This window comes from Symphodus melops, assembly GCF_947650265.1.
Source record: "Symphodus melops genome assembly, chromosome: 15".
In the NCBI taxonomy this organism is placed as follows: Eukaryota; Metazoa; Chordata; class Actinopteri; order Labriformes; family Labridae; genus Symphodus; species Symphodus melops.
Genome location: NC_136705.1, coordinates 11,654,982 through 11,727,070, shown reverse-complemented (window position 1 = coordinate 11,727,070; position 72,089 = coordinate 11,654,982). Strand labels below are relative to the sequence as shown.

Below are 72,089 nucleotides of genomic sequence, written 5' to 3'. Positions count from 1 at the left end.
AAAACATGGAGACGAGAAACATAAGTTTAAGCTTGAGCCCCAGCGATCTGAGCACATAAGAATAGAAAGAATCTGTGATTAACGCTTCGATGCACAACATGGATCAAAAGTGACCTGGTTATGTTTCTTTCTATTTTTTTTTAAGCCATATCTTTGCCATATATTAATTTCATTATTCAGTATTCCTCAATTAACTTCTTTTTGATCATCACACATCTTTACTTAATTTTTTAATAAAAAACATTTTTGTATCACTATCCCTCTAATACACACCATGGGTCAAAAATGAGCCGCGTTTATTTCCTATGTAATTTGAAATAGCTGTGTGTTTCAATGCTATGCTTTTGAAAGTAATGTATTTGATCATTTAATATACCAGGTATTCATTTTATTATCTTTTTTTATTATTATCCCAAATCATTATTTTTATGTTTGCTTTTTTTATTTATGAACAAAAATAGGTTTTGTATTATGCCATCTAGTTTACACGCATGGGTCAAAAATGACCCGTGTAGGCAGGTGTTCTTTAAAGACATATTACTAATGTAATTAAATAAATTCAGCTATTCATGAAGGAGCTGGGCAAAGCTTGTCATGGAACATATTAAGAGACCAATGAAGGACAGGAGCCACCTCCATCACAGTGGGTAATAAGAAGATGTGGGCTTAAACAACTTTACATAGCTACATGATGACATCACACAGTAGCGCTTTTGAACAACAGAAAGTGTATGTAATGTGTGACAAAGCGACAAATTAACATTTCACAATTAAATGTGTTATTTTATGGCTCAAATCACCGCTAAAATAATTACTTTAATTACATTATGAATATAATCATAAACCTGAATGATTAAAATTAAATTAAAGACACTTAATTTTCCATTAATAGACAACCAATCACCAACATTTCTTCAACAACCTAATTAATATAAAGTATTTGACCCGAGTGGCATGTTGTCATTGTTTCAGGAAAAGAAAACCTATTTCACTTGCAAGGTAATTTCATAATTTTCCATCTTGTTTATCCTAGAATAAAGCAGTCTCCTATCTTATTCTGCTTTTTTGTCTAAAGGTTTGCAACATGGAATACACAGTCGTCCATATCGAGAGCGAGAGCGAGAGAGAGGGAGAGAGAGAGAGAGAGAGAGAGAGAGAATATGGCAGTGTTGCTATGTGAAGGAAAGTGCTGTTTGGTGATATAACAAACATACATGCACTCAATCCCTCAACACACTCTCCCACACGACCCAACACATAAAGGAAATCCCTGGGTACACTGAGCTGAGCTGTGATCATATTTTAACAGCAGCTTCGACACTTTCTTGACCTCTGCAGACCTAAAGAACATTCTGTCTCTTCTCTTTTATTCCTGCAGACTTCACAATAAACACACCATGTTTGTGGAAGATTAGCCCATGGGTCAGCTTAGTTTTGACAAAAGAGCTCATAAGTGAACATTATTTTTTTGCTCAACCTCTGCCATGAGAGGTATGCTGGGGGAGTGGGTGATTGCTATTATCCTAATCTTGTTTTCTATCACTTTAAACAGATTTTTGATGGGAATTGTGTCTCTTTTTCATTTTTGAATTATAGCATTTTTCATCACGTGAGACATGTCGAGCCATTATGCATAGAAGAAGGACCAGATTAAACCGGAGGTCTTTGGTGTGCAGATCTTTTTTTGACTTCTTGTTTTTTGGTTTACTTTGGTTGTCTGTTCGAGCAGCTTATCAGGTTGTGTCTCTTTTGATATTTTTCTAAATTCTTTGCAAAGTCATGTTAAAGAAAAACAAATATAAACTGGATATTTCCCTATAATGACCAACAGGAGTGTCCCCACTTGCTGCATATACAGAATGTCATTTACCTCCATGAGAAAATGTCTCGCTTGATTTAATACATTATTTAAAAAAGTATTTATTTTAAGGTCATTTTTAGATACAGTTTGAGTTTAGTATACCATGGCCAGACTTTCACAGCATACATTCAAGGTTTATGTAAATATATTGTACTAGACCCTTCTTCTCTGTTATCCCCCAGGTGGTGGAACAAACTACCAAACTCCATTCGATCTGCAGAGTACCTTTGCACCTTTAAGAAAAAGCTTAAGACAAATCTCTTTCACAAACACCGATGCACTGAATGATATTAATGAAAGTGATGATGTTGATGGTTTTATTTGATAAGGTTGTTACCTGTGGATGTTATGCTTCACCTTTCTTACGCTGCCTGTCAGCACCTGCGTGTCCGATTGACTTAAAGTTAGTTTACACTTACGTTGTTTTCCTCTGCTCTAGATCCTTGCTTGTGTTGTTCTTACTGTCTGATGTACATCTATGAAATGAAATGTAGAATTTATGCCATGTATAGAAGTATATAAATAAAGACATATACACATAAATCACACAGATATAGGTAAGTAAGAGCGGTAAGTAGGATATTTACAGTATGTGCAGTAACATTGGCAGATAGGAATAGTTATAAGTCACAGATATGTGCTGGTTATTCATATATTCTAAAATGAAAACAGATAAATGGTATTAAAAGGTAAAAGGTATTTATAGTATTTACTATGCAGAAGGTAAGTGTCACAGCTACAACAGATACGTCTCAGTTTATTAATGTGTAGCAATGCTTATCACCTCTTTCATCCACACCATGCTTGACCCAAACAAGAGGAAAGCCAAACAACTTTTCAAATAACTTTTCAAATAGAAGTCTTGGTAGCCCCCAGTTTAAAAAAAATAAACTCAAACCTTTCCCACATATATTTCAAAATGAATCTAGCCACATTGTTTTATCTCTAACAGCACTGCTGCTAACCTTTAAGGATGAGCATTGTCCTGCTGTGCAAAATGTCTGGTTTGGTACGTAATAATATTCGATATGAATACTAAGAATCATAATAAGTGATGTGGCTTGATATATGTATTGCACATCTCTTAAGAGCTCAGACTGCCACAATCTGAGGGTGGACTGGACTAGACCTCCAGCTGATTTAATTATGTCTTTGTTCTTTTAAGTAACAGTTATCCTTTCCTTAAAAGCATTCACATTTCCATGCTGTGTATATTATCTTAATGGCTTTTCCTTTCTCTTCATGTGGACTGTGCTCTACATTTTGAAATAAAGGAATGTTGAGGTAAATATTCAGCTGTAGCACATCTTCAGGTTAAATTAGAGTGAACAGAGTCCGCTTCGAGGTTACATGATATTCAAAGTAGTGCAAATGTGTACTCATCTGTTGCTGTAAAATGTTCGCCTGCATTATTAACAAGTATTTTGGCATACTGTCTGTTCTCAGGATATAAGCAGAAGGGCCTCGAGAAGTTAAAGATAATTTTCCTTCAATGTTCAGAGAAAAAGGAGAGAAAGAGAGAGAGAGGAAACAAGGAGGTCAGAGAGTGAGAGACACCTCACGTTACGACGAGAGGAGGAGGTGAATTAGAAGCGGAACTAGGACAGCGTATCCCTGGGCAGCCATGCGTGTCTGTGCGTATGCTGTAAAACACAGTAAAGCGCTGTGAAGTGTTGTAAAATTCATCAGGTTTGTGTTTGCCAACATTGCTGCCCCTTAACTCTGCCAGGCTGCCTCTGCTTCTCAATTATGTACAACTGGAATTAGACATGAATATGGAATGACCTGCAACTAAATGCAAATAGTACAAGAACACACTCACACAGTTTATACAGATCATTTTGAATCCCACACAGAGAGAAACAAACACGAAGTAACCTCAGTAATCAACACTTTAAAAAGAAAAATTGTGGTCACCACTAGGAGGGAGAGTCTGTCCATCAGTAATTACAATGAAAGTAAACTGTGGGTTTTCGTGGTCTTTCAGCCAAACCAAGCATTCAGCTAAGCTCAAAAAATGGTGGTAGTTTATGGATGGAAGACATTTAGACTGTCACATGTCCACACAGGTTTAGTTAATCGTTTGAGATTTTTATTTTTGAGTTTTAGGTTTTTCCGTCTTTGAGGTTTAAAACGTTTCCTGTTCAGAAGAAAAAAAACATGCCTGATGGTTTCAAACCACCTCCACAGTTTTTGCCTGCGGCTACAAAAACAGCAAACATTGTATACATGGGAGAGCAAATATTATAGGAGATCATGAATTTGAAATCACTCTTGAGCTCTTTCTAAAGAAACGCTGAATGAAACTCTCAAAAATAACCACAAAATGTTTCTGCATGAAAAAAAGTGACTTCAATCTAGTAATTAACAGAGAAAAAGTTGCTCTGAATGAATAATTTTCAGGAAAAGATAGTTCTTAAAATTAATAGTAATTGTAAATAATATACAGGCAGCATTGTATGACGTCCAATTGAGTGGGCAGGTGGTCAATCACAATTTTCTCTTAGCCTCTAAGCAGTACTTTAAAATGAAAATATTGCTTTGTTTGTTCCCTTCAGAAGAAGGGGTTAAACCACCAAGATGGTAATTCCAAGATGTCTACCAAATGTTCTTTTAATAATTTAAAATTAAATATTTTAACCATAAAATGTAAAAACAAATACAAAATAAGTATTTCTATAATAAATGAAGACATAGTAAGTGAATGAAAATTAATGTGTAAAAAAACTCAAAAGGTACGTTTGTACACATGCTTCATCGTCACCAAGGGGTCTGCGAACAACTATTCTTTGGCAGAATCATTTATGGAAGTCCTTAGTGTTTATACATCCATTCATTTATTTTACTCCAATTTGTTTTCCCAGAATAATGAGAATTAGGTTTTTTTTATTTATCTCATAAGATCTTTCCTTATTAATCTTGTTATCTGTGGATAACAGAAATGTTTTTTTCCTGGGCTAATGAGTACATTTTCCTAGACTTAGAGAAAACGTTTGTCATTTTGATCCCAGGACAAAAAAAATCAAATTTGAAGACATAGAAAACAAACAGAATGTTCTCTTTATCATGGGAAAATGAAGTAAAATAAAATGTATTGCTGCATGTCTGCCAAGGGTTTCCATACAAACAAGTTCTTATTTAATGTAAAAACAAAGTTTCTCATTATGGACAACATCATCTCACACGCACAAGAGTTAAAACGTCTGTTAATGAGCTAAATTAGACCTGTTTTTAAAAAGCCACAAACTCGGGGGCAACCCATTTCTTTACCCTGTGTGTGTGTTTGTTTGTTTGTCTATAAAATGGATCACTGTTGTCAGCCCAAACTAATATCAACTCCCACATGAACTGTTAATGCCAGCCCAAAGACCTTCACACACAGGCACAAAGTCACAGACATCATCTCACACAATATGAAGCCGGCAGATCATTAATCCACTCTGCAGTCTATTTGGAGGCCACTGCTGATGGAAAGAGGGAGAGACAGAGTGAGACAGAGGAGGGAAACAACGAGGTAGTGAGGGACAAAGAAAGAGAGAAAGAGAGAGAGGCACTTGTGAAAACTAGCTGAGTGCTGAGTGTATACTAGACTCAATTCACGTCACAAAGTGAAAGAACAGAGAGAGGACAGAGCGACAGAAAGAGTGAGAGAGAGAGGAGGGAAAGAGGAAAATTAGAGAAGAGAGAATGAAAAATATGTGAACACTTGTGGAGGACATGACAAATGTAAAATACTGTCTTTTTCACAAGCATAAATTATCCTCGTAAATCCACTTTTATTGGTGCTTTATCAAAAAATGGTAACTGAGGCTTGAACGCACATGGAGAAAATGTAACCTTGAAATCTCCTTTGTAAATGTTTTGTCTTATATTCGGCAAATTTGAGGTTAATCGAGGACGTAACCTACCTACACTTCTCTGTTTGGCTTGTCCCCATGCGTTCATGTTTTTATATTATTTCCATAATAAGTCCAATGCAGATTGTTGTCCGACAAGAAGAGCTGTATGTCTTAATGAGACTAGGTCAGAGGGTAAGATTATTTTTTACTCGCTTAAGTGTATGACCCTAACACAGAATGGGAAAATGACTACTTTTAATGAGTTTGTCCCCAATGGTGTGAAGTTTTTTTTTTTTTATTGGATGCTGGGTCAACATTTTTTTTATTATAAGGTTCCTTATCCATAACTAAAAAGCAGTCAATCATGAAACATACAAAGAAACACAATAAAACAAGAAACCAGCAATAGGAGGCCATGTCAAAAGTAGGGGGTTTAAACGTTGGACTGATTAAAGCCTCGGCTTAGCCGTCACCCTCTCAGGTGTTAACAGTTGAATCTGATTAGACCAGTGATGGCTGTATGAGCATGGACACACGACTTGATTGGCATTGGTTAGACCCTTGAGCTTTAACTAAATGACAATTTTCATTTACCAACACTGGTGCACCACTTGTGACACATCAGCAGGGATTCTAACTCTAATTTATCATGTTTTCACAGTGAAAGAGTTGGCAGTAAAAGCATGGTACTTTTCCCCATAGGGATTGTGTAACGTTGTGTGAAGTGGAGGGTGTTTTGTGTGTGTGTTTTTTTTTTTATTTCTGGAGATCAAGAGAAGAGATCATGGACTTTCAAATGGGCTGAATTGAAATGGAGTGAAAATTGTCATTTTTCACAATATGGCTCTATGATAAACAAGAGTCCCAGTACACTAAAAAATAAAAATAAAAAAATTATATACAGTATATTTATATATATATATATATATATATATATATATATATATATAGTGGCCATATTTTGTTTATTTACCACATACTACTCTTGTCATCCATACAAATAAAATAGGAAGTTTGAAATTAGGATCTAAGATTTTTACTTAGTTTACTTTTTTTTTAACTTTTCTTCTCCCCTCTGAACTGCTACCTTATTGTGGTGGGGGAGTTTGAGTACCCAAATAATCCTCGGATCTATGTTGTCGGTCAGTAGGGTCACCCAAGGCAAACAGGTCCTAGGTGATGCGTCAGACTAAAAGCAGTTCAAAACCAACTGTTTAGCTTAAACCAGTGGCAAATCTTGATCTCATTTATTAACAAGACAATGAAATGTGTCTTTATAGATTGATTAGAAGGATGTAATTGGAGTGGTCTCAAAATAACTTAAGTTTGAGAAGCTTAGAAACAGTGTAGTGGCCTTCTCAAAGAACGGCATGAAGACACCAGTTCATGACTTTATCAGACTAGCAACTAGCAATTATTATTTCGTGGCCACAAAATTATAACATGTTCACCAATGTCACCAAAGGGGCTCCGTATAGAAGCATCACTGCAAGTGAAAATGTTTAGTGGCATTAATGTGGAGTCATGGTGTATTAACAAATTCACACCAGTATCATGGTCTAATTGATTTGTAAACTCTAAAAGTTTGAGGACATTGAAACTTTTTTATTTTCTCCAAGACAACAAGATATTTAATTTCAATCCCTCATCTCATTTCACGGCATAGATGTGACAGCTTTCACTGACTACATGACATGTAAAAGAGAAAATATAGTAAAGAACACTTCACTGCCCAAACCTGACACACTTGTTTCCAAAGCTCATAAATCACTGGTATATAAACATAAACAAAAAACAAAAAGGGGATTTAAAGGACCAATATGTCCTGTAACTTGGACACCTAGTGTTTAAAATTGGTACTAAATTCACAACATTAGAGAGCGTTGTCTCCCCCACCCCCTCCTCCCTTAGAGATGATGCTCACACAGATTTTCACGTGAACACTGAAGCTTCAGTGCTTAGCCAGGCAGCACCTCAACTATATAGTAAGGTCATGGTGTGATTATAATTGATGTAATCTTTGAATTGCCCCCCGGGGACCAATAAAGTTTTTTATAAATAAATTATAAAACGTTGTCAGGAATTTTTTTTGTCATTCACCACTCGGGCTAAATGGCAGTTGAAAAGCTTGACTTTACTTTACTCTCTACTTGTTGAAACCACTTTATTTCAAACAGGTCAATGAGAACTTCCCAACTCCACAGTAAGGCTTTGAAGTGATAATAGCCACTGTCCAGAGTATCTCTCCCTGCAACATACCAGGCTACAGGTATATGGACTTTTGTGGCAGGTCATTTGTTATCAAAATTGCTCTCACATCCCCCCCTTCTCTTTGCTCTTCCTCTTCATTCATTCATTCCTTTTGAGTCTTCAAACATCTTCTCTTTTCTGCTCTCCTCTTCTCTCCTCTGCCTCCACCTCACATCCCAGTCCTGCTCTCAGTCCCCTCCTCTACCTGTCTTTGCTGTTGGTCACGGTGGGACATGTCGGTGTGTCAGGTCAGATGTTTGCGACTGCATATAGACTTAAACACACATAAATATGCACAAACACACACAAACCCTAAATATATAATTTATTTAATGAATCTTTTCAGGTCTATTATTGGTCCCTGAGGCACACCACTTTAATATCATACATGTGGATCGATGTGCACCTGTCACTACCATAATGATGCAGAAATAAAAGTAGTAGTAATTGTATTGTATTGCTGATATTTGTCAGTTTTCACCTTAATACTTAATTGAGCCTTGATTTGTCTTTACCGCTTCTTGCTGAAAATTCATTGTCAAGATGTTATCGCTGCTGTGAATAAGGAACAGACCTCGTCTCTCACCCCTGGATAAATTCTTCTCCCCACCTGAGCATACACACAGGCACACATACATGTACCCACAGTGAGTGAGTATGAGCAGAGGAAGGTTGAGCAACTTTGAAGTCCTCAGAGTGTTTCTCCTGAGGTCTGAGCCATCAAAGTCTCCATTTATTGGTTCCTCTGTGACAGACTCCTCACTCTGACACACCGTTTCTCTCAGTTTGGACTTGTGAATTACATTAAAAAGGAGACACACAGCCACTTTGACCTTCAACACTTCATAACTCTCTATGTGCTTCAAGTCAAGACAAAGTTTGGCAACAGTTTGGTGTGAAATAGAGAAACTTTGATAATCCTCTTCACAGCGTTGCTCAGTGTATATACAGTAATGGTTCTTATGGGAAAATATTAAAGAACACTGATTTTGTTTAAAGAATTAGTCAAACCTAACCAAGGTCCGAACGACAAAGCTCGGTAAACATGTCAGAATTGTACATTGTGACCAAACTAGTTTTTATCCCCGGTAGATTCTCATTTAGTAATGTCCGTCTGCTTTTAAACACTCTGTACTCACAGCACAAAAAGGATACACAAGCCACTGTTATATCCCTTGATGCTCAAAAGGCTTTTGATCAGATTGAATGGACATATATGTCAGAGACACTAAAACGATTGAACTTTATAGAATGGGTTAAAACAATGTATTCTTATCTTGTTTCCTCAATTCTCACTAACATGGATGTCAGTCTTTTGAACTACAATGTGTTGTAAGGCAGGTAGATCCTCTGTCTCCCCTCCTTTTTGATATACAGTAGCTTTAGAACCTCTTGCAATATAGGAATCAGGAGTCACCCAGGTATTCGCGGTGTATAGTTTGGTAATGTTGAAAGTATTGTAAATTTATATGCTGACGATTTTTTGATCCGTTTATCCAACCCAGTTATTTCAGTTCCCAACCTCCCACATTACATTAAAACATTTGGCAAGCTGTCAAGATATACAATTAACAGGGACAAACGTGAATTTGTGCCCTTGAAGGATAATCTGAGCCCTGCTTTGTTGAGATCGCTCCCATTTAAATAGTTATAACACACATAACTAATCTTGGCCTGAAGATATCCAGAAACACTGAAGTTTTACTGAAACTAAATTTCTTGGACATGATAGAAAGACTTAAGATTAATACAACGACTTGGAAGCTGCTTCCCCTCTCTATGATTGGTCGCATCAATGCGATCAAAATGGTTGCGCTCCAGAGATTCTTGTACCTCTTCCAAAACCTTCCTGTTTTATTACCTTCGTCTTTCTTTAAACAGCTAGATTCAGTTATTCTCTTTTATTTGTGTGGGCTGGTAAAGCCCTGCGCATTCCCTAATCTTACCTGCAGAAAGATGCAAGCAGTGGCAGCTTTGGCCTCCCCGTGTTTAAGCACTATTACTTGGCTGCCAATGCGAGAGCTTTTACTTTTTGGCAACGGGGCTTCTCTGATGGAGACTGGTCTGCCGCCTCTCCTCTCTGGTTAAAAATCATGTCAGTTTCAGGAACTTGTCTTCAAGTGCTCCTCTTTTCTAGGTCACTACCCTCCCACAAATTACTTGGTCATAATTTCATTCTCATAAATTCTGTAAAGATTTTGAATCAAACAATGAAGGTTTTTGGTCTACCGAATGTCTCTATGCAAACTCTTATGACATATATTCATTTGGTCAAGCCGGGGTCAATTGACAGTGTTTTTCTAAACTGGAGAGAGAGGAGACTGTGCTGTATTGGGGACCTTTATATTGACTACAAATTTCAATCAAATTTTCCCTTTACCTTCAAGTCAGGCACCTTATACGGGAATAAACCCGTACAAACCCGTTTACAAGCAAACCAAAACGCCCGATTTTTCGCGATTTACTCGTTTCACATCCAAACTCTAAACATCTTGTCACCTTGCCCTTTTCTTCTCTCGCTCTCAAAAAAGGAGGAAGAAACCAGTGTTGGTGGGCATAGTCGCTGCGGATCGGTCCTTGACCGAAGAAATCTCGTCGTACTTGTACCTGTACCTGTCACAATGACAATAAAGATTCATTCATTCATTCATTCACCCGCTTTGTATCTGTTTTCATGACAACAGCGAGTACAGGTCATACTAAAGAGGCCTGGGCTAAAGAACTAGGAGCTCCAGTGTCAGATGATCTGTGGGAGAAGGGCTTGCCTCGTATAAAGAGATATAGGTTAATTAAATTCAAAGGTATCCATAGACTGCATTATTCCAAAACTAAACTCAGTAAGTTTTCTGAATCAGTCTCCCCCTTGTGTGATAGGTGTGATACTGCAGAAGGTTCATTATCACATCTGTTCGGGCATTGCCCAGTACTGACACAATTTTAGAGTGACATATTTAATTGGTTTCCCAAACAATATGGAACAAACATTCAGCCAGACTTCAACTTGGCAATATTTGGCAACTCTGACTTGACAAGGTCCCTTCCCTTCCACCAAAAACACACTCTGCAGGCAGCTAAATAAATATGATAATTGCTTAACTGGAAGTCTACGACACCCCCAAGTTTCAACAAGTGGCTCAATCAAACGCTTCTCATTGCTAGGATGGAGGAGATTTGTTTTAGCAAACAGAACTCTCATGGTTATTTCATTAAGGTGGAAACCTTTAAGAAAAAGCCTAAGACCCAGTCCTTTCATAAACCCCCCCACACACTTAATGATATTAATGACGGTTTTGATGATACCAATATCTAGAATGTTTTTTAAACCGATTAGAACTCTCAAGAGCAACTGCCGATGTTTTTATTGATGATATATTTATTTTAATTTATGAACAGTACCTTTCCTCTGTGCACTCTCTGTGTACTTTCTGATATAAGTAGGTTTTAATAAAAGCGTTTGTAGATTTGAATAGATTTTTTTTGGAGCAACCTGTATCCTTAGATACCATTAAACCTGCCAAAATTATCTTTAAATACGTTATCTATTGCATTAAAACATTACAATATTTCCACAGTTATTGAATATGTTCCCCTTTACTGGAGTTTGTAAAATGTTTCCTTTAATCACAATCATTACTACACATTCACACGCTCCCAGTAATTGGATTCTCTTACGGCCAAGCGAGCAGCAAGACACCGCCAGAAAGACTGTGAAGTTCTGGGGCCAAAATTATAGTAAAGCAAAGCTTCATGTTATGTTGTTTCCTTGAATCTGCTTTCATGAATGAATTCTGTCTCTTGAATAATGAGCTACAGAGAGCACATTTGTTTCCAAAGCCTCAAAGATGGCAGGGGAGAATAACACTCCAGAGCCTGCTCTGTGCTGCTTAATTAGCGGGGGCCATGCTGGCTTGGAGAGATCCACATTTGTCGTCTCATTTCACCCTATGGAAATAAAAGAATGAAAGGTACTTGCATATGTCTAGAATTCATGGTAAGCTAATTGTCTATCACACTTTGTTGGCTTGTTAAGGCTTTGATTTTCCTCCTCCATCCTCCTCCTCCTCTTCTCCTCGTCCCACCAAGTCTCTCTCATTTCTCATCTTCTCTCAATGTAACAAATCAGTGAACAAATCAAGCTCTGGTCAACACTTTTTCTTCTAGGCCTATTTAGTGGCTGTTGACATGACAGCACAAGTAATGATTTCTGCCTTATTTAATAGCTGGAGCTGTAATCATTTTGGTTTCTTTTGAAAAAAAAAAAAGCGGCAGACTTGCTGTAGATGTAATCAGAGACGAAATGATGTGTGAGGTTGTCTGCCGACTGGCTGGTTCATTTTTAGAACAGTCAGAATGGGCTTTAATTAATGGCTTAAGGAAGAGTCTGACAGAGCCAGAATGCAAATATGATGTTACTGTCGCTCGTTGTCTCTGAGTCTTCCTTGGATTCTTTATATTTGTGTGTGATTATATTCATTATTTTTTTTCTTTGTCCCCTTTTTAAAAAAAAAATTAAATCAATGTCTCTCTTTTTTGTTCTCTCCCTGATTTTGTTCCTCCGGTTTTTTCTTTTCTCTCTTTCCTCCCTCGTTTCCCCCCATACTTTCTTTTTCGTCTTTCTGCACCTGTTCCTCCCTTACCCCTCCCCTCCGTTTTTCTTTTCTTTTCCATAATAAACATCATTAGCTCTGTCTCTGAAAAAAAAGCAACCACACTTAACATTTTCAATTAAAAGCAGTATCTGTGTTATTAAAAAAGGTTTTCTATTTACCGGCCCACTTGTGTTTTACCTGCGGGGAAACAACTGATACTTACATAAGTCAGACGAAGAGCAATTTAAATGTTTGTTTGTGAGACAGAATTAATACCACAGTCAACACTTTTCTTCTATCCTGTCACACATGGTAGCTTATTTCTTTGGTTTACTATGCCTTACATTCACACCTAATAGCTGAGTCAAATATTGTTTCCTTTAATACAATAAAGAACGGAGATACTTAAATATATGCATGATACTTTATATATGGATAGATAAATGGATTTACTTTACTGATCCCAAGCTGGGAAATTGTGGCAACACACAATATCAGAAACAGAACAATATAACATGGAAAACAAGGTAGGAAAGTACTAAAAATGTACAACATATAATGGCTAAGAATATGAATAATATACACACCAGGATTTAACTTATGCATTCCAACTAGTCAAAAATGTGAGAAATTCACCGGAACATTTGCAAGTCATGTTTAACTGAATGTAAACTTTGCTAGCGTAGATGAAGATGTACAAAAAACTATTTAAGACCAATGTGAGAAAAGACAAGTTATCAGCTGAATAGACAAGACAAACAAAGTGAACTTCAATGACACCTATATTAAAGTGCAGGAGTGTAGACAAGTTAGCAGCCAAAGCTATTGACTATAATGATGAGTAAACAGACAAAACAAAGTGAACTTCAGTGATTAAATTACATTAAAGTGCAGTGTAGACAAGTTGGACTAGTTAGCAGCTGAATCTATTGACTAAAATCTGTATCTGTAATCCAAAAGAGGTTTTATGCCACTGATCTTTGACTGATTGGTTGATTGATAGAATCATTATTATCAAACAAAGTCTGAATCCTGTCTTGCATAACAGCGGTCCCATTTTCAACATACAAATTATATTCATGATCCCCAGTTATCAAGCAGGGGAGTATTTTTTTAAAAGGACCTACCTCAGCTAAACAATTCAAAATATGTATTCCAATCAATACTCAAAGCCAATAAAAACATTTGTTTCAAATACACATGATTTAAAAATATGTATGAAGCACAATATGATAGTTTTAATCCCATCAGCAAAGCTACACTTTTGGTTTCAACCAATAAAATAAGAACCACTTAATGCCTGGTTCTTCACCAGCTATCATTTGTTTAATTTCTTAAGTGTCTGAAAGTGACTTCAATTTCAAGTTATATTCAAATCCTACAGAAACCTTTGTGAGCTTTGCCTCCTGGAAGAGCAGTAAAAACTCCCTTGAGCTCTTTCACTGGAAACATTTCAGTTAGCCATTTCCTAACATTTACTGTTTACTAAACAAGTTGCCTATCCCACTCTGGGTGATAGCTTATAAACCCTCAAGAGCTGTTTTGTTACGAATTTACATTATGTACCTACGATGAATTCCAATCCCTTTGTAAGTCTGCCGGCTTTTCTGTGACAAGCGTTGCGTGGTTCTGTGATTTCCAGAGGCTTTTCTATCCGACTGAGGAGATTAGAAATCTATTCAGTGAATATCCAGAACCAATCCTTCCAGAAATGATTGTAACCAGTTATGATTAAAGTATTCATATGAAACAGCTTGATTTCTGTTTATTTTGTCGAACAATCAAAGGCTGTATCTGCGATCAACTGACATATCAGGGCCGAAGAGAAACCAGTGCAGCCTGAATGTCACAGCTGCTCTCAGCCCAGTAATACACAATATATTACTGATTTGAATGGCTTCATCACATCAATTTTTATTCTAGTGTCATTAGTTTTTTTTTTTTTTTTTTTTTTTTACAAAACAGCTCTAAATAATGCAGATTGTCCTTTGAATTGGATACTTCTTACACACTCCCAAAGTGTGTCTATTTGGGAATTTGTCTGCTATCCTTGGGGCGGGGGAAGGGTGTCCTAAACAAATGTATATTACATTATTGTTCATCACGATGACATTATACTTTTCTCCAGAAGACGATCGGATGTAAAACATGAGGGGAAATATCTGAGAGCTCTGGGAGCTAAACTAAGACAGTGTGTTACATAATTACTAAACATAAACAAGGAAAACAGTTTTACTGGTGGGGAAAACACAGCCTCCGTATTTGGGTTGATTCATGTGAGCAACACGAAGAGACAGTCATTTGCTGCTTCATTTAACGGTCATTTAACATAGTTAGCTGATTTGAGCGCACACTGGGAAAATGCAAACAAATCTCTGTCAGTGACCGTAATTATATGGTCGACAATCATTTCACGTGGGTCAGGTGAGAGGGAGCAGCATGATTAACTTGTTAGAGTATGAGAGCCGTTGTCAAGTTCAATCAGTCACATCAGGATCTGACTCGATCCGTTCCTCACATAAACGCACCACAGCGACGTGAATAAACACAACCTGCGAAGACGCCTTATAAAAGGCCTTCAATGACTCATTTTGTGACAAATTAAATGATTGTGCGTCACCATTAAGTAGAAATAGAACCCATGTTTCCCTCCACAGAGACTCAAATACAAAGAGGCCTCAGACTCAAAGACTCCACACATTCTGGTGAGTCGCACATGACGTGAAAGAAAGGTTCAAAGTTTTTCCAAATTATTGTTTCATTTATTTATTTTTTTGAGCCCACATTCTAGCAGACAGTGAGTGACCACCTATACCTTCCTTGAAGAGGAAGTAAGGCACATACACTCCTGTTTAGGCCGCCCACACACACACACACACACACACACCTCCCATAATCCTCCAGAGACGTCCAGCTCTGGGTCAACTACTGGCTACATCCTCAGTGGAGCATGATGGGAAATGTGGATAGCTGGCAGGGGGGAAACGGCACTGGGATGGTGATGGCAATCTGTCAACATAAGGTGAATGTGCTGCTGGTGCGAGGCGATCTTGATGCAGATCTTTTCCCAGGAGAGATCCTGTCATTCCTGCATCGTCTTTGGATTCAGAGGAAGTTACCTTTTTTTTCACCTTAACTGATGCAGAAAGAACACGAGAAAGGCCACGGTGATTCAGTTTGCATCTGTATCTATCTATTTAATTGTTTTTTTTAACCAAAAAATTCAACGGTACAAAGGAATGAGATCAAAATGATTGGTGTTTTTTTGAGTAACATCTGACACTATAATATTTAAGTACTCGATCCTTTCCCTTAAAACTCCTGTGGGGAATATTTAGCTGATTATGAAACAGAATGATATAAATACTAAAACCTCTTTTTGAGCTAAGCTACAAGGATGTCATTATGTTAATTTGTAATGCCTGCCTAGAGGTAGGAGTCAGACGAGGCGATGTTGCCTAAACAGAATCAGCTTTATTGGCCAGGTATGCCCACACACACACACACACACACACACACACACACACACACACACACACACACACACACACACACACACACACACACACACACACACACACACACACACACACACACACACACACACACACACACACACACACACACACACACACACACACACACACACACACACACACACACACACACACACACACACACACACACACACACACACACACCAGTTTATTGATTTGGGTAAACTGTTCTTTTTGTGTACAAAACTACAAGATAATAGAATAAACACAAAATAAGCAAATAATAATATGCACAAGACTGAAAAAAGACAATAGTGCTGCCTTTGTTGTTGTTGAGATGTGATATTAACTAATTAAAAACAGAAGAGAGAGTTGTTTGTTATTCATGTACAGGAGAAAATCATCCATCCACTATCTATACACAAAGTTGTCAACTGGTCGAGCCTCAAGAACCACTCACTAAATATACACAATTTGGACCTCAGGCAGTAAACACTTTATAGAAAAAATAAACTGAATGAAACTTTAAAAAAAAAAATAAAGCTTTTCATAGACTTTTTGACAGCATTTGTCTTTCAGGTACACATTTATGACCCAAGGAAAATGGCTCTGTGACCCACCAGTACAGAAAACCAACCACACTCACACCTACGGACAATTTAGAGGCACCACCTAATGAAGCTGTCTTTGGACTGTGGGATGAAACCAGAGAACCCACGCATGCAATAGACTCCACATCGAGGGGCTCCTGTCCAATGTGGATTCAAACCAGGAACCTCCTAAACCAACACTGCTAACTAATGCATCGCCGTGCAGCCCAGGACAAAAAAATCTGGACACACCAAAAGCTCCTCACAGTAACTTTAGAAACCTCTAAAGAAAATTTGAGACAGAAGAGAAATGTAAAACATTGAGAAAAGAAGTCAGAGGAAAATAATCCATTCATTCGGAATATTTCACCTTATAACGGAGGTTAACAGGTTTCTTTCTTTTTTCCCTGTTTCTTCTTCTCACCTCCTACAGTACTCTGTTTAACTAATCACTGATCTTTTTGAAACGCTCTGCAACTGCAACTAAAGGCATCAAAAACACACTGACATCTCTGAGTTTACCCTCCAGATATTTATTCAACTGAAGAGTGGGTGGATAGTTTAAGGTTGTACCCCAGCAAATAATTACATTTCGAAAAAAAACCTTCTCATACCTACCACCCTTGTTAAGAGGACACGCTTGCCTTGTGAATCAAATTAAAATATATTAAAGTACATCTTTAAGGAGAAAGTTCGCCACAGCTGGCGCCCAAACTCTGGAGGGTAAATCTGACTGAAGCCTGTGAAGCTGACACACACGGAGCCAGATAAATATGGATGATAACCTCGGATCTGTAGAGTCGACAAAATATAGGTCTGCTTTTTAAGCAGTCAAATATGCCCTAAAGGAGACATCTCCAGTTTCTGCATGTAGGTCAACTGCAGTCAAACTCTCAGCACACAAAAAATACAGGTAGTGTCTAAAAAAAATACAACATTATTAAGTTTTATGTCGAGGGAAACATTACACCTCTTTAAAGATTATTTATTTTTCATATTCCCGATTTAATATAAATATTCACACCATCTGTTATATACTGAAAATGAGATGTTGTTTTCATGTCTCATTAGAAATCTTCCACAGCGGACACTGAAAGGCTGTTGGACACATGCTGCTGAATCGCTGCTTTTCATGGTTGTAATTCGGCCAAAGAACCAACCCCATTGGTCATGTTTGAGTCCTCTCCCAATACACACCATTACTAGTGGGATTAACTGGATTGTGGCTCAACACACACACACACACGCACGCACGCACGCACGCACGCGTGCACGCACGCACGCACGCACACGCAAAGATATAGAGGCAATGTGAGACAAGAGGCTCTGGCAGTGGAAGACAAAACTGATGCCAGAGAAGCACTTTGAAATGAAAGAGATGAAATGAGGGGAAAAAAAGAGGACATAAAGAGGGAGAACAGAGATAAAGAAAAAAAAACAAGGATAATACAAGTTGGATGACAAAAAGCTGGAGTCAAAGCCACAATATCTTGAGTACATGGTATGTCTCAGCCTGCTGCCACACAGAGCATCCAAGTGTGTCTAACATGCTTTGGTTTCTTTCCATTTGGAGACAAATTCAAAGTGCACAGACCCAGGCGTCCCATTTGTCAGGGGAGAGGAAGTGTGTTCGGGTGCTTGTGTGCAGCCTATGTTTACTGAAGAACTATGACCACTTCTAATATACATGGTAAACAATGAGAAGTTTCATTATCATTCATTGTTAATTCATACATTTCATTATACGCATGAATGTCTCAGTAATGAAAGACATGGCCGATTTCTTATATCTTAGCGATATATTTGAAGTCCAGGAAACTTAATTATATACCGGGGCCTTGTGGAGAAGTTATTTCAGAAGGATACAGATGTTCGCGCTTACCCGACTGTTCAATTTTCCTCATTCCCCTGAACCAATGAAGTGTGTTCCTATGAAGTGCATTGCAATGAATATGTTCCTTTTTGCTTTTCCTCAGTAAAGTTGCGGTTATATTTTACTTTTAACTATTAATGATGGTGATTATGTGACTTTTCTTGCCAAATAAATTAAATAATTTAATAAATTATAAAATATAGACATTGTCGTAAACCATGATAATAACTGAAGATCACCGTGACGTGTGCTTAATTTTCTAAAGTGTTTAAAATGAGTTTGGCTCGCCAGAGTACGATTAAGCAGTGCCAACCAGATTTTAGCCATAGAGGTGATGTTGCCGGGACAATAGTTTGCAAAACTATTGTTTCATAAACTGTGAGGGCAGTTCTTATAGATGCAAAAAAAAATCAAAAAAAAAATCCTTGCTGACATATTTGTAAACCGTGCACACAAATGTGTTAACCTTGGGAATGAATTACATACCGCCCTTGTCTGAACCGAGTCTTGCAAGGCTCTGTACACAACCCATATTATGTTTGAGTCTGGAAGACCTTAATGGAATGAAAAACCTTTTTTTTTTTTTTTACTTAAAAATGCCTTGACAGTTTATCATAAAATAAATATTTTGACACAGTTTTTTTTTTTAAGATTTCTGCTACCTTTTGAAAAAAGATTGACACTGAATTTGCTCATCAAAGTCTTGTTTAGTTCTCCAGCAAATTTAAGGAGAAAAAAGTTCCATAAGTAAGTCTAATTTTGATAAATGACTTCTAGTGCTGTCACATGAGTCAGCACAGGTTGTGCAAAGGTTGTGAGCTGAACCAGGCTTACGAACCTTTGCAATCAAATCGTAATTTGTTTTAGGCTAGTCAAGATGCATTGTGTGTAATGAAGATATTTTAAGAAAAAAGTCCACGGTATATCTGGCAGTTTTTTTGGGGATGAAAATCTGAAGCGTGGTGAAGTCTTATTACTTTTTCCATTATATATGTGTGCGTGTGTGTGTGTGTGTGTGTTAGGGACAGATACATTTTAAAATCAGATGCCCCTAAATATTGCAGATGTTAGTCCTTGTTTGTCTGATTACAAATTGTCTTTACTGTTCCTGTAGAACTTCCTCTTAATGTTTTATAGAGCAAGGAATTGAGAACACACACCAAAGAGAATTATAATAAAGCAAGAAAGGGGAAAACACACCAGAATGTTTTCAAAGATAAAACACAGGAAGGGAATATCCTGAGAAATATAGCTGCTCTTTAAACAGGGTTCACCCGCTTCGTTTACAGCAGGACACTCCAAAAGAATTGGTGAAGAACTCCTCTAGTATTTCTTGTTTTTAACATAAATCCCTCTGAGATATTTCCCTGGTCAGTACAATCAACTCAACTCTGCATAGTCTGTTATATGCCTTAGCCTGTGATACACACACACTTGTACGCACATACTAGCATCTTCCTCAGATATTAATATTGAAAGACACAGAAACACTCCGTGAGTGAAAGTACACATGTTGCAGAAGAGTCTCAACTGCAAAGCATAAAAAACCTACAACTAATTGGTTCTCCATGGGCCTCCCATGACAAGCCCAAAGATCCGGGTTTTACAGGGAAGAGACATGAGAGAAGGCAATGGAAAGAGAAAGTGGGGGAGGAGTGGAAATAAAAAAGGGCCGTGATGTTGTCAAAAAACAGGCTGCAGAAAGATGAAGACTATAAAGCTAGTGGTCGATCACCGTGTTATTTTGGCTTTTAAAAGTCTTTTGTGTAAAGAACTATAAAGAAAAGAAAATGATTGAAATGGTCATTGAAAAAATCTCAAAGTACAAATAGACAACTAACCTGTCAGTCTGAAAAAAGGTTGTTATGTTTTGTCAAAGAATTCCCTGATTGGCTGTAAAATATCTCCTCTTTTCACTCTGGATTCTCGAAGTGCCTGTAAAGGTCTCGTACTATCTTGTATTACACGTTCTTAGTGGGTGTTCTTGTCACTTTTTGTCATTTCACCGCAGTGGGTTAACAAGGAAAAGTCCTTGCTCATGCATCAGGAAACACAGTGATCCTGATTGTAATTCAATGTGTTCGTGTCAATGCGGCACATTCCCCCAGCCTCATGTCCGCGGACTAAAGCTGTCAGCTTACCTGCAGAAGCCAGGACACAAGAAACAACAGACTGTACGTTGAATTTTGAATTCCCTGAGGCTTTATGAAGTGTGTGTGTGTGGGGGGGGGGGGGACATGATGAGGAAAATTCTCAAATATACTACAACTTTTTTCCTCCACAAGGTTTTAAGATGTGTTTCAAAAAAGCCCTTACCTCAAGGAATGCTTGTCTATTTTCTTGGCAGAAGCTCGTCTTTTTCAGAAAAAAACCCTTTAGGTCAGTTTTAACATTTTGTTTTTTCCTTTTGTTTGGATCCCACAAATTAAGTCAAAAAGTTTTGTGTTTCATCTTGTTTACTTTTCAAACTGTAACACAAGATGACATAAAACCACAGTTATCATCATTTGAAAACAAGGAAACAATTTTCTTCTGAGAAGATTGTTTAAAAAATCGTTTACTCTGAGGTCTCAACCCTTCACTGCATGTCATCCCCCACTCTCTACTCTAAACATTTCCTGTCATTCTTCAGCTGTCATCTAATCACATTTTATATGTCGAATTTTCGAAAGATCCAAAAAGATGATCCTCTACAACAGCAATTAAGAAGTCTTACGAGCAGCACAGCAAAACGGGTATGAATAATAAGATTAAGTGTTAATGGAAAGAGGAGGCACAAACTCTAATGTGTTTTTGTTTTTGGTCGTTTAAAGACAAAAGAAAGTGATGAAAAATGAAATGGAGAATGGCAGCTTGATTAAGGGGCAATTAAAAAAAAAAAAAAAAAAAAAATAGAGCCTTGTCCCAGGGTTAGATACAGGTTACAAAATACACAAGTGGAAAGCACACCACTGACAAATCTATAATGCATACCCACATTTTCACATTCACCCACTCTTTCTCCTGGTGATACCCTATTAAAATGCTAACAGCGTTCAGGTTGTCATCTCTAAGCCCTGAAAATGTCTACATATTCTGATGCAGCGGCTGGAGGGTTGCCTGTCGTAAGGCCGAGAGTGGACAGGCCGGAGCCAGAGGCGGAGGTTAGGATGAGGCCAACTGTAAATCAAACTCCATCTTCTCCAACATCTGTCATGTGTGATCAAATCATGGGCATGTGCTACGTGTTCAGCTTCATCATTTGCCACACCAAAGAGGCAGCATGTAGCATTTAAAGGTGTGATCACGCTCACACGGGATTTTTTTTTCTTCACGTTTTACAGACTGCATGATAGATAGATAGATAGATAGATAGATAGATAGATAGATAGATAGATAGATAGATAGATAGATAGATAGATAGATAGATAGATAGATAGATAGATAGATAGATAGATAGATAGATAGATAGATAGATAGATAGATAGATAGATAGATAGATAGATAGATAGATAGATAGATAGATAGATAGATAGATAGATAGATAGATAGATAGATAGATAGATAGATAGATAGATAGATAGATAGATAGATAGATAGATAGATAGATAGATAGATAGATACTTTATTGATCCCTAACAGCCATAATAGACTTGATACTTTGCTTTAACTTACATCCCTTGTTATCAATGGATACTTCAGCTTGTAGCGCATGATGGACTTCAGCTGATTTTTTACCCTTTTTTGAATGCAGCAAAATATTTCACCTCCTCTTAAACCTGACTTCACTTTCCTTCATTTGATTATAAGGAGCTCTTCAATGTCGAACACAGGCAATGACATGTTGACACCCACCTCGAGAGTTTGAACACACTGAATATATGCCCTGTTCGAAAGCTTAACTGATATATTCTATATTCAGTAGTTGCAACACAAGCCCCCATTCGGCAGCCAAACAGGTGGGTGCTTCAGCAAGACATCAGCATCCAAACCTATTCACGAGTGCTTCTCAGATTTCTTCGCTCCAGAAGAATCCATGCGACAGCACTGGTTACTGATCTTTGCTTGCTGCATCACATTGTCAGCCTGATAGTCAAGACGTGGTGAACTTCTCCTATATAAATATAAATATATTCCAACAATGGAAGTGATGGAGTATGAGTATGGACTCTAGGGCAGATGTAGCTGTCTATCTTGACTTTGTTTTGCCTTAAGATACAAGGCACACAGTTTATACATTAACACAGGCTGACAAATCCCGAGCATTATCAGAGCTGCTGTGTGAATGTGACTTATCTCTCAAGTGGTTACAAACGGGTGTTTTCAACTTAACTCAATCTTGATCCGAAGGCAACTGGACCAGTTGAAGATCTTAAAGACGTGCCACCTGTCCTCCAAAAGGCTTCTTTAGTTCTACACTTTCCGATGGACGGAGCTCAAAATTTAAGACACTGTGGATCATTAGCTAACAATAAAGGGCGACTCACATCACATCTGTAAGCTGAGTCCTAACTTTGAGTTTGCGTACCAGTAGTTTCTTCAAACAGTTCAGGTGCCTTTGGATAAAGCTTTAAATTTACCATGACCTGGATGACTGAGAACCTACACAGACATTAAAAAAAAAAACCTCATTGGATTTTTCTACCAGTCACAGAAACGAGAGATATAATAGCATGTCACAAGGGTGAGTAGCTAATTTCATGTAGCTTCTTCAAAATCCAATTTGTGTGGCTCATAGTCCAACATACTACAGAGACATTGGACCAGATACAAATTGGAAGCCAATATATACTATTTCGACATGTTTACTACTGTTGTTTTAAACAACACAATATCGTAATCAGGATGTGACACATCAGTGGCTGCTATCTCGGTCGTTTACAAAATTTGCCTCAGTGCTGCAGGCATCTGGAAGTGGTTTGAATATTGTGAATGGATTTATTTAAAAAAGAGAAGATGCTTGACTGAAGCTATGATTTTTGCCAGAAGCCATGTTTTTTTTTTTTATTGCCATCTCAATTCAAAGTGTATCCAACTAACGAATAAAATTGCAGTTGACTGTCCGTTCACAATAGTCCTCTGCGAATAAAATTTAAGAGGACACCTTTTTGGATGCATTTTGCAATACATGGCTATGTTCAAAACTCATAACAATTTGTCTTTGTTGAATGTTAAAAAAAACAACAATCCCTTGACGTCTGTAGTTAAGTTTTAAGTCACATTTGCCACTGAGCAAAAACTATTGTAGAAATAATCATCTGTTTAATTTATGCTACCTGCCTTCCCTTTTCTACATTAACTTTATTCCTTTCCATTTGTTTTTCTTTTATCTTCTTCTTTGTGTCTCGTGGTCTCTGCCTCTCTTGAACTCAGCATGGCACTGTAATACTTATCTACCTCATTGCCTTTTTGCTACCTTTACACAGGTTCCTCTTCCCTCTTTCACTCTCTCATTCTCTATGACACTCTGTTGTCTCTGTTCCTTTTTTTTCCAGGGCTTCACTCTCACTTCATCCTTTCTCTTTGTTTTTCATCGCTGAACCTCCTGCCCTCATCCCACCCCGACAAACCCCTCAAAATGTCACTCCTCCTGTGGAAGAGGAGCCAAAACAAAGTAGACACTAGTGTTTTCTCTCTGCGTGTGTGATGCTGGCTGGCTGTGCTTGTGTGTCACTGTCTGCTTCTCTCTGGGTCTGTGTTGGTGGGTGGCTGAGTGTGTGCATGCCTTTGCACTGTCAGACAGGAGAATGTGTGTTTGAGTGTGGTGATGTGTTGGTTATGTCTGACGTCCTGTGTGTTTTAGCATGATATGTCCTGTTGTTTCGTAAGAATTCCCATGAAAATGTTCTCAGTGTGGTTGTTTGTTTTGTTGATGGGGTTTTCTTTAATTCAAAAGTGTGACAAACGATGGAGCTCTTTGTATGGTTTATTGCCAGACTGGCTATCTCAACTTTAGCGCAACCAGGTTAAAAGACCTTAAAAGGATCCTCCCCAAACTGTGGAGGAGCAACATCAAAGAGGTGGGCGGGTTTGGGGGCAGGAGCGTGGCAGAATGGGTAGCATGGGTCCATAATGACATTGATTGGCCATCTCAGGTTCCAAGCCAAAATCAGGGATTGATTAAATCAGCTATAGTTTTCTTGTGTTGAAACAGGCTGCTTGTAGCTTTCTTTGGCATGTTTCATATCTCATTTTCTTTTTACTTTAAATATTAAGCAATAAATGCTCAATCATTTAACAGTACTACAGTCTAAGATGTGTTGATGTGATGTTAACACATAAGGGGTTAATCACAGGGCATGTGCTTTGAACCATCAAAGTGTTTTTCTTTCCCAGTACGTGTGAATTTCTGTGACTGTGTGTCTGTTATTGACTCTTTGTACCTGGATGATTGTGTGGATATGTTTCACACGTTTCGCGCGTTGTGATGTGGCCTCTTTGTCTGCATGTATGTAAGTGTGAGCGTGCTCCAGTGGGTGGTTGCGTGGGTGTGAGTATTCGTAATCTAAGTAGAAGTCACGACTCAAGCAGCTGCTGTCAAATTACCCTGGAAAATCACAAAATCAGGCCTTTGTAAAAACGCCTCTTCATTCCAACACACGCCAGACGAGTGTTGTCAGCATGCTTGTGAAATAGCTTCACCTGAAAAGTGAGTGCCAGTGGTTTCTCTCTCTAGCTGGCAGCCTAGAAAAGACACAACCTTCAAAAGCTGGTTGATTTCACACTCAAAAGATCACATTGACTCTTTTAAACACAAGAGATATTGTGAAAGTGTTTTTGCTCTTTATTATGACAGGCTGGGCAACACATTGAAATACTGCAAAATTCCTAATTAACACAAATCCATGACTGTGCAACAGCTCATTTAAAGAATAAAACAGTCGCTGAACATCACCATTTCAGTGCATCCATATTACCAAACACTTAGAAAGCGGTATTTTTTGTACATGAGTATACGATAAAATGTGTTAACTTAATGGCAAAAGGATCGATCATTGAGTCCAACACACTAAGTAGCACTTACTCCCTATTGATTCGTTCTTAAACCCCAAATGTACCAAATGGTTGTGTCCAATGGCTCTTCAAGTCCTCTAAAAATGTAAAAGTCTTGAAAAAGAAGTTGGTAGCTTTAACATGTTAACACCATGGTCACAATTTTGCACTCTGGTAAAAGTTGTCTTCCCCAATAGAATGGTACAGGAATAAGTCCTAAAACCCGGAACTGATTTTAGCGCCATGGAGTCATGTTTTGCATTGCTCTCGCAAATAGTAGTTTAATAAATAACTTATTAAGCTACGGTATCGCTAACTTGTCAAAACTGCTGAATAGATCGATGAAGCATAACTTTAACTCAACCCACTGCAGAAACGTGTGTTTGACACAGAGCTTGTATTTTGCAATGATCCAAAATCCACTGCAAAAATCCCAAAGAGGAATTCTCATTCGAACCCATGGTAAAGCTACTTGTAGATTGGCCTACAATAATGCATGATCACGTTTCCAGTCTATAAACATTGTACATACAGGTTGAGGCAGCTGTAAACAAGCAAGCCTTTTGTAACACTAAGTATTTTTGAGCAATCAACTTCAAAGTTAGTTCCGGGGACCTCTGATCCTTTTTTAAACATGCTGAAAACTAGTATGACCTTTAACCTTATCACTGACTACAAAATGCTCCAAAGGCAACTGGGCTGGTTGACAATGTATGCCTTTGGCGAAAGCTTCAAAGTTACCATGACCCAAATGACTGAGAACACATCCACATTATGATTGTTGCTCCAAGCCAAGCTAGAATGTTAACTTGCACAAAATAGTCATTGTCATACACAATAACAGAATGAAATCAATTTGGGTGAGACACATCTATTCATGGAGTCCGTAAAGAAATGTTTAAGAGCACATCATATGGATGTACACTGCTGCAGTTTACAACCACTGCAGCAGAAAATAAGCTAGCAAATTTAGACAGAGTCGGATCACAAGGGTTTATGGTATCCGTCTGGCTGGACCTATCTCCATAAATTACAGCAGAAAATCATAAACCAAATCTTTATGAACAATGTGCTAACATATAAAATATACATCGAATTTTGCCCGGAATTATTGGATGAGGAAGAAAAACAAGAGGATGACGACCACTTTTAAAAGCAAGTGTGGCAGACAAAGGTGAACATAACCTCCATGTAAAACAAATAAAGATGCAATTGGAGTAGGTGAATCCATGCAAGTGTTGAAATACATCTTTTTGATACAGATCTTCATATTTTAGGGAGGGGTTCTAAGCACACCACAAACAAAGAACAGCCTGTCACAATTACTAGTTGTTTGTTAAAATACTGCAGATGAATGTAAATCAAACACACTGTTTACACTATTCTTTAATCCAAACTCACCCCTACTGTTTGTCCTTTGTCTTATCCATCTGTGTCCAACATAATGTTAAGACAAGCTGTCACAAAGGTCTGCTTTGCCTGTCAAAGCCGGCTAAATACCCAATCAAATGATAAAAAAAAAACACTGCTTCATTATTTCCAGCAAAGCATTGTGCACAGCTCTTTAACTTCAGTTTCAGGTGCAAGGGGGAAAAAATTGAATGTTTTTTTTTTTTTTTGGTAGTAATTTATTTATACCTGTTTAAATGTCAAAACATGCCTGCAGGTTTTAATTTTTAATTCCCTCTGTGGAACAATTTCAACATAAACACATCCATCACCAATACTGTCCATGCTTGCTAGAAAATACAATATATAACTATATTTTTTCATTAATTTGCAGCCTCAATGCAAGACCTCCTCATGCTGCAGTCACAGAGTGAGGGTGCAGAAGTCTACAAGAAACAGGGACTCTGTGACACAGTGTTCTTCTAGTAACTTGTTAAAAGGTTAACGCAAAGATCCACCTTTTTACTGTAGGAGGACAGAAGCACTAATCTGTTCTTTTGAGTCTTAAACAAAGAAAGCAAGAGTTTAAGGGGTGGGCATAAAAGTACCACAAATATGCAGTGCCAAATTAACTTTTAATTGACTTAAAGTGTCAACGACATGAAGATTATTCAGTGAATGTGAGATTTTTTTCATAATTTTTGTGATTGTATTTTGGAGCACTAATGCTGTCTGAAGTCTGTAAAACATCCATCCCACCCTCCTAAATACAGAGGCAAATGTCACAGGTAAATGTGACAGGTAATGTCAAAATCTATTTTTAGCTGCACTTGTTTAGTCTGACGGGGAGAGTGTACAACAACTTAGCTGTAGCAGAGTTAGCTATGAGCTCATTTACTACTGTAGTCCCTGAGGACAGTAGACAGAGAGATGGTATCTCGGTTAAGAAATAACTTTAAAAAATCTACAACCACCATATGACAGCATTCAGTTAATCCACACTGCAATTCATAAATGTCATTACAACAGTAATAGGCTAAGAGCACTACGCTTTAAAAACTACACGAGTCATAACCACTACACAGCAGCCTCAAGTTCCTCCACAATGGCTTCAATGATAGAGTAGTAACCCATTAAAAAAGCTGAGTAAACTACATTTCTGATTTAATCTTTGAATTATATCAGATAAAGCTTCAGCACTATCTGATTTCACTCGGCATAGAGTTCCAAAAAATGTGTACGGCTGATTTGCTGAAAAAGAAGCTCTGTGTCGTATATCACAATCCCGTCTGTTGTTCTACCTCTACACAGTCAGATTAACTTTTCTTAGAGGGGATGGAGCAAATGAAAATGTCACTTGAATAGAACAATGATTTTATGAGTAGGCTAATCATTGTGTGGAACACATTTTGCTGGTGTTTCTATAAGAACACCAGGAAGGATTGACTCGCTCATTGCTGGTTAAATATCTCACTTTCAAAACAGTTTACAACAGCTTTTGTTTCAAATACAGACATGATAGAACTCTGGTTAAAAAAAAAAGAATCTGTCTTCAAAGCCCATAAGGACATTTCTGTTTCGCACAGGTTGTGTAGACTGTGGCGAGCCACCTGTTATGTGCATACACAAAGTAAATGCCGCACCACTTTTAATTCATTCAACGGTTTTGTGAACTGGCCACTCTCACATTTAAAACTAATATTACACTTCTTCTGATGTTCTTGAACTCTTACGTGAACATGTTTTGGCAGGAAGGTCGGCAGCGCTACTATCTGTGAAGTGTCTCCCACAAAGATACTCCAGCATGGCCTCTGATTGAAGGACGACCTCGTAATCAAAACCAAATTAAACCACCTTGACACATTTTGCTGAGAAAAGGCAAGAGCACCTCTTCATATCCCTCCAGAGTCATAATAAGACATGGTTTTATTCTCTGTTACCTGTTAAACACACTATATAACGACTTGTGTGTTAGAGGACTCAGCATGGAGCGAAATGGACTCTTCAGTGTTTTAAGTGTCTATGTTTTTCTTTTCATCAGAGCAATGAGACTTATAACCTTTCTTTTGAGCCATCTTTCCAGTCCTACATTATCCATCTGTTTTCAGTGTTTATGAGTCCGGGAGCAGCCCAGAGTCCATCTCACATCCTCTTGCCCATTGTTTGGGATTCTGAGGTGATCCCAGACCAGATTAGTACTGTTATCCCTCCAGCAATTTCTGCAACTGCACTCGACTGTCAAATGTTTATGTTTTTTATCCATTCACAACCTTCTCTCTTTATTTCATCACTTTTTTGTCATGTTGTAAATTGTCTTATGTTTGGACTCCCTTGAAAACAAGATGGCACATCTCAAGCGGCTTATCCTTTACAAATAAATACAAATACAACCCACCCAGTCAGGCACATCAGCTTTGAAATCTCAAGCTGCTATAGCCACATTGCTATGACGATGATAAAGACAACTGTCAGGAAAGGGGGAAGTGGGACAAAGGTGCTGACCCAGGGGTGTCTTAAAGGTATACCAGAAGGAAAACTACAAAAAATGACAAGCCATAAATTGGAGAGGGGAATAAACAAAAAACAAAACAAACTTCTAACCTACATAATGAACCAAAACAGATGAACTAAACCACTGCTGTCCTAAAACAAAGGTGAATCAAATGTAAATGTTTTCTTTAATTCAACAATGTGACAAACAATGGAGCTCTTATTGCCAGACTGGCTATCTCAACTTTAGCACAACCAGGTTTAAAGACCTTAAAAGGATCCTCCCCAAACTGTGGAGGAGCAACATCAAAGAGGTGGGCGGGTTTGGGGGCAGGAGCGTGGCAGAATGGGTAGCAAGGGTCCATAATGACATTGATTGGCCATCTCAGGTTCCAAGCCAAAATCAGGGATTGATTAAATCAGCTATAGTTTTCTTGTGTTGAAACAGGCTGCTTGTAGCTTTCTTTGGCATGTTTCATATCTCATTTTCTTTTTACTTTAAATATTAAGCAATAAATGCTCAATCATTTAACAGTACTACAGTCTAAGATGTGTTGATGTGATGTTAACACATAAGGGGTTAATCACAGGGCATGTGCTTTGAACCATCAAAGTGTTTTTCTTTCCCAGTACGTGTGAATTTCTGTGACTGTGTGTCTGTGATTGACTCTTTGTACCTGGATGATTGTGTGGATATGTTTCACACGTTTTGCGCTGTTGGGTCCAGCCGGGATGACAAAGCTCAGGCTGTGTACGTTTGGAGAACTACGACAAAAGACTCTTTATCCCAGCATGCCTTGCAGGTACTCCCAGAATGCTTTGCCACACCTAACACATAGGGCCTTTCTCACTTCTCTTATTTGCACCGAGTGTCCTCCGAGTTGTCTCCTCCACTTGCGTCTTAGCCCCGCCCACCAGAGATGCACGGAGGAAACGAAGCCGAGGAGAGAGGACCGAGGAAATCAGCTTTAAGACACATGAGACGTCGTTTCCTCGACAGCGTCACATGACGCGACATCAGCTGATCGCGTTCAGCTGTCAATCAGCCGAACAGCTGTTTATGTCCACACAAACACGCACTGTATTATTTCTAATCAAACACACACACTGTATTATTTCTCATCAAACAAACACAGTTACAGTGTTTAGTGTCTTTACCTGATAAAAAAAACACCTGAAGAACAACCTGCAGTCTGTTTCAAACCAAAAGGACAGTTTCTACTGACTGAAAGATTTCATTTTGAATTGTCTATAATTATTGATTATTATTAAACAGTTTGGACTTAACCTAGTCTGTATTTAGACAACAAACTCTGTATTTTATAAACACAGATATTTATGTGTCAGGATACTGAAAATGATTGATTAGAATCTAAATGATGAAACATTCAGAAGATAAATATAAATGAATATATGAATATAAAACAGACTCCTCTTCGTCAGACTCTTTTTAATCCCAGCTCATCACAGAGCGACTCTTTACAAACTCACTGATGTTCATCATCTGTTTAAATGTCCCACGCTCCGTTTCGCGTCTTTTTAATGTCCGTCTTTTCTCCGGTATTAAACTCTGTTTCACTGAAGTCTGATCCTGTGCAGCGTCCGATCAGTGAGTGATATACGAGAAGGGGGCGTGTCTGTCAGTGAAAAGACTTCCGTGAAGTCAGCTCTCGTGTCTCCTCGGTCATCGCTCCTCGGATCAGCCTCCTCTCTCCTCTTCACTATTAGAGCTTTGGGACGATCCTCAACATGGCGGCTTTGGAACTACTTCCGGTTCGGCCGAGGACCGAGGACCGAGGAGACTGCAAATAACGAAAGTGAGACGTACCCATAGGTGTGAAGTCTGGGAGGTATAAAGCCGGCCATGCCCCATTGTTCTTTCTCTTTCATACGTTGTCTGGCGACGTTCGAGGATACCAACTGTGCTTCCTGTTTCGACACGCTTCTCTTTGTTTAAAAGTTTTGGCGCGCAGCTAATCCAAAGGCCTTGAAGCATACCGACGTCCTGATTTCCGAGCTTAGATCATCCACTTGAACGCATCTCTAAGAAGAGCGTCTTATTTGTCCCGTATTAAAACGGTATTGAGAGAGATTGTACGGAATACGTCTCGTTCCGTCCTTAAAAGAAAGGACATCCACGGAGATCACCTCGCTCGACGGAGGACACTATGGCCCCTGCTCACCCTCTGGGACGCACCGCCATCACCAAACAACTGCAGGAAGATCGTTCCAGGACCCCTTTGCTTCCTTTCATCAACTGTGGACAAAACGGTTACAAGTGAGGCTTAGCTAGGTCTGGGCAGTTAGATATAGAGAGTGTGTTTAATAACTGAGTTATTATTGTGAAACGGTGATTATATTTGCTTGGTGTTTGACCACTGTGTCTTAGATTTTATGAGAGTAAAATCTCTTTTGTTTTCTTTATTTGTGTTTCGCTGTGTTTTTCTGTGAACTCTCGCGTCATAACCGGATAATAGACTCATTATCAGAAAGACTAGTGTGAACGCCGTCTGATACAAATCCGGCCACTGGCTTCTGGTAAGTGAAGTTAACTATGCTCTGAGTTGTGCATGAGTTCCAGGCCGAGATTGAGCTTTCAAGGTGCGCTCGTTTCTTTCTCGCTTTACACACACACCTTTCGGCAGACGCACACACATAGAGATCTGTGGCTTTCCAGACGCTGAATAGACCTGTGTTCAGTGTCCTCCATCACGTGACCACGCTTGGTGGTGGTGGTGGTGGTGGTGGGTGGGTGGGTGGGTGGGTCGGTCGGTCGGTCGGTCGGTCCCCAACCCAACCTAACCGTTGGTCAGGTATTCGCTCTTTGTCTGCATGTATGTAAGTGTGAGCGCGCGTCAGTGGGTGGTTGCGTAGGTCTGTTTAAAAACAAAGGTGAACCAAATGTACATGTCGTGGCGGATTGGTTCAGACATAAAATCATTTGGTCTAGTGAAGGTTAAAAAGACTTTGGTGAATATGAGTGCTCTGTTGAGGTCATGGTGACCTTGCTGAAGTAAAGTGAGCCTCATTGTCATTGATGCAATGAAAATGATTCATGATTTGTTCTATTTTGAATCTTCATGGCATGTAAATTTAATCTCAACATGTTATATCTAGGTCAATATATTTCTATGTATAATCTGAGGCAGGGGGTCAAACTTTAACGATCAGAAATGTAATCCAATCTCAATCAAGTAATCGCATTTCACATTATTTTTGTTCATGATGAATACATGAAATAAAAGGGTCAAGACTCGGCCCTTCTTTTTCTTCCATCTCTGGATTCAGCCAGGTGCAGAGATGTTTGATGTGGGTGCGTTCGTGCACCTCTCTGCACCTGCTGTATTTCAGAGGAAAGGTGCGCCGGCTGTTAACCACCCATGAATACAGATGAGCAGCTCGCTGTGATGTGGCTAGGAGGTCGTGACAAGGCTCAGCAGAGAACTAACTCACCACATAATGAGTGATCCTTATCAGCCCAGCAAGAGCCACACACGTTTAAATGAAAGGCTCAGCACACACACTCTTCTGTCACCATACACACACACAATCTTCTGTCGCCATACCTCCCTCTCTTACACACACACACACACACACACACACACACACACACACACACACACACACACACACACACACACACACACACACACACACACACACACACACACACACACACACACACACACACACACACACACACACACACACACACACACACACACACACACACACACACACACACACACACACACACACACACACACACACACACACACACACACGAAATCTCAAAGATCCCTCAAGAAACAACAAATATTTCTGTCAGGGGCACAATGAAATTCGCAATCTAATCTTAATTTTTAACTGTATTAATCAAAGTGTCAACACTTATTGGCTTTTTAATGATAAATTAATGGCCACCTGTCATCTGTGTAACATGCAGTGACAAGTGATTCAAATCAATTACATTTACTGGCAGGCCAATCAACATTGACGCAGGACCCTAAATAGAGAGTGAATAGATTGAAAGAACTGTCACAGGTGAGAAAACTTTTAAATACTGACAATGAAAGGAGCAGGAAAATAACGTTTTGTTTGTGTTTCAAACAAACATGTAAAAGTCTCCTTTACCCACACTCAGGGAAGCATTATATTCTTCTTGTTCCAAAACAGCATCTCATTCAGACACACATTGTAGATTTGGTCACTTCCTCCATAACATCATTTCAACATAAAATGCTCTGTGTTATTAGATTTCGACTAAAAATCCATCATGGTCCATTGCACAACAACAACGCTCGCAGTCACTATTCCTGTTTCCATATCATGTTTTTCTCTTGCATGATCTAAGTTCTGCTGTGTCCAGCTGCTCAAACAGACAAAGTATGGCGCAATGCACTAACCCTTCGGAAATTTGCAGGTTATAGAAGCTGTTCTGGGTCATGTGCAAAATAGGACTTAAGAGGTCCTACAGAGAGGGTCAGTAGGAACTTGGGTATGGGAGGTTGGCTCATGCAAACAAAAAACATTGTATACATTGTGCATCATTCCTTGTAACCTAACACTGTTGTTAAAATGTGCCTTCTAACATGAAATAATGGCGTTACGATGAACTGGTCTACCTTACAGTATTGCTTAAATAAATGTGTTGAAATCTGCTGTGTGATAATTCCAGTAATGCAATATTAAATATTCAATTTACCTTAAAATACATTTAAAAGATAGGAAGTCAATTAACATACTTAGCACATTCACACAATAATCTCGTGGATAATAATTGTGTCCCATTTAGGCTTCTGTCGATTAAAGCGCGTTGAATGTGTTTTGAAGAAGTCTCTTCGAGGTTTTGGGATTGAAAATGGTAAAGGTACAAAATTGTGTACAGTCCCATTCCTGTGATTCTGGGTCACCAGCATTTTCTGGCTGTGAATACCAACTGCCAGCTGCTCGACTATAACATTTGATTTGATATTACCTTATATTAAATTTTCTTGAATTTCTGTCGTCAGAGACCCAAACTGAGCAAATTTGGTTTCACACTGGGACTGAGGCTCATTGAAATCTTCTCCTACTTGCATCATGTGGGGATACAAACTGAATAAACTCCATTTTTCTGCCTTAGAAGTGTTCAGTGTTATTGAAAGACGCTCGTTTTTTTTTTTTTTTTGTCAAGTAGGGAAGCATAGTGAATGTAGTCTGTCCCCCTTGGGAGCCATGCTTCTTCAGACAGAGTAGCTACACTTGACACGTGCAGGGTTCTAATCTGAGAAGTGTTGTGAAATGAAGTGAAAGTGACCTACCTGGCCCTCGTGGATAACTTCTGGTATGAATCAAGTGTTGCGCCTAAGGAAACATAACACAGATAAAGTAAGATGTCACGTCCTATTGCATGTTTCTTATCGACAGTGCAGCGCTTTGCACAGTTCTACAGCCTGTCTCAGTGACTCTGTGTCTCAGTGTTGCCTGTGGAAACACTGGAGCCAGCAGTATGTTGAAATGAAAGAAGAACTTAAATATCTTTAGAAATGTGCCTTCACCTGAAAAACACATTTAAAAAAAAAGGTACAGAATTAGAATATTTTAATCACAAAAACATACTCCTTGACAACACATTTGAAAAAGCCTCAGACGTCCCCAAAACATGTCTGTCATGTTCCTTGGTGGAAATCCACTCCACTACTGCATTTTATCATGCCTGTAAACCCCTCTATTTCAGTCCTGCTCCGAACGGAAATGTCTGTAGCTTTAAATACAAATGAGCTGTGTCTGACCACACCCCTCTCTGGGAGGGGACGTAGCTTTGGCTTCTTTGCACCATGCTCGATTGTTTACAGTGGGGGAAAAAAACAAAAACACCAAACTGTGGCAATAAAACCCACCAGAGGGATATGTTACTACCCTTTCCAAATCTCCAAATTACCTGATTTTCTGAAAAGCAGAGCAGGCCATAAACAGAGAGGATGGACATTTCTTCTATTGGAGGGTTAACAGATTGACTAGGGACACATTTTAGAGTTAACAAAATTTGTTAACTCTAAAATGTCAAAAAATAAATAAAAATTTAGCAAAAGTTACCTTTTATTAAATGTATAAATACCTTTACTCTATTTAAGGTTCAACTTTGGTTTCATCTTTGTATTTCAAAACTGCTTCAAATACTGTATGTAACTAACCACTCTGAAAATGAACTGAACCTGAGTTACCACAGAACTAAAAACAAAGAACATAAGAGATGTGTATATGTTCTGCTGTTGAAAAAAAAAAAGTCTATATTCTGTGAATGAATAATTTAAAACAGCATAAATGCTTTCATCACAGGCAGTATGTTCAAAGGGATATCTGGCACTGTGAGGATGAATTAATCACAACCTTTGGATTTGAAAGGACACAATACGTTTGTATATTAAAGCGCTGTCCACAGCAACATACACTTAATCACTTATACAACAGTTCAGGAAGTGTAGCTCTTTAACTTAAGTTCCCCCCTAAATTCTTTTTACAAATTGAAGATGACCGAGTCGAGGGCTAAAAGTTCAAATAATCCTTGAGGTTTTTTATAATCTTGTTGCCTATGCATAAGGGAGCCTGTGATTAGGGTTTGATCCCTATAGGTTATTTAATCTCCTAATGTTCAAAATCTTAAAGACAATGCGCAATGTCCTCTGCATGGAGTTAGAAAACCCCCCCCAAAAAAACCTGTGTGGCTATACATGATGCACTCTGTTGTAGCTCTGCAGTAAAATGTCTCATAAGGTTTGTCATTAAAGATGAGTTAAGAAGCTGATGGAAAACAAATCAAACCATTTCATATGGGCGCTTTGTGTTTTCTCTCATTGGCCGGGACTATCTTTAAGTCTATCTTTAAGTCTTTAAGAAAATCTATCAAATCAGTCCCAAGTGTCCTGAAGTGACATATGTTCAGGCAACAAAAAACCTCTGGTGGCTTCAGAAATAATGACTTGTCAGAGGTGTTTGAGTTCACACGGGGAAGACGAGTTTGACATCGTCATCACTTTTAACAAAGGAAACAAGCTGCTCTATGAGGATGTTTGAGTTTCCGCTTTAACAATCAATACATAATGACTTACATCTCCGCTTATTTTTGCGTTTCTTTGGCCATAAACCTTAGCAACAACTGAAACCATCGAAGCCATTTGAAAATGCTGGACAATAGAAAATAACATTTAGACAGGAAGAACATATTTCTTTAACAAATACAATATGATTCACTCTGCAAAGGTTAAGGAAACTAGAAAAAACACTTAAAAGCTAATCTGAGAAGAGTTCAAATAAATCACACTTCAATAACAGAGACAGTTATTTGTGTCTTCCTGGTATCCTTTCATTCGTTGTGTGAAATAAATTGTCATGACCTGCTGAAAAAACAGGGAAGGTGGACCCTATTGCTGAACTCTAGAAAAATTATGAATTTTCTGAAACAACAAGGCAAACTAAAACTTACTTAAAGTACAAATCCAGAAAGTTAAACACAGAACAACTCCCAAATGCAGAGTACAGGAAAACATGAATGCACATTCAAGGAACACTAAGACTAAATAGACACAGAGGTAATCAACACAGGTGTGACTAATGAGACACAGGTGAGGACAATCAGAGCAATGAAGACGGGAGGGAAACTCAGAGCAGGCAGGAATCAAGACAACGCTGAGGACCAGAACTACAAAATAAAACAGGAAACACTAAAGACTGAACTGAGAACCACACAAGGTAAACACCATGACAAAATAGTACAGGTCACACGTAACGCCAAACTAGGGAACATAAACACTCAAGTAAAACAAGTAACACTCGGGATGAATAAGAACTAAAACTCTGATATATAAACTAAAACAGATCAAATGATAAATATGTTGTTGTTTTCAATCTCTGCATGAGCATCTTCTGTCCTTCTGCTTTAAACTCCCTAAACAGGTAGTGCTCTACCTTTGTGTGTATGCATGCATAGAAGTGCAATTGTTAACTTCCTGGGGCTACTGTATGAGAAACATTCAGCATATCAAGGTTACTGGGAAGGAGACAATGTCATCATCGACTGCATTAATAAAATTAACATCAGTGGTGTATTACTTTTACTTTTCCCCCCTCCTGCCTCTTAATCCTTTACACAAGCGGGAGTGGATCACTTTTAAGTATGGACATAGGGCTCTCAGTTTACCTCATTGGACCCATTTAAACTACATAAATCACTTTGCTCCACATCTGCATAGTTCAGTTCATCACATTACCCGAGTCAAAAATCTGTGAGAAAATGTGTGCCATACGTACATGTACATGTAAGTACAGTATATAGAGCTACTGAAAAAGAAGAGTTGTTTGGTGTGATTAAATAAAACAGTTCAAAGTTCCTTTTTGGACTGCAAACTTCTTTTAAAATTCTAAATAGTGAACGAAGATAAGGAAATAGTTACAATAATATGTGCAAACTGAACTGTAAGGAAGTTCATTTTAAACGTTAACTTGCCAAACATGACACCACAGTAACCTGGATCTTTGACTATTGTCTTACAGACACTGATCACTTCATGCTCTGATACGCTCCTCGAGTCATAACTGAGATGTCAAATTTAAACTATTGGGACCGAGTCAATGGCTAGAAATCTGTTTTTAAGAGACACAATAATATCACAATATTATAAATTTATTATGTTGACATTGTGGCACAATAAGCGTATTACATGAGTTTTAGCAGAGTTATTCCATTCTTTATATTAAATAAAACTTTGTCGTCAGGCCATCCCAGAATCCAACAGGGCATTTGTGCCACTTTCTCTGCTATTACTGTAACTGCCTTATCTTTCAGTAAATGCTCAAGTGAAATAAAACAAAAGCATGTAACTTGTTTTAGTTTGCCAGGTAGCTAAAAAGTCCTAACTCCAGGATATTTAATGTGTTTGATGATCAAATTGAATTTCAAACCTTTGCAGTCTTCCTGCTTTTCTAATTGCTGCTAAAGCACTCAGATCAGAAGCTGATTTTTTTTGGCAGAAATTCTTCAGTATGGCATATTCAATCGAATGCTGCATGCTTTGAAGGAGATGTTTATTTTAGATCTCTTTGGGCATTTTCAAATGGGTTTTCTTGTTGACCTTTCTGATTCAACTGTAAGGCCGTGTTCATAGGAATTGTAAGAATAAAGTTGTCCCTGACTGTAAGCAGCTTTTTATAGAAAAATAAATATTAGGGATTATTTTAAGCAGGTCATATGTTGTGGGTGTTTCTTTCGCATGAGCCAATTTGAAAACTTTAAAAAAATGACATTTTCTCCTTACGTAATATGAAATCCGTCTTTTTTAATCCAGAGATGGTGCTGTTTCCTTTAGTCTTGCTGCCGACAGGCTGGCTTTGTCAGCATGTGAAGATGAAGTTGTGTCATCTGGCGCACATTTAACCCGCCTGACTCTGTCTGCACTCTGTTGTCTCTGTTTCTTTCTGAATATGTAGGTCACAGCAAGAGTGGGAGAAATTCTTGACATGACTATAGAAATACGACTTCAACAAGGCACATCTGGGAGATAGAGCATGATCGGAACACAGTGCATGATACTAACATACAGTACAGTACATGCACGCACACACACATACATCTGTTGACGTGACATTGTTTGCACTGTTGGATATTTCTTCTTATATTCATGAAGTTACACAGTCAGCAGCATAGTACGTTTTCCTGTTTTTTATCTCCATTTATAAAATCAGCAGTAAAAAAAGGACACTCCCAAAGGATGACGAATGTAGGCCACGGTTCGAGAACAGGCCTTGACTTCATCATACAAATATGATGACTTGGAACAAGATTCATTCATAGCCATTAAATACACATGGACATATTCTGCAGTTTGTCGATGCACATTTTAATAGAGACACTTCATTTTTAAAGGATGTGAAAAGTAATGAAAGGAATTGAGAAGATTACAATAAATGTGTGGTACTAGACCTTGTCATTGTCATTTATATTTTTCTTGATCCTCATGTTTGAAGTTACTTTTATATTAATTCGAAGACCCAGAACGGCAGAGGACACACAGGCATGAAGGCGAAGCTAAAGACTTAAAGTGCCATTGAAGAACAGGCATAGATAATTAACTGGACTTTTACATCAGCAATTAGTGTTTTGAAATATGCATTACTCATCCAAAATAGTGAGATATTTCATGTTTAGATGTAATTCTTAATGAAAAAAGACTCCATTTACTGAGGAAAATGTGTGTGCTCTCTTCAGCTCAAAGACAGACCTTCAATGCAAATGAGAAAACCATTGAACACTTGTGAAGGGCTTGAGACGCTGTACGAGAAATAAAAAATATGTTTTATTTTAAACGGAGTATTGCGCATGCTGCAAGTTCAACACTTAGAATTGAGTCACTGAAAGAAAATGGTGTGTGGTATATAAAGGGAATATGATGGAGAAATGTTTTTTTTACACGTCTCAGTAAAGTTATGTTGAATTTGTTGTTCTGTCCCTAATCCGACAGGTGACATAAAAATACAAAAAGGACAAAGAAAAAGGTTTCCATATTAGGTTTCACTTGCAGTTAAAGGTCACATTATACTCCTTTTCAACAACCTGAGAAAAGTCTTTGAGCTCCCTTAAACATGTCTGTAACATATCTTGTTTTAAATCCACTCTGATCCTGTATTTCATTATGCATTTAAACCCCTCTATTTCAGCCCAGCTCAGAACAAGCATTCCTGTGTCTGCCTCTTTAAATGCAAATGAGCTGTGTCTGACCACACCTCTATCTGAAAGGAGATGTTGCTTGGGCTTTCTCGCTTCATGCCCTGTTGTTTACGGTTGAAAAGGCGGAGGGCCAAACAAACAGGGTCAGGGTCTAGGGTCAGCTGTAAGAGGGGTTACTGTTTGAGCTCACATTTTTTTTAAAAGGTTTGATTTTGCAACTCTAAAGACATTAGATGTGTGAGATTTGTATAATTATTTATTAAAGCATACCGATTGAGCTATATTTCCAAACATATAGGAGAAAGAAAATGCAAACGTCATTTGTATAAAACAAATGACCTTTTTTGTATGGTTTATCTGATACGGACAGATACAACATGCATAGACCAATTGAAAAAAAGCGATCCAATGAATGTACCATCGTGTTTATAGTGGATGCTAATACGTGGTGTACGCACAGCGTGAATGATTTGTCCCTTGAAGTGACAATCTGCTATTCCACTTCTTTGGTTTAGCTTTGCATCTTTGTTGCCGGTTAAATAAGCTAAGAACATGACAGCTAATCAAAGTCGCTAGGATACATTAAGACACACATTTAGTTGTGATATACAGTAGCTATAAATAATTAAACATGAGTACAAGTCTGTTGCTGAAGGATTAAGTGGCTCTCTTGAACATGGTGACGTTTGCAGTAAACTTCAAGTACAATTAGGTAGTGAGTTCCAGGATGTTGCTCCTTTCACAGAAAAAAGCTGTTCGAGCAAAGGATGTTTTTGCTAAATGAAACTTGACAGTTGCAACTTGAAGCTGCTCTGCTGCAGCCCTTTATACATTTAAATTACAAAGACAAAGTATCAAAAAAAATGGGGAATCACAAGAACCATGTAAGTTGACTAGATCTAACTTGTGAAGTCACTTTACTAGATACAGCTATTCAACTATTTGTTTTTGCAAATATCTAATTACCCTATCACATGGCAGCAACTCAATGTATTTAGGGACATGGTCAAGATCATCTTTTAAAGAATAAACCAATCATCAGAATAGGGAAAAAAGTTGAGTTAAAGGGAGACTTCACCCATTTGCATGAAGCTGTGTATCATTAGAAACATGGTAGTAGTGTTGAATGGTCATGAATCCAGCCCTCATTTTGCCCTGAGACGAGAAAAATGTGTTTTTCTTTGCTTGAAAGTTTTCTTCATGTGATGCAAAAAGCGTCATATTGCAAATGGGTGAAGTATCCCTTTAAGTGACTTTGAATATGGGTGCATGGTTGTTGGTCTGACTATTTCACTGCTACAGGATTTTTACACACAACCATCTCAAGGGTTTACAGAGAATGGCAAGAAAAAAAGAAAAATATCCAGAGAGCGTCAGTTCTCTGGGTGAAAATGCCTTGTTTATGCCAGAGGTCAAAAGTCCGAGGAGTTTGACCTGATAGAAAGGCAAAAAGTCACTCAAATAATCCCTCATTACAAACAAGGTCCCTGTCTACTAAATGAGAATCGTTTAAACGCCACAGCCTGCCTGAGAATTGTTGCTAACCATATCCAGTCCTTTATGATAACAGTGTAGGCCTCACCATCTTCTGATGGATGCATGCATATCACACCGTTGATCAAAAGTCTGACCAATGCGGTGCAGTTGTTCCTGTTCCTATGGATTATGAAGAGAGTGAATGTCAAATGATAACACTTTGGTGCTGCTTTATCGTAGATCTAATTGTTTCACTTTGTTGTCATGTTTATTTTAAACATGACAACAAAGTAATGTACCTGCACGATGACGATTTTGTCTCTGGTTTGAGATTTGTTGTTGTAGCACCAGAAATGTGAAGAAAAAAAAAAGGTTTGGAATGTTGTTTTGGACTATTTGTAAGCAGAGAGATGCAATTCCAGAAAACTGTGTTTTAGGCACCCATGAAAGCTTTCTTCATGCATCAAGTCGTCAATCAATCCAGTGTAGACAAGTGTGACAAAGTTAGGTTTTCACTGTATGGCATCACACTGCCTATGACTGTAATGTGTTCTTTTTTGTGTTTTTTTTTGTTTTTTTTTTCCAGTGAGCTTCTTTTCAAAACAGCCTCGATGCATTTGATTTTCCCCTGTCTCAGCTTCCCATGAACCTTTTGTAAGAGGAGTTCTTGTATAATTCATTTCCGAAGGGCAAAAGCAGCATTTCTCTTGATGATCAACCCCGCTACAGTTTTTTTTTCTCACACTCTCCCTATCACCTATACTCGCTCTCTGGTAACCCTTTTAAAATATGTATTTACTGTATATAACTGTGCATCCATGCAGCAGTGTGAGTAAGTATTTGAGGCTTGTGAGAATTACCAGTTCTGCCCACACTGTGATGTATTCAGGGCAAAATCTCAAACATGAGAACATAAAATCACCAAAGGTTAAACAGATGCATCCGTTCTCAGCATAATTTGGGAAATCACGGGTCATATTTCTAATCTCACGACAACGACTTCTTCTCAGCATATAGGTCTTACATGATTAAACTTTGAAAGAGGATCATGTATATTTTTTTCAAACAGGCAGAAGGGATGCAACTCCTCCACAGATGCACAAAAACATTTACATGGACGAGAAGGCAGGAGGAGCTAAAAAAAAAAGGGAAAACCTAAGAGGAGCAGATATTGGATGAGAGAAACAGTAGGGAGGGAGCAGAAGAGAAGAACAGGATTGAGAATCGGAAATGCTTTGGGAATGAAACAAACAGGTGATTACACGCTTTCTGGGGTTTTATCAAAATTTGGGATGTCAGCATGAATCCATTAACCACAACTTGATGAAGGAATGAATACTTTAATACCTTTTAATCAAACTGATTGAATGTTATTCGCACCGTAGCTTGGAACCACGGCACGGACGACATGCACCTTCAACTGGCTCGTTTCACTCTCCCCGGCAGCTTCGTTGACTGATAAAAAGTATTGTCCACCTTGTGACGTCAAACAGTTTACATTTCTACCGCCCTCACAGCTGTTTTCATGTTTCAAGTTTAAGCTGTTTGCCTGTGGTTAAAGTTAACATCGTAACCATCGGTCTACCACAAGTTCTCTCAAAATAAAAGCAGGTTTTCATTCTCACAGGAAGTACAGTACCCTTGGCTTAAAAGGTACAAAAACACGACATCAGAGAGGAAAAAAAGGAAAATATTGGAATTTGTAATGTGAATCTAAATAATTGATCATGATATTTCAAACAATTAGTCTTCATGTGTTTACCACTAAAAGAAGTAAATAACTGAACTACTAAGACCCAACATAAATGGACTTGAGCGGGTCTTCTGACTACTTTTACACAGCATGCCAAACAAGTCGTTCACACACTGATGGGAGAGGATGCTACGAAGTGAGATCATCAGAGGTATCTAATGCCATTCATACACATTCGCCGCCGACAAAGCAGTGGCATCAATTTGTGGTAAAGTGTCTTGTCCAAGGACACATCGGACATGTTGCTGCAGGAGCTGGGGATAGAACTCCTGACTCTACCAACTGAACTGAGTCACATTGTTTAAGATCTAGTGGTTTTTAGACTTTGGAGTAAAAAACAACAACAAACTGAGGGGATTGTGTTAACTGTGCTCAGTTCAATGACAATGATGGAGACAAAGAGAGAATCAATCAGAGATTTGGGGAATTGGAGGCTTTGACTTTTTGTTGTCCCAGCATCAAGAGAATCTCTCTTGAAACTTTGTGTGCGTACATGTGTGCGTGCGCATCTATATGATTCTATTCATTGTACGCCTTTGTTTTAATTAAATAGAGGCATGAGGGAACTGCCTTCAAAAGAAATCCCGACAGACACAATCTCAAGAACTCTGGATGTGAGTGTGACATTTCCTTCAGTCGAATACTTAGCTGCTTTGTGTGCGCGCGCGCGTTTATCAGCTCATTTGTTCAACAGCCTGTGTTGTTTGTATTCTCAGCTGATAGCTTTCTCTTCCAAAAAAAAGTGCCCTCTGTTTGTGTGTGTGTCGGTGTGTGTGTGTGAGAGAGAGAGAGCTATTGTGTGCCCTATAACTGTGTCAGAGTTTCATTATACTGTATGTGTGTGTGTGTATGTGTGTGTGTGTGTGTGTGTGTGTGTGTGTGTATATATATATATATATATATATATGGTCGTGTATGTGCTTGTGCATTTGGCCAGCTAATTGAAAAGTGCCACTGTTGTAAACAAGCTGAGAAAAGACTGAACGTTTTTCATGTGGCACAGAGGCTCAATGCAGCAGGAAGCGTGCGTGTGTGTGTGTGTGTGTGTGTGTGTGTGTGTGTGTGTGTGTGTGTTTGTGGGCTGCCAACCTCAGATGGCAGTCACTTATCTTGGGCACTTGCATCATTACCTCCCCCCCTTCTCTCCTCGGTCATATTTTCCTCGTTTTATCCTCTTCTCCTTATCCCTATGTCCTATTGGCTGTGTTTACGCTGCCAGAGTAAACCATAACTCTGGCAGTAATTCAGAGAAGGTTTTAGTCCTATTAAGCTGTTTACATAGACAAGATGACGTGCTTTGACTGGGTATCTTTGTTGCCGTGAATAAACCAGTTGTCAGAGCATTCTCACTTGGTGATCAAAACAACCTCTAATACATTGGGCACTTACTGGTAAGCACACCTCAAGAGTTAGTCTCACTGCAATCTATCTAAATATTCTGACACTGTTAATTCCAACCAAGCATTTGACAAGAAACCCAGGAGTGCTGTTATAGAATATAACATGTAGGATTTATTCTATGATTTCAACTCAGCTCAGCTTTATTTTCATCCATCAAACATGCAGCCCTATAAGTGCTTCACAAGTGAAAAGACGGAACAGAATTAGAACACAAAGAATATCAATTCTTTGTGCTGGCATTTAATGAGCTATCTGGTCATCATCATCTAAGTTTACAATGTAAGCAGTTTTAAGGGGAATTCAACTCTAAACAACACGTGGATGAAAAAGTGGACTCTGAGTAAGTAAAAAAAAAAAAAAAAAAACTACAATTAAATAAACAAAGCGTTTTGGATAATTTATGGAAATAAGTAAACAAAAAATGGTTCAGTAAATTAGTTCTTCAAAACACTACAGGTGTTTTGCTTTCACCAAAGACAAAGAATATGCACACAAAGATAAAATGTGTGTGTGTGTGTGTGCGTTTCAGTTGAGAATCTTCCACTTTTTTTGCTGATGAAAGGAGGCAAGAAATTGATTTTGCATTTGAACACATGCGCACATTGGTTATGTGATTTCTTGGGTATGGGCATGTGTGTGTCTATTTAAATAAAGCACTCTTGTGTTCGTGTGTACGTGTGTGTGTGTGTGTGTGTGTGTGTGTGTGTGTGTGTGTGTGTGTGTGCGCCACAGAAAGCAATTTAAATGGAGATGGTTCCTTCCACCTTTTTAGAGACACAGAACAAAAGATCTGACTACAAAATGAATGCAATCACAATTTCCTCCCTCTCTCCTTCTATCTCATCCTCTCCTCTCTCTCTCACACACTCTTCCTTCCTCCTTTACTTGTGTTCTCTTCTCTCTTCTTCTTCCTACAGGCTTCTATTTGGAAGTGCAACTCTGCAGAGATCTGAACTCATATGAATAAAAACTGGAAAGAAATATGAGCTATTGTAAAGTTTGTTCTCCAAGTACAAGGGACATATTTCATTTGGGAACTTGCACTTGGAACAGGTGTGAGGTGTGTGTTTATGGGAGTGTGTGTGTTGGTATACAGAGTGACGTTAGAAAGGGAGGAGTATGGGGGAAAGAAAGGCAGTATGTTATTTACTGCCTCTGTGTGTATGTGGGTTAAGCCCCGTTTCCACACAGCAGTCCGGTACAGATCGGTACAGTTTGATACAGTTTGGTTCGATTAAGCCCGATCCCGTTTGCGTTTCCACAGCCACCCGTGCCCTCTTGGGTAGGCAACGTGCAAGTCGGATGACGATAGCCGCTATGTAAATACCATCACATGATAGCAGCTAACCGCTAACAGCTAACTAATAAATTCAACAAAGGAGTAAAACGCGATACAAACGAAACCAACGCTGAAAGACATCCAGCAGTTCATCTACTCTGTCACTGACATGTGACTCTTTATTAAAAAAAACAAGTCAAACTTTGTTTCAGAGAAGGCTGTGTGCTGCGAGGAGAAATACAGACGTAAACAATCAGCAGTGTGTTACAGTCAATAGCAGAGTTTTGTTTGCCGACATAACACAGGAAGTGACGATTCTTTCACGCAATCAACGAACTGCAGTGTTTAGCCCACCTTTTCGGGTCGGCTCAACATTCTTGGCACCCCAATGGAAGGGTCCCAAAAAGTGGGACGTACGGATTGGTTGGGATTGGGAATCTTTCCTGGGATTGGTCTATGGAAATGCTGCAAAATGCGCGCCGTACCGAGCCGAACCGAGCCGAACCAAGCCGGACAGCTTGGTGGAAACGGGGCTTTAGAAATGCAGGTGACTCAGACAAAGTAATTGATGCGCAAGACGACTGCAGCAATCCGTTAAAACGACTTTTTCCCTTTCTCCTGTTCTGTCCACTCGAAGACAGTTGTGAAACAAACTCTCTCTTGCTCACACTCAAGAACTGAAAGATTGCTTGGCTGCTTTTCACAGACACACAGTGTGGGGAGCAACATCTGGGAAAGGAGCAACAAGGTGGGACTTGAACCTGAGCCCACTTGGAGTAGCACACCTCTGTACGTGTGAAGGAGTGCATGGGTCTGATAAAGCACAGTAACAGTGATCTTTGTCAACACCTGGTTATTTCCAATCCCCTTCTTTGTCCTCATACCTCACAAAAAATCCAGTCTTTGAACCACTGAGTAAATGAATTCAAATGTGCTACATCGCTTATGCTATACATTCAAGCTTGTTGATAGAGGGATAATTCATTCAAATTGTACCTGAGCTGATGAATTCTAATCTCATCTCATCCAAAAAAGCTCAGCTCTACAAATGCTAAGCTATATTAACACATTATCTTTCTGGCTCTGAGTTGTCTGCTTTACCGTCTTCCCCTGATCACAAACTGACCCGCCTGTTTGCAAACTCTGAAACTCATCAAAGGGCCTTTTTTCAAGCCAATCTTGGTTCTTTGTAAGACCCCGAGCCTCATTTCCCTTCAAACAGACGTTATTTTCTTTCTCCACTGACACTGACGCCGCAACACATTTGGGCACCTCATTGGCATGCAGCAGGCATGTGGGTCTGATGAGATTTATTAAAGGGATGTGGAGGCTGATGCTGTCTCCCCTTATTAACCTCAATAGCACCTCAGACAGGTTATCTGGCATATATATACACACAAACCAAACACAAAGGAGAGGTGAATGAGAGGTTTGAAATAGGAGGAGGTATAGAGTAATGACAGAAAACAAAAAGCCATGACAATCAAAAGGTAAACAGGTGAAGAAGCAAAATTGCAAAACCTGAAAAAATGGACTGAGAGTATAGCACTAGAGACCGAGTTTGTTTACTTGTGAAATTGAAAATGAGAGTCATTTTTTGTTCTACTGTCCACTATACAATGGTATAAGGGATGTCCTTTTTTCAAAAAAATGTCTTCAAGTTATGTTGATTTTGTTTGGTTAAGACGATTATGAAAAACTTGAAATGCGTTTCAAAAAAGGAACCTTCCCTGTCTCAGATTTTATTTGTAAAGCCTGGGAAAAGAGGCAGAAAACATTATTTAAAAAATGAACTACGCCAGGAACCTGCAACTTTGTAATGATGCTATGTAATGTTACTACCACTGCATTGTATAATGCAATGTACTTTTTGGTGTCTTATAAGCCAAAAAGTGGTTGGGCACAGTGTGTGCATGACACGAAAATAAAATTCATTCATTCATTCATATAGTGGATAGAAACATCTCACTCTCTCTTTATATCTATAGCCTATAAGGCCTGCCAAGCATTGAATAAAAATGTAATGTCATTATTTCTTGTTTCACATACACACTTGGACACACACGGTGCCACCAAATCAAACTTGTGAGGTTTATCTGTTTATTTGCTGTCCAATCTTTCAACACACAAAAGAAAAACCCGACACAAATTCACACCTGTCCATGGACGTTCAAAACACGCACACCGAGACCCAACACATTAAACACACTATCCCAGGCTTTTGCTGAGACACACACACACACACACACACACACACATCCTTACGTCTCATCTTGTTAGCTATGTTAGCTAGGCTAATTGACAGTTTGTTCCTCACACAAAGGGAGCCACTGACAACTCTGAGCCTTTCTAAGGGGCTCCATGTTGAATTTTCAAACAGCGTATTTTCATTCTAGTCTGCTCGAAAATTTGCTGCCCGAGACACTTCAACCAGATCTTTATTTTCCCCACTATGCTTAGAAACGTTTTTTGAGAAAGATATAATCCTTCATATTTTCTCATTATTGCACATGTACAAGCTGCACACATACAAACACTTCACTGACAGGATGTCATTCCAAGGTCCAAGAAGTTTCGACACTTCAGGCTCCAAAATAGAAATAATCCTTCCTCCGGTGTACACGAGTTGTGTCAATGTGTGAACACTGTAAACTGTAGAGACACAATTGGAGAATTAAATCGTTGAAGTCTCATGAACAGGAGGCAAAGTGCAGTGGGTTATTGGGGACCATATGAATGAATAATTTAGCAGTTTTCTTATTGTGAGTTTAATGCAGGATCTGTACGTCCATAGCATGCCTTGTCTGTGATGTATAACCTACAGAAATAGTTTTTTCTCTCGAGTCTGCCCCTGAGGTAGAGACAAAACAGAGCTGACAATGTGTCACTGTATGAGATTTGATCAGTTGATCTGTTTCTATTCACATTTTAAGCGTCTTGCACTTCAGCAACGTTGTCACACATTGTAGAATCACAGACTGGGACACGGATACAACACTGTTTTGAATCAGTGTAAAACGACAAAGGTGTAGTCACAACAGAGCTTCAATACGACTTCTGCTGCGGGAAAACACAACGTAGAAAGGGCTAGAGTACCTTCGCACAACTGTACAACCTTTTTACCTTCACTGTATATTCACACATTCTTCAAGCATTCACAACACTGCCTCTGTCCTGGTGAGTGTTTTCTAGCTAGTTCACCCTCACAAACTTCATTTCAGAACACAGTCATCCCCAGCCTAAAATGTTGGAGATTTCAAGAATTTTTTGCCATAAAACCTCCATCCAGGAATTATTTATTATAAGTAACACGTGTGTGCATGTATTTCCTGATTAGGGTCGTAGAAGTCAGAAGCTGGAGCATGCTGCAGAACTGAGTTGAGACTAAGTCCATGCAGCATTCAGAAGGAGTCACAGTCTTCTCTTGCTGACCATGATTCCCAAACTTGCCTCTTACTGTCATCTGTAATCTGATTGGGAGTTGGGAGAAGCCCAAGGCAAATCAGATTTTCGCTCTAAAGACTAAAATCCACAACCTTCCAGTTTTATTGATGGCAAAAGTTATATAAGTGAAGTACCAGGCTGTTTTGCCATTTCATTTTTCCTCTGTTTTCATCAAACATGACTCAGCAGATGGTCGGAAAGGAGAACAAAAAGTTTGTGGACGGGCTGATATTACATGAGTCCACAGGTGTTGGATTGATGAATCCTTGTTAAGCTCTTACAGGCAGCATGGTACTGATGGATAAAAAGCTCATATAGTCATTTCTACAGACTTCATATAAATCTTGCGATAATACAATAACTATTGGCTTTGTGTTCTCTTCCTGCTGATGCTTTGTTGGGAACATGTGAGTCAGATGTTTGACTTCAAACTTGAAAGAAAACAATCTAACTCAATAAGAATGTCTGAGCACACAGCTTTTAAATGATTTCTGGTCTGGAACCATTTAAGTCCCCAAATGTCTGCAATACGAACTAATGTAGTCATCTGTAGAGCATTTTATCATGCCCGCTTCAGCACACTTGGATCAATTACTAATGAAATCGTCTTACTCAGAGGGCCTTCTGGGGAATTTGATGGTTCCCTCTCTGTGTAAGGATTCAGTTCTCCCCTCGTCTCTTCATTGAATTCATTACAGCTCACGTTTTCTCTCCCTTTTCTTCTTTTAATCTTTCCTGGTCTTCAACTTCTTTCTTCTCTTTCTTTCTTTTTTATTCTCGTGTTCATGCTGTGCATGAGTATAAAGCCCATACATACATTAACACATCAGTTAAACAAATGCCTGCTTTACTGACTGCTTGACGCCAGTCATGTCGGCCTGTTTCTTCTGTACATAGAAACATAAGGAAGAAGTTAAATGACTCTCACCCATAGTTGCTCTCTCTCTCTCTTTCAACATGTGCATATTTTTTTTATTGTGATTGTTTGCCTAATTTCAATAGTTCCAAATCAGAATTCTTTCTTATTGCCAAGTAAATTTACATATACAAGGAATTTGTCTTGGTGTATTGGTGCAAAAACAGTTCATCACAATTAATCCAGTTCTGAGGTCTTTTCATACAGTAGATTTTAAAATCCTGCTGCTGGTTTATAACGCGCTGAATGGTTTAGGGCCGAAATCCATGAGTGACCTTCTGATAAACTATGAACGGTCCAGACCGCTCAGCTCGTCTGCTACAGGTCTAGCATACAGTTTCTATGCTCCCTGTATCTGAAACAAACTCTAAAAAACTGCAGGTCTGCTAAAACTCTCAGATCTTCTAAATCGAGGTGAACAATTAAACAATTTAAATACATTTACTTTCGTACAATTTTAAACTATAACACTGGACTGTAACTTTTATGATTATTATTTCTATTTTAGATTCTTGTTTTCTCTGCTATATTTCTCAATTTAAATTGATTCCATTTTGATGATTTTATTATCAGATTTAATCTTCTCTCTGATGGTGATTTTTAAATGTTCTACTTTAATGTTTCTTTTTTTCCTCTGTCTCGGTGCTTTTGATGTCTTGTGTGAAACACTTTGAATGACCTTGTTGTTGAAACGTGCTATATAATTGCCTTGTCTTAATCACAATATAAATCAAGTTTGGAACGGCATTATTTTGCTTTTAAAAATATGATTGATAAGCTTTTATTTCTATATATATAAAATAGTTCAATGTTATCATAATTTGAATTTGTAATTCGGTTATTCAGGCTCTTGTTCCGAAGCCTCATGCTTTTTTTTCTTTAGTTATATATTTCTTGATCCAGTTTTTCTTCTTCTCTTCTCTGCTAAACATAATTATATAACTACAGTAACATAATTCTCACCAGCATGTGGTAAACAAGGATCTTTTTCTTTGCAGTAACAGACACTAACAGAGCTTACTGTGAATCTGCACATGACACAGAGTTCTTAGAAGGATATGTCAGAGATTCTTTGCAGGTAAAGTCAGTAGACATTAAGATGTGGTTATGAGTTCACAAACACACAGACATAATGCAATCCTCTCTCTGGTGTATGAAAGGTTGTGAGCAGCAGGCAATAGACATAAACACATGTTGACGTCTGACACACTAAAAACAAGGATAATGTCAGACATGAGTGCCTTTACGTATGAAATGGTCGAACATGAGCGTGCCCAGAAGCAACTTACACTCCTAAAACTATATTGAAAAAAAGTCTGTGTCTGCAAAGCAGTTTCGTTGTCAGACAAAATAGCTTCGTTGACGCCGTTGCTGTTGTAATTACGCCTGGGCTCACAGGGAGCTGCTGGTTAAGCTCTTACAAGCCGAGAGTGAAAGCTGTGGCAAAACACAGACATCAGAATAACACGAAACTCTAACACTGCAATGTTGTCAGACAGAGAAGCTGAGAGTGTGTGGGGAAATCACAGTCGTCACAATTTAGCGTTGTGAAACTAAGCCACAGAAAGGAAAAGGGGGAAAACAAAACTTCACAGAGACATCGGAGGAATAACAGACAAGACTTACTTGTTGCTTCAGTGCAACGTCATAGTTAATTTCGACAACTTTGCAGGAACATTTTCCACAGTAAACGCTCCTTTTGGTCATCTTAAAATTTAATTTGGGAAACCTCAAAATTCAGGATTTTAAAGATTGTTCCTAAAGACACACCTACTGTTATAAAGCTCACATACAGTAGGAGTATGTTTTTTTAACACCTATTATGACATCTGTTCTTGTGATTTTCAAGGGGACGAGCAGGCTCATAATTCCAGCAGGGACTACCCAGTGTTGCCAAATCCACTTGTTATAACCAACTTTGCGCTTTTTTTTTTCTGAAAAGCTGCTACTAAATCTCATCAGGTTTTTTTTTGGGCTTGTTTTCTAAAGTAGGCTATAGATATTTATTTGGGCTTGCTTTGCTCCTTGTATGAACTCCTACTGATTAGATCCACAATAAAGCGAAACATGAACGCGATATTTAGTATGTCCTTTTCCAGGATCTGTATAGGGTCTACTACCCTGTTTGTTTGGTTACCACGCGCGCCCGATCCAGCACCCTCACACACATGCAGGCACAGCTACACCTGACAGAGCCACAGAGTGACAATGCCCAGCAGTAAGTGGGGAAAATATTGAAGAAAACATAATAAAGAGTGGGAGAAAGAGACAAACCAGATTGGCTATGTGTTGAATCAGAAAGCTCTCGTTTTCTAGCAAAATTTACAGTCAATAACATTGTGCGCTATTAACAAACACTAAATGATAAATAAATTGATCAACCGCTTTAGCCTCTAGCTAGCTATCCAGCTATGCCATACTCACAAAATCAAGATTTTTATGAACATGTGTCGGCTGGTCAGACGCAGTCCGTGCATTAATTCCTGTGATAATTCACCAAGTTTGTGGAGGGGAAGAACCCTTTTGACTGCAGCTTGAGAACAGAGATGACTAGGATTGAAAATGTATTACATTTGACTTAATATATGCTTTAATGCATAACAGCAAAAAAAAAAGAAAAAAGAAAAAAGTTTGTTAAGTAGCCTACAAATGTTTGTAAAAACATTATTTTTGATTTAGGCATGGCTGGGTGTATATTATTTATTAGAAAAGCTAAGTTGCTTGTTTTCAGTTTATTTCTCATAAACCTGGTTGCCTGTTTCTCTCATGAGATCTGGCAACACTGGGAATGCCTCAGTCCAAGGTAGGGCTCTAATATCTGCTACACAGTCACATATTTGAAAAATGTACACGAATGCGAACACAAGTTGGAGACATAAACAAGCTCCCACACACGGTAACTGGCTTCCTTCGGGCCGGTCTGAGTTCATAAACTGATTAAGTCTGGCACTCACTAGAGGATGTTTGAAATCATGAATTAAAAAAATGTGAGACTGAACTTATGGTTACAGATAGGAACAGGACAGAAAAGACCTAGTTCCCATCAAAAAAAATAAAATAAAAATCACAGACACATCATAGCTCAATCTTTTGATTGACCTGACCTAACACCTCTTTCTTCTCAGACAGAGGACTCTCCAGTGGATATCTGCCTGTACACCATTAAAGGAATGTTATTTACAGTCTATTGTAATTGTTTCTATGTTGCTGCCACAAAATGTTACACCCAACTATGGAATGTGGTTTTATATTGTTTTTACATTTTCCCACTTCTGTGAGATCACGCTGCAACACTCAAATAATAAAATGACCCACAACCTTCAATTAAAGCATAACGTTCACTGTAGAAGCAGATTCTGGAAATGTGGCTTCTCTCAGCTACTCTGCCTTTGCTATGTTGCTGTATTAATTGTGTCACTTATACAAGGCAGTCGCATTATGGTGTGGGTGTCATTGCAGTGACCTTGAGAGTTAGGAGGGGAGGACGTACAGTTGCAGCTGCTACTGTGTCCTCAGCAAATCTATAAGTGTAATTAAGGATCAGAGCTGGTGATTACCTGTCTATGATCAATAACACATCCACTCATATCCCTTCTACCTCAGGCCCCAGAAACGCACACATCTAGACAGACACACTTAACTGTAAAGTAGCTTTCCGAATCACAGTCTCACTACTCCACTGTCAACTGTTCTTAGATATAGCTATATATGAAAAGGTCCATCTCTCTTTTAAAAAGAAAGAAGATTATTACATCCTCAGCAGTAAATTGCAAAAATCACTCATGTGCAGTCCACGCTGTTATGCCATGCATGATCTGGTTTTTTGAAATTAAAAAAAGGAACCTATTTAAGACGTGTGACTGAGCATAATAACCTTCATCATGTTCCATTTTATTTAATAAATAGATTGTTTATTTTCCCCGGAGGGCTGCTGGCTCAGACCAACACTCATTAGAGCTTCTTCATGCAGGGTGTCAATTATTAATTCTCTCATTTATAGCCATCTATTAGAATGCATGGTTCATAGCACACAGGAGAGACTGTGGCACGCTCTGTGAATACATTTTAGAGAACAAACGGTTTTCAATAAAGGCAACTTCTGCCCTTTGAAAAAAGCCTTTTATAACATTGCCCCTTGTTGCGTGCTGTTGAAAAATAAGATGGGATGTGTGATGGGTTCTTTTCCAATTGATGGTGACCTATTGCAAAGCAAAGGGTTCTATCTGAGTGTTAGGGGAAACAAAAGAACAATGCATGAACAAGGCTTTTTGATCCTTCTCGCTCCTTTGAGACCTGCAAAATGGGATTGGTTGGACTGGGCATCTTCCTGACTTGTATAAATAAAAATGGATGAGGTAAACAAAAAAAAAGTCTACGTTCCCTGGGTAAGAAAAAAAAAACACACACACACCAATCCTGGTGATGTGTAGGTCCCACACAAACAGCTCTGAGCCATGAAGGCATGTCCCCCACAAGTTGTCTGATGCTGTCCTGTGGTTTCTCGTTCCAAGACTTTGTGAACAGACACAAGGTTGGGATTAAAAGGATTAGTTGTTAAAGCATCTCCCCTTCAATCTAATTGAGATAGGGAATGAAGAGGCTAGATCAACACATGAACCCGTTTGTCATGTTCCTCAGACTATTCCTCATAGGGGTCAGCATGGCCAGTCATACCAGTCAGCTATGCTGCCCAGAGAGCTCTGATGTAAAGTGCTCTCTATAAATTTTCTGTCATAGTCATTTCAGAAAATTGTTCAAAATTGTAATTGAACCAAAGGAGACTAGACTCTCATCCATGTCATCAATGAGACTTTAGGGCTGACTTCTTTGACGCCTTTTGCTAGGTATTGGCAACTGCATACTGGCAATACCCCACAAGACATACTTTTCGGTGAACACACTTTGGCCTTGTTCAAAGGTCCTACTACTCTTCCACTTTTCTGCTTCTTACACAACAACCTCAAAAGCTGATTGTTGACTTGCTGCCGTATCTTTTGATTTTTTTACCTAACTCTTGACAGTTACTATTCAAATAAGTAGATATATTTTTGCATGCAGCGGTGCAAAGGGCTTTATATAATGATTTCTTAACAAGCTAAATACACACATACACACACACATGTGTAGATAGATAGATAGATAGATAGATAGATAGATAGATAGATAGATAGATAGATAGATAGATAGATAGATAGATAGATAGATAGATAGATAGATAGATAGATAGATAGATAGATAGATAGATAGATAGATAGATAGATAGATAGATAGATAGATAGATAGATAGATAGATAGATAGATAGATAGATAGATAGATAGATAGATAGATAGATAGATAGATAGATAGATAGATAGATAGATAGATAGATAGATAGATAGATAGATAGATAGATAGATAGATAGATAGATGGATGGACGGACGGACGGACGGACGGACGGACGGACGGACGGACGGACGGACGGACGGACGGACGGACGGACAGACAGACAGACAGACAGATAGACAGACAGACAGATAGACAGATCGACAGATAGACAGACAAGGCTGAATGATTTTAGGAAATCGGGATTTTTCTGAAATCGCGATTTCGATCGGAAAAAGATAAATCGTTCAACCTTAATGATGAATTACGTGTTTCCACTCTAACATACACTGATTTTTCCTTTTTCTTCTTTAGAAAGTGTGTGGCAGGACTCAGGTCTAGTAGTTCAGTTGTCCACCATGGACCCCTCATGAAAGAATCAGTGCACCTTTGACCAACAAAACTGGAAACTGACCAAAGATCATTTCATACATATTTACAGGGAACAATCAAGGGAGGAAAAAAAACGAGAGAAGCAAGTGGTGTAGAGATTCATTTGCAGGTCGACTATATTAAGAAGATAAGATTACTACAGTTTTAAATATCAAAGAAAGAGAGTGAGCTCTCCTGACAAATGAACATTCATAATTCCAAACCAGTTCTAAGATTAATGAGAGGCACAGACTGAGCAAGAAAAGAGAAAATTAACCTGCGTAATGAGGCTAACGGGACAAAGCAAGCATCCAAGAGGGACACACACTCAGAATGATAGAGATATTGCTTTACAATGTTGGGGCTTCAGTGGGGTCTGGAGAAATCCAATTAGCAGACTATCATTTCCAATGAGAGGATCCTTCAATAATGCAGACTAGGTCAGCTCTGATCAAATCAACCAACTCTCAATTCCCATCACCAATGGAAAGATCTCACAATAAACCATTCAGCCTGAACTTCAATCCATTCTCCAAATGACCACTAGTGCAAAGAGCAGCAGTTTGCAGTACCCAAAGCTGAATGCACATCGCTAATCTCGCTCCACACTTAGCATTTCTTTCTCGCATTTGAATAGTCATTTCCCTTCACCTCTTTTTCTATCATCATCTTTCTCTCTCTCTCTCTCTCTCTCTCTCTCTCTCTCTCTCTCTCTCTCTCTCTCTCTCTCTTTCTCTCTCTCAGTAATGGTAAAAGAGTACGCGAAAGAGTTAACAGCCGGTGCTATTAAAATATCCATTAAGCGCAAATGAGAGACAAAACAATAAACAGCTCAGCTCTGATGTATTCACCCAGCACCTTGCACTTATCTTTCCACAGGAACGCTGACATTGGGCATTGCTGTCCATTTATTCATTTAATTTTCAACAAAACACATTAAATGTTCGTTGTGTGACAATTACTTTAGGAAAAAAAAGACATTTGCACTGCTGTTCTACTTAATTAATTTAAACCAACGGTTCATATATATTTCTGTTGGAATTGTTGTCTTTGTTTTAGTTCTTCTATCTGTTGTAGCTTTATATACATAGATAATAAGGGTTCATAGAGTTTGACCTGATTTTGAATTCCTTTATTGTATCTCTTTAGTGTCGTTTGCAGTGGCTACATTTCTGACACTCATAAACTCACAAATGTGTTCAAACAACTGAACCTTTATTCATCAAAACCAAAGGAAATCGGTCAATGAGACAACAGTGTCTCCTCTCAACAGGCAGACAAAGAGTAGGAATGGGGATTTCAGCTTGTAGATCTTTCATAAAATCATGCAAGATAAGCAAATCCTGCCTCACATCTACTTTTTTTAAAATTTATAACCAGGTGCTGTTGAAAACTTTACTACAGCTTCAATTATAATTCTATACCCTTTGGATTTAAACTGCAAACAATATGAATCCCAGAAAATATGAAAAAATATGGATTGTGAAAGGACAATGAGGGAAGATAAAAGGCTCAGGTCAAAACACATTTTGCAAAGCCTTTTAATTGTTAGTGATTTGCTCATCATGTTCCCATATTGCTGCAGAATGCATTCCCATATTCAAGACGAGGTGGACCTCCTCAACATCACTCAAAACACAACAAAATGAAAATGTGCTTCTTAGGGAAAGGGGATAAAATGTTGAATAATATAAGGATTTTGTTTGTCAAAAATGAATCATGGAGCCATAAAAAAGGAGCTGACTGAATGTTAAACACCCTTACCCCGACTGTAATCCTTCGCATTCTTATGTTCCCAGTCCCATTTACACTTTTATTCCCTTTCCCATGAGTGTGGTGTGCATGTGTGGTGTGTGTTAAGGACTTTTTCTTTGGAAGAACACATTCAAAGCTGGCAAAAGTTTTTGGACAGCTCCCACTGGGACTTCCTAAAAGGTTTAAAAAAAACACACATGCAAAATCATTTTTTGGGGGGTTTAAAATGGGGAAGACGTGCTAATGTCATCCAAACTCTCCTATTGTCACTATCACACTCTCTCACACACACACATATACACACATACACACACACACACACACACACACATCCTGGGACTGTTGGCAGGCTATGACAGCAGCGCTCTTGGCATCAACTGTATCCGCTCACAACCTGACTGGCTCACTCCCTGTGCCTTTTACTGCGTGTGCTTAATTTTGTGTATAGGTTGGTGGAAACTTGCAGCTCAGCTTTTTTGGTAAATGCTTTGAATTTTCTCACTTTAGATGTCTACAGCTCATTCTAATGTTCCTACATTCACTGTCTGCTAAACAGAACCCGTCCTTGCATGAATGATAAATAACTTAGAGAAGTGTTTACATTTCTTTTGTAATTCTTCTATTGGACTTTTGCAGGTAACTGATATCATAAGTAACTACGATGACAAATTGATGCTGAAATGTGAAGACGAGGAAAAATAAGAGATTTTGTTGTATGCAACTGCCACATCTATTTTCCTTTAAGAGTTAAGTTTCATTCTTGAGCCCTGAAAGGTTAGATTAAGAACTGAACAGCAACTTGATTTCCCAGAAACTATTGCAATTTCAACAGACCTCTGATTTAGTAATGTAATTGTTGGTGATTCAACCTATTTCTTGTGCATTGATGTATTTAAAGAAAAAAAAAAAGCATCATCAATAAAAGCATCACGTTTTAATTTAATGTGTGGGCAGGAGAAATAAGGAATGACTCCTTACAAATAGTCACAAGTGTGCACATTCCTGTGAGTGTGTTTATTATTGATGAATCCTGCAGCCATGTGGATCTATGTTTAAAAAGGGTGCCATTGGCTTCAGGGGCACCATGGCAACGCGGTAAGTAGGATAAATGACATCACAGGTAGCTGCCATAGAGGGGGGGAGACAGAAAGACAGAGCCTGACGGAGCAGATCAGCTGGAGAATGAGAGTATTTGGGTACAGAGGGAGTGAGATAGAGACAGTATAGGTGAACGAGGGAAACAGGAGGGATGCTGTTCTGTCAGGCAGAGGTAAGGAGGGGGGGGAAAGATGGACGAGAGTGCCGAGATAAAGATCAAGGAGGGAAAGTGTAATGAACTTGTTGGGTGTGGAAGTCAGAAAGGGGAAACGCGATGGATATATATCCAGACAAAATTATAATGATCTCTCCGGGGAAATTAAAAGTTATTTTGTAATTATTTACATTTGACATTGGTGGCTCTGGTGCAAGAGCATGTCATCAACTCAGCCAGTGTAATTCAAAACACACAGGCTACCTTTTACACCTACCACTAGCGTGTATAGGAGTCAGGTTATGTCTGCATGAGATGTAGCTGCACTCTTCTTCAACCCCGTCTCCAACAAAATGTTATTTGGTTTTCCAAATATGTTTTTGAGAAGCATAATTCCTGTCTGGATTACATTTACTGGTTTTTTTTTTTTTTACAGGAAGAGTCTGCTGAGGAGACATGCTGCAAGGACGAGATTGGGGGTGAAAGTAGAAAGCTTGCAACTTTTTTTGAGAGTGACATCTGGAGGCTGCATTCCATGTTTTACACAGCAGTGGGTCAGAGAAGGATTGTGGGAAAGGAACATTGTGGAGTTCCCTGATGACAAATCTTGTCATTGTTTTTGTGCATGGTTTTAAGCCTGACAGCCATGTTGAGTCTGTTCTCAAATGCAGTCTTTTAAACACAGCAGTACGGTCAGTGACCAAAACATTCAACAGATAGCGTATTTCTGAAATTGTTCCATGTTTTCCATGTAATGCTGTGCTGTAGACTACATGTATGTAAGCATGACAGGCAGAAAGGTCCACTTGGATTGACCTCTCAGTCCAAGTAAGAGTAGGAAAAAAAAGTTCATATTATCATTGCATGTATGGATACACCTAACCATGGCTGCATGGCGGTAAAGAACAAGAAACAAAAAGAAGAAGGGACCTGCTTATCAAACATTGCCCACTAGCATCACTTTGGGGTCAGGGTCACCATAAAGTGCTTTTCTTAGATGTAGTTCTGACAGCTGAAAGCAAATTTTAGGTCCTAACTATGTGAAAATTCTGGATGTGGGTCTTATTTACGTCTACTGTGTCAGTCTGTTTCATAAGCACTTTAAATCACTTAATTTTACATTTAAATAAGTCTTGAATTTGTGGGTAAAGACTGTTGCTCTAATCTTGTGAGTCTGCTTTTAAAAGACCCTCTGTTTGGATAAATACGCATAAGTATTGTCATTATGTCACCACTTGCCATATGTGAATAACAAACATCGTCATTTGTGGTTCATTCCAGGAAAACTATTCCCCATTATACGCTTATTAAAGTTTGTATTCTGGATTTATAGCATCAAATAGTTCAGTACAAAACCACCACAGACAATAATAATCAGCCAGGATGAATTTTAATACGGGTAAAATGGGGGCAGTGTCAGTTTGGGTATTAGAGGACGTCACATTCAGTGCAAAGGGACAGAGCAGGAAGTGTGATAGACTGCAGCTCAGCAAACACCCTGATGTTACGTAGATGTCAAAGGGACAGCCTGTACCAACACTGAGAGCCTCTGCAAATATAGTATGAGAATGAAAGCTGAGATGGCAACCGCAGTCGCTCCTATCTGCCAAATGGACAACTCTGTGGTATCAGCACCAGTGCATATCACTTCAAAACAGTTCCAAGAGCTATCTTAATAGGATTTCTTGAACGTTCCCTTGTAATATTACATGAGAAAACATACGAGATTGATGTTTGAACTGCGCGTCTCTGTCAGTCAGACGTTTGCTCAGCGATTCGACACATTTCTCAACATAAATCCAGAACCAAACTTAGTTTAATTACGTTAGGTTTATAATATTTAGATAGCATTTGATGAAGTAAAACATCAAGGGAAGAATCCATCCATCAATTTGTCTGTCCGTCCGTCCCTCTGTCTAACCCTCCATACATACATCTCTCGGCAGGTTGTGGAAAAAAAAATGGATTTACAAAGCAAACGATTTTGAGATTTAATTTTGATGACTATTTGTCTCATACAATGCACACTGTCATATGTCTTCAGTCTTTATACTTAGAAATTATCTTCATTCTTTTCTGCACCCCCAGATGGTTATTGAACATCAGCATGTCAAATTGAAAAAGAAACCTTCACCTTGGCAGTCCTCTTACTATACGCAGGTAATGGATACTCAGGCAGGTGAATGCACTGCAAGTCAGTTGATAATTGTTTCACATACACACTTGGACCAAACACACACACCTCCAAGTCTGTTAATGTTGCAGACAAAGGAGATGGCGATCGATAGCTGGCAAGGCCAGACAAGAGAAAAACACTATAGTCAGGAAATAATGCCAAACACACAGCCTGCTCTGCTGCTTGTGGGGTGAGTTAAGCGCTGACGGCGGCAGTGGTATGAAGGTGAACGCTTTGTGATTAGAAAGCCCTGATAATAGAGGAAATGTTCAGAGACATTCAGCTGGCAGCTACCAGCTCACAGACCATCGAAGTTCATTTATCAAAGACTCCTCCCAGGGTCTTTGTCAGTATTCTCAGGGTCTGCAATAAAACGTAATGTTACAGGGCCAAGTTGGAGGTTGGCATGGTGCAGGTTTTTAAGTCTGCCAAAAACAGATACTGACTTTTACTCTGACACTGACACTCGATCGAAGCCACAGAGAGGAACATCTGCTCAGGCTGACAAGATAGTAATGTCTCAGTCTTAGTTGGGAAGGCCCTAGATTTTTAATGTGAAAGAATCTCTTGTTTGTGTCATTTGCTCTGTGTGCTTGACGTTTGGGATGTGTTAGTGGCTGACTTTTAATTATAAAAGAAATGCTCTTGCAAATTGAACCTGCTTGCTGAGAGTTCCAAAAGAAAAGAACACTGAAATTGTTTATCAAAAAGACTGCCATTTCATGAACCAATTGTTGCTTTTTCTTTATTGCTCTAAAACCAGAGATATGATTGGGAGAATCTCTTCAAAGAGCGACAACCAAGCATCCAAACAGAATCCCTTTTTTGGATTGGAAGAACAAAGACATCCAAAAATTGCAATCTCAGACATCAGACAACAATAAATAAAGATAATTGTATGAGAAGATTTGATCTAATTTTGAATTGTGTTTAAAAAAGTATAATATCCCTCTGCCAATCAATATAACATATAATATGAATGTATATGCAGATAAGTTAATCTTCAGAAAGTACAGGCACATGTGGAGGTTTAGTCAAATGCAAGGCTGTACATTTAAAATGTTCATCCTAGAACATATTTTTTAACTGCCCTCCAACACATCTCAGCAGGGCTAGCAAGTGTCAGCACAGACAAACCCAAGCACCCTACTGAATGTAACCACCCACCCACCAACTGTGACTCTGACTTACAGCCACCCACAAGCACAAAATAAACAGATTTGTTTTGGGCTCGTCACTAAACTTGGTCTCGAGTCAGAGTTTCTGAGAATCAATTTAACCTGCATTGATGTTCTCTACTTCTGTGATTAAATTACTAAAATTAAAAAAAACCCTACACATTCTTGTTTTAATTTTAAGGGACGTGCTGGAAATGTCTGTTATCAAAAGAAAGGGTACTGAGACAACCAGTGTCTTTGTTTGGTTGAATTCTTTTTGCAAGTTGAAGAAACAAAGCTTCAGAGTGTCACAACAGTCTGGAAAGCTCAATGTAATAACACTGCGCTTGGGTTTTTAAACACGTCTCTAAATAGATTGTTGATACAGGTCGAGTCAAAAATGTCAAAGACATTTTGTCATACATTTCCACACATTGCACAACAGCAATGTCAAGGAAACTTCAAGTCTGTATATTGCTGTCAATCTTTTATTTCTATCAGTATAGACTAAACAAGAATATTGCTTATTTAATTTCTCATGCGATTTGTGAGTAAAACGTGTCCTCGTCAGTAAACAGAATTTTTCTATCAGGGAGCGCACATCTAGCTCAAGGCCAAGCACAGTCTGACATACCTTCACTAAGCTAATCATGCATTCTTTAAATAACCACCACCTCTCAAAATCTTATAACATTGTGGTGGCATACATTGAGTAAGAAAATAAGACATTCATCCGCCAAAAAATGATGCCAACACACAGTTCAGTGCGGCAGGTGTTTTGGTTTAAACAAGTATGTTTGTACTTAATTCATAGAACAATGACAGTAATGAACAATGAATTGGTTTATCTATGTTACATAGGGCAGAGCATCTCAGACCTCATGGGTTGGAGGTTTTACTTCATCCACTGGTCAGAATACAGACATGTCATCAGCTTTCGAATGTTATTGTTTCTGTGCTGCCAACTGAAATACTATGAGACCAAATTGTCTTCAATCAATATTCCTGCAGTCAGTTTTACCTTTAAAATCTACAGAGTCAAATAATAATAATACAACCAGTAGTTTCTGAATGTAATAGGCTACATGTGTTCTAAATATATTCTGTTTAACAGTTTGGCTAAAACACTAGCTGCTACATTCATTTGAATCAATTACATCTCTTGATGTGAAGAGTCCGCACTCTGAAAAAGATTTTCATGTGAAAAATGTGCTTGTTGTACAATTTACCAAAGACTATATAAAAAAGCTTTAACATTTGCTTTCTGAATTTGTTTGTCAAACACTCCAATGTGTCTCTCCACTTCAATATGCTTTGCATGGAAACGTCTATTGATTCACACTTTAACTCCATCAGTTAAAATATAGGCTTTTGACATTGCTATACTTATTCATTGTAAATGATAAAAAGGAAAGTGCCAGGAAAGAGTAGAGGAAGATTAAAGTGCCAATAATCAGAATAACACATACATGCCCTTGTTCTTGCGAAAACAAATTCTATGTTACCTGCTCTGTTTATTTGGAACCTGCTTGGCTGGATTGTGAACAAAAATCTCTTGAGGGAGTTTAATCCATGCAGTAGAACAGGGGGTGAAACTGCATAAAAGTGTACAATGCTGTGGCTGTGGATAAAAGCATCCGCTAAGTCTTCTTTTGTAAGAAGCTTAATTAATTAGTCAATTTCATGGAAATGCTTGATGGAGATTCTAGTTTTCCACATCAATCTTTGATTATGTTTATGTGTAAAGCAGAAATGTCATTCTTAAAGGGGCTATATGTAACTTTCAAAACTACTGTTTATAATGATACTGCATGGCCCTCAGGCGAACTGCATCAGTAACCTGTTGCTCACTCTCCCTCGCGTGGTCGTCAGACGTCCTTGTACGTATGCAAGCATAGTTTTATTTATGCAGCTGTGCATCTGGAATGCTGTCCTTTTTAGGGTTAAACATAATGAGAAGGAATCATGAAACATGGAACATGATGGAAAACTGTGCATTGTGCCAATGGGTGGCATACACATGAGGTTTGCCTTGATGTTGAGAGGGGCTTGAGAGCTGTATCTGTGAGAGATGTAACTCTTGGGACACATCATAAGTGGTGTATCTTTGAATCCGGGTGATTCGACCTTTCAACCAACCAAAAAGGGGGAGACAAATCATCCACGCAGCAGTCAAGTCAAATCAAGTTCATAGCACATTTACAACAGCTTCAGCTGACCAATGTGCTTGACATGCACACAAACCAATACTTACCTAGACTAAAAATAGTCAGGGACTCAAATTATCAACAGGGTAAGGAAAAAACAATTGATACAAATCACCAAAAGGCTAAGAAACAAGCATTTTTCTTATTAAAGAAGATCATGGACCTGGACACATAGGATAAGAGTCAGGGACTCAAAGGAAAGTAAGAAAGAGTCAGGGACTCAAAGGAAAGTAAGAAAGAGTCAGGGACTCATAAGGAAAGGGTCAGGGACCCATAGGAAAAGAGTCAGGGACTACTAAGAATCATAAAACACGGGACACATTATCTGTTAACTCACAGGGTATTACGGCCTTTTAAAGAGCATATTGCAGGTTAAAAAAATTTTTTAATTAATATTTTATATAGTCTGTTAATGGCTGTAAAATAAGTAGGTTATTTTTTTAATATGTTCTACAACACATAAGTGCTCTAATTTAGAGGAGAAAGTGGCTGTTTTAGCATAGCCGTTTAGAACGTGCTTTTTTTTCAACAACGCGTCATATGACGTAACATAAGGGAGTCCCGTTCTCTGACTCTGCTTTGATCGGCTTTATGCGTCCGTGTATGAATGAATGAATGAAGCCTTTATTGCCCCTGGGGGAACTTGTCTTGCACCGAGAGCATCAAACACTTTACAAACAAACATTTAGAAGGCAGCACAAAAGAATTAAAGCACAAAAAAACAGGCTAAAACATGATTAAAGAGGAGTAATGATACGTGGTAGTGAGTGAGAACAGACAGGATGCCTCCCTGCAATAGTTTGTAACTTGAGCGGCGCACATTCAGGTGCACAGTGTAAGTGGCTTGATTATTCATAGTGTGTTTTGGTGAATTATTCTCACAACCTCAGAAACGATCGAACAGACACGTTGAATATTTCGGTATCAGACACAAAAACGTTTCCTTATTAATGATTTAAATCTCTGGCTGTTTAACATAAAATATTATATACGCAGACAGAAAGCGTTTAATGATTTGATCTGCTGGAATCCTCTGTATATTCTCTAGTGTGAGCGTAATAGACACCGGACAGTCTGTTTTAATATATGTAGTCATACGATTTATTATAAATCCAACTCTGTTACAAGAGAGCGCGTGTGTGTGTGTGCGCGTGTGTGTGTGTGTGTGTGTGTGTGTGTTTGTGTGTGTGCGCAGTGGGGAAAGACGGAACGCGCAGTTTGGAAACGAAACGAAACACAACCTTTACTTCTGTCGGTCCTTTATCCCATTAAAACTTTAAACTTTTTGTAGTAGCCTAATATATGTGCACGCATTAAACTGTGGAGTGTGTGTGTGTGTGTGTGTGTGTGTGTTTGTGTGTGCGCAGTGGGAAAAGACGGAACGCGCGGTTTGGAAACAAACAGAAACACAAGCTTTACGTCGGTCCTCTATCCAATTAAAACTTTAAACTTTTTGTAGTAGCCTAATATATGTGCACGCATTAAACTGTGGAGTGTGTGCGCTGTTGTGCATGTTTGTGTGGATTACGTGCGCCGTGATCCTGCACCATACACTGTATTTTCTATAACAACGTGAGCACTGGGCTGCATGAGGAATAAACAATTAAGACATGGTGCTGCACTTGCACAGGCCGTGTAATCGGGTTCTATGTCTGTCTGTCTGTCTGTCTCTCTCTCTCTCTCTCTCTCTCTCTCTCTCTCTCTCGCTCTCTCTCTCGCGCGCGCACAGCGCGGCACCGTAATACGTTGTACAGATTTGCCGTTTTTACAAGCAGCTCCCATACAATGTAAAGGTGAATGATCGTCACTTGCACCTTCTACAAATAGTTTTTTAATTGATTGAATGTGATTACAAACTTTACATATGCTGATGTGAACACAGCACTCGCCCATATATGGCGAGCTGACACCTGTCACTCAGCAGGACGCCTGCTCCGGGTCTCTCCTCACACCACAGCTTCACTTCTCTCCTGAGGCCGTTATTCCTTTAATCCTGCCTGTTTCTGCTCTCTATCACATTTAACAGGTTCAGAATAATAAGCCAGTGGACCATTATATGTAAAGGAATACATGTCTTCCTCCTCTTTATTGACGGGAGTGACACTCGGATCCATGATTTTCTATGTTAAACAGACGGGGATTCAGCGGGACTCCCTTATGTTACGTCACAGCCGAATGCGGAAGTAAAAAGCAAAGACGTGCGAAAACGTACTAAAACGTCTCCAGGAGACCCTGTGGGTTATTAATTTCAGAATTTCTTTAAAAACAGTATTGTTAACGTATTTTCCTATGATTAGTTAAGTTTTGTCTTTAACCTGCAATATGCTCTTTAACACTAGACACCCTCATCAAAGGTGGCCAGCTACAGGGTGATCAAACATAAGCTTGCGTCCCACGCCCAATCATGAGAATTTCCCTGTTGATTAACTGGTGCAGCTAATGGGACTATGCAAGGCAGGGGACGCCCTCTTCCCTGAGTCAAGCTTAGAGCTGACCGCATACCTTAAGCATTTTAGCGTGTTGCGGTCAAGTTCACAAATGAGTATGTTTGACTCTAAGATTGACAGCGGATTGGCTCAGCGTCAGCAGTTATAGGGACTTTGTATCAGACTGTTGTGGTGCAACGGGAGCTGAACCTGAAATTGGATGGACTTTTAGATGGAAGAGTACAAGCTTGTTTAAAAGTTTTCCTTGGCACTGTTAACAAAAGCAATGATCTTTTTTCTTTTCGTAACCTATAAGACAGGGACTGATTTGTTTTTTTTCTGTTTTTTTTCGGGACATGCGTTTGAAACACAAAAAATATCCAGTAAAAAATCCTTGGGACAAAACAATACGTTAACATTGAAGTATTGGTTTCACAGTGGACATGAACAGCAGTCTTTGTTGTTTGTTGTTGTTACAGGATCGACATATTCCGGTACTTCAAAATCAAAATAAAGCTTAGAATTCAAGCTAACTGACAAAAAAAGGGAACATTCGTGTCAATTGTTTTAAACAGCAAAAAAAGTTGTCAGTTTACCAAATAAAAAAGAGGAAGTTTCTTTAGAAATCCATTGTTAAAGATAACTCCCTGGTTCAGTCTAACACACCCTTATGTTGTGTCTGTATCCATAAGATCTCTTCAGACAGAGAAGCCAATGTTTCTTTGAAAATCCTATTCCCACTGCATACTCACGAGTTAACGTCCAAGAATTTAAGGATGTTTGATAAACAATGCTTTTTGTTTGGAGGCTAAATACATCTCCTCTTGTTTTTCCTTTCATAAAACATTATGCTGGAAGCAAAACCGTGAAATGAATTTGTTTAGTAATATGACAATATAAACCTGGGGTTAAAGAATATTTTTCTTTGTGGTCAGTGTGTTTTGCCCTGTGTTGCACCTCAGGAGGTAAGCACAGCAAACACAATCACACGCCAACACAGTAAGAATAGTAAACACTGGAATCAATGTTCACAGCAGGATCAGAATGGACTGCACTAACCCAACTAAAACTATTAGCCTCTAATGGGAAAAACCAATATGAACAGGCCAAGCACTGCTCTAACATGACTCAGAATGGGGCATTAACACACACAGTGAATACTGAGTGTCAGCATGCTAACTTTATTAGCAATGAGGCGCCATGCTGATTATTGAAATAGGATTGACTGCGGGACCGTAGGGAGAGGTTTAGCATGCTAGCATGAGCTTTATATTTAAAAAAAAAAGTCTGTCGAAGGCAAAGTTCTCTAAGTGCTCTAAGGTATTAGCATCAACACACAAGCATTTATAATTGTTGTAAACTCCCAGGGTCAGTAATGGAATTTTAAACCCCTTTTCTTTGCAAAGTGCATTTAAGGTGTGTGTTTGTATGTGTGTGGACCAATAGACATATTGTTTTCTCTCTGTGCATATTAATAATTCTGTGTGCACAGTAACTGTGTGATGTGGATGCATGTCTGCATATACCGTGGCATTTTGTATTTGGGATGAAAATTGAAGTCAATCTTTTGCGTATAATGAATTTAAGATATGACATTCACCTTTCGCTCAGTGTCTGCTAACACAAATAAAGTGTCAGTGTCAGATTGTATCATCAGCAATTGGAAATTAATTGTGTCTAAAGTAATATATGTCAAAGCATTTAGAATAAGAAATAAGCCAATAACTAATAAAGGCTAAAAGAAGTCGAGTTTTGAGTGCATTTGTTTTTCAAGCCAACCTAACATTGTATTTTGTAGAATATGGGACTTTTTGTTTGATGTTGAAGTTTGAAAGCGTCCCATTTATAAATATATGTCCTCTCTGTGTCCATGGGCAAGACATTGAAGGAAAGTTTTACCTACATTTCATGCAATTTTCGCTCATGCTCTGCGTGAAATTAATGTCTGAAATATGTTACCAGCTCATGGCACTCTCAGCAAATTAAAGTGCCTTTTTTTCGTTTTTTTTTTTGTCAAGTGAGGTAGACCTGAAGGTCCAGATTATTAGTGAAACTTGTAAAATAAATAAAGCTCTCAAAGCAGGCTTCAATGTTTTTCTATAACAGGTAAAATAGGTCGCACAGAAAACACACTTGTCTCTGGAATTCCTCTTTTAGCCCCGAATATCAACTTTGGTTTTTCAAGCTTGAATCTTTCCTGTGTTTTGTGATCAGTCTAAACACTCTTATGAACCCATAATTTAATCTGTGGCTTTTTAAAGGATTTTAGCAAAACAATAAAGTAAATAAAAATTAAATACCCACTGCTGACTAGTTGACACGCTGATGAACATGAGAGTATTTAGCAGCTAAAGAGACAGACATAAGCTGTTTTTTATGTGTGTCAAAAACAGAGAGATCCATTTTTGTTTTGTTCCCAAATCATGTGGTTTTCTTTTTTTTTTTTTTAATCATACTCCTGGGAATATTAATCAAACATTTGTTGTGTTGTTGTGACAGGACATCTCAAGTTGTTGTCTTTTCAAATTTGTACTCATACATTTTTTAAGAATGTCAATCAAACTGGTGTTCATTTTATGTCTGGTTTTGCAGATCAACCACTTATTCCACCTTAACATAGAGACAAAACACAGCAACAAGCTGCAAAAATAGGTCTTCAACCACGAATGGTTTGTAAGTCCACTTAAAGTCAAACTGTACCTCTATCTTAATTTGAAATGTTTCTGATGCATGATTAGATCTTTCCTTGGATATTTAAAAAAAAATCTTTTCCTCTCTTCAGGCTGTCCTAAGGAAAACTGTCACAGTGCGTTCAGTCAAGATGACATTATATTTTTTACCCCCCAAAAAATTACACAAGTCAATGGCAGAATAAGTTATCATGACAGGGGCTGTAAATCCTTGATGCACTGGGCCAGGATGAGCCCTCTCCAAGTTTTAACTTGAAGGTTGGATGAAGTACTTTTTTGTGTTTTGGGAGACGTATGAATCAAATCGCAGGGTCAGCTCTCATTCCCTTTAAGAACCATCTGCAGTTGCAAGCAGGCATGTTTCTATTTACCATAGCAGATCTGTGCCACTACTTCTGAATAGAACAAGAAATGTGAAGATGGAATATTTGACTTTAGAGATTAAGCCATGAAGAATCAGCTTCAATTTATTCAGAAGTCATTTTGACTGATAGCTTCAAAGACATTTGCAAGAATATCTGCAACTGCTAAATTATTGTTTTTTTCAGTACAAAATTCTAGATGAAATGGATTGCAGTAGCTTAGTTTATAGTGACTTAGGTTTAGATGTAAAGGGTTGCCGACCCAAGTCCAAATTCAGACCAACATTTGAGCATTACTCTGGTTGCTGAAGAGATACTGGTTTACTTCCTGTGCACGGCTGAGGCAAACTTAAGGTGAGGCACCAAACCCCCAAGTGCTTGGATGCATCCCCTCACTCTGACATCTCGTCAATGGTGCACTTCCACAGGGTTGTGTTTGTGCAAGTGTGTGTATTCCTTGCCTTTGCCTTTCTTTGAAGCATTTCCAATAACACAGTGGGAACCAAAATAAAATCCTCTGGTTAAGTATCCCTTTTTCTTCTACACTTATTGATGGGTTTTGCTGATGCAGAGTAATGATTATTTTAATTAATACATGATAAATGTCTGCATAACAACTTGAGGCAAACCTGCTGGAAATACAGTTGTCTGTGATTTTCCTTAAAAGCACTGCATTGAGGGTCAACTCAGTGCACCGACATGTCTTTTAGGCACTGTTGAGGACACAGGAACAATGAGTAGCACGCTGACAAAAAGGTGAACCTGATCAAACGGTCCTCTAACTGCTTCAGACGTTAGCAGCTCATGAAATGATCCAGTTGGTGTACTTAAGGATCAACGTAGATAGCTTGACTCTACTCCTCAGCTTTGGATTTTCATCTCTGACATCAGCCAGCTCCTTTGAAAGTAGGATCTTTTCAAATTTGATCATGGCCAGGGGACATGTCTTACTTGTACTCCTTGGTCATTTCATTTCTTTTTTGTCTTTTTTCTTTTCTTTTCTTTTTTTCCAAAATGATTGGTCATTCATGTAAGGCTACAATCCCCAGTTTCTTTCTTTGAGAAGCCTTTTTTTTCTGTTCATCTGATATTCTAGATGGTCTGAAATTCCTGTAGTTATACTCAAACATGTTCATTCATGCAGTTGAATTCATTTATTTAGCAATCCCAATTCAAGACTGCAGCCAATCTTGACAGGTCCATATCCACATCAACATGAACAGTGTCTGTCTCACGAACAGCAAGTAAGCCTGGTTCGTGTCTTTATGCAGGGCTCAACTCTCTCTCTCTCTTTTTCTGTCTCTTGGGGCTCAAGAGAGCAACAAGAATAGCAGTCAGTAGAAGCAGAGCAGACAACCTAAAGGTCCCATTGACTTTGTTGAAGCATGCAAGCAGTCCCTGTACTTTCCTTCTCTGTTTCTGCAAACCATCAGGAACACTGGCAGAAAACAAGCTATGTTTTGACTAGGAGTGCCTTCTTACATTTCATTCTCACATTGCACACTTGCACCTGTGACACTTAAAACACTTGTCCATCTTCTAACTCTGGAATCTGGACTCAAAGTATCTTTGAGTGACACACTAGAACATTTTGTTAGTTTGAAGTCAGCAAACATAAATAACTTTGCACGTTATGTTACATTAAAGATGTTTTAGAGCAGGTGTTTGTGAAACGATTTTCTGCTCTACAATTTCTCCGATCTCTCAGTTTCTTATTCCCGTTTACCTGTTAACGTTTTATCACTTCTCTTTGACAGTGAGGCTTACCGTCAAAAGAAGGGTCATGCTAAAGCACCATTGCATAAAAAATGTTTCTGTTTGTAATTTCTGTTATTTTGAAAAAGCTTGCAGATTTAAATTACTCTAACAAAAAGCGGTGTCATGACACTTGTCATCTTTTTTTCCACTGATATTTTATTCATCCTCTGAATGGATCCACTGGTATACTGCTTTAGTTTATTTCATTCGACAGAGTCTGACAGTGAGAGGGTCAGTGTCAGCAAGCAAA

The 72,089-nt window shown here is 38.6% G+C and overlaps 1 long non-coding RNA gene across 1 annotated transcript; it reads right to left on the bottom strand.

Annotated features, from left to right (window-relative positions):
• Positions 1 to 15,333: 15,333 nt before the first annotated feature.
• Positions 15,334 to 36,871, bottom strand: LOC306836130. The gene is made up of 3 exons (XR_013780738.1): positions 36,816 to 36,871; positions 34,654 to 34,696; positions 15,334 to 15,675 (listed from the first exon to the last, which is right to left on the bottom strand). It is a non-coding gene; the product is annotated as an uncharacterized lncRNA (long non-coding RNA).
• Positions 36,872 to 72,089: the final 35,218 nt, after the last annotated feature.